The sequence below is a fragment of a genome, unplaced genomic scaffold, assembly GCF_019419815.1.
Source record: "Pyrus x bretschneideri cultivar Hongxiangsu unplaced genomic scaffold, Pyrus_bretschneideri_v1 Contig38, whole genome shotgun sequence".
In the NCBI taxonomy this organism is placed as follows: domain Eukaryota; kingdom Viridiplantae; phylum Streptophyta; class Magnoliopsida; order Rosales; family Rosaceae; genus Pyrus; species Pyrus x bretschneideri.
The window spans coordinates 455,056-524,299 of NW_025999701.1; the positions used below are offsets into that span (position 1 = coordinate 455,056).

General features: G+C 36.8%; 10 protein-coding genes across 17 annotated transcripts in view; 3 read left to right on the forward strand and 7 right to left on the reverse strand.

Moving 5' to 3' along the window:
• Positions 1-3,013: 3,013 nt before the first annotated feature.
• On the reverse strand, positions 3,014-4,019 carry LOC103941544 (dynein light chain LC6, flagellar outer arm-like). Its single transcript, XM_009351753.3, has 2 exons — positions 3,771-4,019; positions 3,014-3,393 (listed from the first exon to the last, which is right to left on the reverse strand). Exons 1-2 carry the CDS (start codon positions 3,906-3,908, stop codon positions 3,196-3,198), a joined length of 336 nt encoding a protein of 111 aa, XP_009350028.1. The 5' UTR covers positions 3,909-4,019; the 3' UTR covers positions 3,014-3,195.
• Positions 4,020-7,235: 3,216 nt separating this feature from the next.
• LOC103941543 lies at positions 7,236-9,461 on the forward strand. Its single transcript, XM_048564209.1, has 2 exons — positions 7,236-7,726; positions 8,891-9,461. The coding sequence occupies exons 1-2, from the start codon at positions 7,265-7,267 to the stop codon at positions 9,245-9,247; spliced, it is 819 nt and encodes a 272-aa protein (XP_048420166.1). The 5' UTR covers positions 7,236-7,264; the 3' UTR covers positions 9,248-9,461.
• Positions 9,462-9,680: 219 nt separating this feature from the next.
• On the reverse strand, positions 9,681-11,906 carry LOC103941542 (vesicle-associated protein 4-1-like). Its single transcript, XM_009351750.3, has 7 exons — positions 11,538-11,906; positions 11,298-11,368; positions 10,985-11,066; positions 10,719-10,837; positions 10,346-10,423; positions 10,135-10,257; positions 9,681-10,033 (listed from the first exon to the last, which is right to left on the reverse strand). The coding sequence occupies exons 1-7, from the start codon at positions 11,779-11,781 to the stop codon at positions 9,974-9,976; spliced, it is 777 nt and encodes a 258-aa protein (XP_009350025.2). The 5' UTR covers positions 11,782-11,906; the 3' UTR covers positions 9,681-9,973.
• Positions 11,907-24,434: 12,528 nt separating this feature from the next.
• On the reverse strand, positions 24,435-25,644 carry LOC125468393. Its single transcript, XM_048564061.1, has one exon. It carries the CDS (start codon positions 25,453-25,455, stop codon positions 24,586-24,588), a length of 870 nt encoding a protein of 289 aa, XP_048420018.1. The 5' UTR covers positions 25,456-25,644; the 3' UTR covers positions 24,435-24,585.
• A 1,432-nt stretch (positions 25,645-27,076) lies between these two features.
• On the reverse strand, positions 27,077-27,513 carry LOC103941539. Its single transcript, XM_009351745.3, has one exon. The coding sequence runs from the start codon at positions 27,433-27,435 to the stop codon at positions 27,169-27,171; it is 267 nt and encodes an 88-aa protein (XP_009350020.2). The 5' UTR covers positions 27,436-27,513; the 3' UTR covers positions 27,077-27,168.
• A 1,073-nt stretch (positions 27,514-28,586) lies between these two features.
• On the reverse strand, positions 28,587-29,117 carry LOC125468455. The gene has a single exon (XM_048564230.1). It carries the CDS (start codon positions 28,947-28,949, stop codon positions 28,683-28,685), a length of 267 nt encoding a protein of 88 aa, XP_048420187.1. The 5' UTR covers positions 28,950-29,117; the 3' UTR covers positions 28,587-28,682.
• A 2,175-nt stretch (positions 29,118-31,292) lies between these two features.
• Positions 31,293-36,462, reverse strand: LOC103941540 (diacylglycerol kinase 1). Of its 3 annotated transcripts, none has more exons than XM_048564066.1 (14): positions 36,125-36,462; positions 35,851-35,929; positions 35,516-35,723; positions 35,288-35,410; positions 35,053-35,181; positions 34,839-34,924; positions 34,557-34,680; positions 34,380-34,428; positions 33,751-33,833; positions 33,403-33,470; positions 32,778-32,852; positions 32,352-32,367; positions 32,105-32,221; positions 31,293-31,961 (listed from the first exon to the last, which is right to left on the reverse strand). In XM_048564066.1, the coding sequence occupies exons 2-14, from the start codon at positions 35,925-35,927 to the stop codon at positions 31,638-31,640; spliced, it is 1,479 nt and encodes a 492-aa protein (XP_048420023.1). In that variant the 5' UTR covers positions 35,928-35,929; positions 36,125-36,462; the 3' UTR covers positions 31,293-31,637. The 3 variants fall into 3 exon arrangements, with proteins under 3 accessions (XP_048420023.1, XP_009350021.2, XP_048420024.1); XM_009351746.3 differs by having other exon boundaries at positions 32,352-32,439; positions 36,125-36,457; XM_048564067.1 differs by lacking the exon at positions 36,125-36,462 and having other exon boundaries at positions 32,352-32,439; positions 35,560-35,723; positions 35,851-36,081.
• A 3,487-nt stretch (positions 36,463-39,949) lies between these two features.
• Positions 39,950-44,416, forward strand: LOC103941541 (uncharacterized aarF domain-containing protein kinase 2). Its single transcript, XM_009351749.3, has 5 exons — positions 39,950-40,339; positions 40,887-42,225; positions 42,710-42,979; positions 43,641-43,796; positions 44,053-44,416. The coding sequence occupies exons 1-5, from the start codon at positions 40,332-40,334 to the stop codon at positions 44,170-44,172; spliced, it is 1,893 nt and encodes a 630-aa protein (XP_009350024.2). The 5' UTR covers positions 39,950-40,331; the 3' UTR covers positions 44,173-44,416.
• A 1,064-nt stretch (positions 44,417-45,480) lies between these two features.
• LOC103941538 (ubiquitin carboxyl-terminal hydrolase 14) lies at positions 45,481-53,179 on the reverse strand. Its single transcript, XM_009351744.3, has 20 exons — positions 52,966-53,179; positions 52,174-52,345; positions 51,709-51,821; positions 51,283-51,619; positions 50,947-51,041; positions 49,852-49,985; positions 49,714-49,770; positions 49,536-49,613; positions 49,304-49,358; positions 49,174-49,215; positions 48,745-48,825; positions 48,278-48,476; positions 48,134-48,191; positions 47,923-48,045; positions 47,393-47,481; positions 47,218-47,307; positions 46,604-46,768; positions 46,351-46,466; positions 46,101-46,233; positions 45,481-45,955 (listed from the first exon to the last, which is right to left on the reverse strand). Exons 1-20 carry the CDS (start codon positions 53,071-53,073, stop codon positions 45,777-45,779), a joined length of 2,424 nt encoding a protein of 807 aa, XP_009350019.2. The 5' UTR covers positions 53,074-53,179; the 3' UTR covers positions 45,481-45,776.
• An 11,711-nt stretch (positions 53,180-64,890) lies between these two features.
• The window catches only part of LOC103965927 (universal stress protein PHOS32-like), a 4,455-nt gene continuing 101 nt past the window's right edge, over positions 64,891-69,244 (forward strand). Inside the window, exons 1-3 of one of the 6 annotated variants that reach the window (XR_007250816.1) lie at positions 64,892-65,794; positions 68,851-68,918; positions 69,017-69,244. The exon at positions 69,017-69,244 is cut by the window's right edge and continues 101 nt beyond it. Coding sequence is in view for 5 of the 6 variants with exons in the window: in XM_048564168.1 (XP_048420125.1) it covers positions 64,999-65,794; positions 69,017-69,033 (813 nt within the window). In the remaining variant the exon portion in view is untranslated. Of the gene's footprint in view, positions 65,795-68,850; positions 68,919-69,016 lie in introns of all 6 variants that reach the window. The other 5 variants (XM_048564171.1, XM_048564172.1, XM_048564170.1 and 2 more) reach the window with 5 other exon arrangements.

Sequence of the window (69,244 nt, forward strand, 5' to 3'; positions counted from 1 at the left end):
ATCAGTTGGAAGCATATTTACAGGGAGGCTAATTTCGTGGCGGACCCATTAGCTCATGTGGGCCTCACTATTGCCAACCTACATTTTTGGGATTTTTGTCTTCCAACTTCGGCTATGGAGGTTTTTAATTTTGATTGTATGGGAAACGGTTGTATTAGAGGTTTTAAGCTTTAATAAATTTCTTCTTCATCAAAAAAAAAAAAAAAAAAAAAAAAAACTATTTTGGCTCGGAATTCATTATTTTTAAAGCCATTCCTTCTTCCTTGATGCCCGAAAATAGGTGCATTCTCTTCCTATTATCTCATGTTCTTCCATGCATTTATTTATACATCCTTATGTGATGAATTGTGTTTATAAAATTGAAAGGATGAGGTAAAATTAAAATTTTGGGATCAGGTGTTAGAAATTGTTGGAAACAATAAGAGCTTGGAAACATAAGTTGTTAAGGTTATCACTTTAATTTATTAATGATGATGTATATGTCTTCTTAAAATTTCTTCCTTTGCTAAAGGGTTGCCTAGAAGGTTTTTGCATCACATTCTTTTTACCATTCTTTTAGCCATGTCTCAAGTACTTTGGTGGACAAATTGTCCATGTTTGGATGATGTGGAGAAATAGTGGAGACTACCCATGTGAGTTGTTGAGCCTATGCTTTTCTTGAGAGGGTTTATTTGTTTCTACACTTAAAACACTTTTCAATTTCTTTCTTTAATTTTATGATCTCTTTGACATTAGTTTGTATTGGGTACTAAAGAACTTTAATATATGTTGGGCATTTTTGCCAATGGGTTAGACAGAACTATAAAAATGATGTTAGGCTATGCATGTTTTCCACTACTACAAAGCCTATTTCCTACCCTTTTGTGTGCTCCATTAACCCCATTGAGGCCAAACACTTAGCCTTTTCTTTCATCATCCACATAAAATTCTTATCCATTCTACCATATATTAGCCATACCATATAGCTTGAGAGATACCAAGGTGATACCAAAAGAAATCAAGGTTGAGTTCTACATCAAGGTAGTGGCGTGTACCAAGGTACCATGTGTCTTATTATTATTATTATTTCTTGTAATTATTTCAAGAATAAAAATAAATAAAAAAAGAATCAAGAAAAAGAAAAAAAAAAGAGAAATTGTACCATTCATATAACATGAGTCTTGGACACCACAAATCGTACATCAAGTTTCAAAGGGGTGCCAACCTACGTACATACAAAGAAGTCTTGGTGTTTCTCAAGTTCTTGTTTTTCCTTATCTTTCTTAGCCCAAATACCTAGCCTTACGTTACAACCGTTTCAAAGACCTAACGGATTTATGGGGAAGTCTAGCTTATTTGGTGAAGGTTGATACCTATGTTCTTAGTATTCGATTCCTTTCATGAAATCAATTTTCAGAAATTGCTGTTTTTCAATGTTGATCATATGTAAGTATATATTGATTCCTTTTGCATAAAATCACCACATATGCTTTTTAAGAGTGAAAGCTTAGGTTATGTGAGAAAATTGAGTGATATCTAGTGAGGCTTAGAGTCAAGGCGAATTTGTACACACGCCAAGTGTGGATGTTTTGAAGCCTAAGTGCTTGGGATGTTGGCTACATACTTTCCATCGTGATGCATTGACTTATAAGGGCATAACTTTAGTTTTGGAAGTGTGATTGGCATGCGTTGGTTTTCATTAATTGGTGGAAGTGATAATTGTAACACCTTTGCTTTTTAGTAAAGCGTTTGTGGGTAGCGTAGCTGGTAAACCCTCAGGAGACATGACTCCTCCAACTAGGGACACTTGGGGGTTTAAAGGCTTGTTGCACATGCTCAATGCAATCGTTTCGCCGGCGAAAGTGGGCTTAGTTAGGTTTTTGTTTTAGTTAATTTTATTTGTTTTCATTTTATGTTTTGCTCGAGGACTAGCAAAAGATAGGTTTAGGTATTTGTTAGGTTGATTTTATATGCAAGTTTCATACCTCTTACACTTATAATTTAGTCATTATTTTATATTAAATTGGTGAGTTTAATGTGTCTTGTGTTAGTTTTTGTAGAAAAGATGATTTGTGAATAAAGCAGGGAATTGGAAGCTTAAATTAGAGAAACACAAAGAATTACCAAGTGGGATGTGAACTAATGGGCTGGAGCAAAGAATGCAATAGTACATCATATAAAAAATTGGATCATTAAAGGAAACCCAATATAATTAGGCGGTGCAAAGCATGCGGCGATGTTTTTTCCCAAAAGGAGTTGGGTTTTTGAGATTCCAAAAGGCACATATAAAGGAAAAGAACCCAGCGCCGCAAGCAATTTGGAGAGGATCATAAACATATAATTCTCGTTTTTTTATATTAATCTCAGTTATTTTCCATGTTGAGTAATGGTATTGTGCTTTGTCATTATCAAATAACTGGCCATTATTTGTGTGAAGAACTAAATTATGACTGGCAGGTTGGGTTTAGTAGATTGCTTCTAATAACAATTACTATGAATTACATAATTGAGTAGACATACTGGTTATGATTTGAGTAGTATTGTGTAATTATCCATTTAGCGTAAAGGGTTTCAATTATCTATATATGTAGCTAGATATAGCATGGGTAGATAGTTAGAAACACGGTTAGTATATTCTGATATGAAATATTGACGAATCAAGGGATAATTGTTAGCAACATGGGAATAATTTGATGTTAATATGAATAACCGGATTAGATGGGATTGAGAACGAGGAACCTAATGTCCTAGTGCTTCCATATATTAATCTTTTGTAATTCATTCACTTTTACTTCATGTTCGATCAATTGTTATTTTTACTTTCTTTTCGTTTCTTTGCATATTTGAATTTATCAACGTAATCCTTCTTTTATTTAAGTTTAGTTTGAAGTCAATTTTAATAGTAAATTTAGGTTAATTTGATGCTTTTTTGAATGACACTCTACTCATCACTATATTACTTGAACAATATCGTACACTTGCAATTATCAACAACACTTACTAGCAACCAAGATGCCTACAGGGGAAGAGAGGAGGACCATTAAACACACATAAAAGTCATTTTTTAAACATGATGAAAATATATATAAACTGCTAGCTGAATGGGTGAATCTTAAATTCAAACCTCAGAATTTCTCCTTCAGTCTTAATACCTAGCCTACACTACTACAAAGACAGGGTAGACAAAAAGCACAAAGTGATGAAGAAATAAGAACTTCATGCTTGTACTGGCTCCAAGGCCGCTGCACACGGCTGCTTTGCCTCAGCTTCTGGACCTGCAGCTCCCCTGAACAGCAAAACTGCAAGGGTGCCCATGCAAAAATAGATGAAACAACCTTGGCAATGTGTAACAAAGGAACCAAAATCTGTTCCTACAATGCACTGCCATCCAGGTCCATATGTCCTGTCAAACTCCTGCAGAAACAAAAAATTTATAAATTTAATAAAATTGTCAATAATTCGTATAGATTGTTATAATTGTTGATAATTAAGCAAGCTAGCACTCGTCAAATAAATTTGAAGTGAAAACAAATGTAATATGAGCACCTAATAAGTGGCCTTTTGGTAATCATTTCGTTTTTTGTTTTCACTTTTGATAATCATGTAATATGAGCACCAAATCCCTTCTTTTGAAAACTGAAAGCTCATTTTCTAAGTTTTCAAATAATGGCTTGATATTGTTTTCAGTTTTCAATTTTTTTGAAAAATAAAAACTAAAACCTAAAATCCAAAATCTAAAAAATGAAATAAACATTGTTATCAAGCGGTCCTAACTCCTCCTAAGTGAGTACCATTTTAATGAAGCGGCCTATCTCAGTGGCTTCAGTGATATCAAAGGAATCAAGGGCTTTGGAAGCTAAGTCAAGTGCCTTCTGCTGCATGGTTTGAAGCATGTCAGTCTCAACGATGACTGCTTTGCCCTCCAGCATGGTTATTAACAAAATGGAGAAGAAATTTACAAGAAAAAACTTTGTTGGAAAAGAGTAGTGAAGCAAATTTGATCATTTTTGGATTTAGTTGTGGATATATAAGGTGGTGGTGGTGCAGCTTATATCGAGCTCGGAACCAAGGGATATATAGTTGGTGCTACTCACTCAGCCACGTGTATGTGGATATTCTTTCTTTGTGGCCACCATCATTTGCTGTGCAATGTGCCAAATTAGTAACCGCCACTCGTCTTTTGAATCCGATGAGTCAATATTAAGTCGAGGGAAAAGTCTTGAGTGTAATCGGATAATATTTTTCTCTTTTTATCTCTTGCCACATGATCTGATCACATGGCAGCATCTCTCACGAAGTGTAGGTGGTAGGAAAAATTGCAATCAGTTTCCGGTTCCAATCAGTTTTGGGAGAGGTAGCTTGTCCTCTATGGCTTGATCATTGGGTTTCTGCCATGTGTCCATCTACTATATATGATTGCATGGTTATGTTTTGTCTAGTTACGGCCATGGTTTGGAACGATGTGAAATGCATGAGGGGACAGTATTCAAGCATTCGAGAGATTTGAAGAAGCTGGGAAAATCAAGTGGTTGCAGATGGATGGTGCATTGCCAAGTGCAGGCTAATTAATTTCCAAACTATATTTTTCTTGTCAGTACACAAAAAGATGAGAAAGTTCAAAATCCAACTGTTTTTGTAAGCTTTTCGTTTTTCATACTCTTATAAGTCATATCACACGATGAACCCAGAATCTTGAAGAATAATCTCGTGCACTTATCCCTTGTCACCAATCATCAGTTTTACAGATTTCCAAAATTCATGGAGAGATTATTTGCGTTTGAGACGGAATAAATAGAAGCAATGACAGCAGAACTTGGACCTAAATTATTGAACGTCCGTCCCACTCATTTGATTCTCTCCTTTTGGCTGGGGAAAACCCACTTGTCTAAACCAATTGGTAGAGCATGAACGTGGCAGGTCAAAGAGTTTTAGAAGTGATACCACATAATATAAGGTCATACCAAACTTCATTTATTTTTAAACGTTGAATTCTTGTTTTCTTTAACCGTAAATAAATTTGAGTTTTCTATATATGTTAATGTTAAGCTAACAATGGCAGAAAATGAAGACTAGCTAGGCCTTTCATCTTCAAAAGAGGCCCTGCTTTAAGTCTTGAACCATTTTGAATCACAGAAGTTTTTGGATTAGGCCTTTGCTCAATTTTATTTGGTCCACCTATCCATTCCGTAGTCCGAATTATCATAAGAGTTGAAATATTATGTATTTCTTAAGGTCTAATCCCGTCGAAGTTTGCTTTAATTTCAGAAATTTTAATGTAACAAATAATGAATCAGAATTCCATTGAAATTTGGGATGTAGCTCAGATCGTAGAGCACTTGCTTTGCATACCCCTGCATCTCCATCTTATACTTCCAATTATTTCTCTTAATTTTTTTAACTGCGTGTCCAACTCGGGCGTCCTCAAGCTTATAAAGACTAATTATTTGAGCCATTTTATGAACTACTTTTAGCAAAAATAAGAGTTAATAAATACTAAATAAATTGATAACTGCAACTAATACTGAAATTTAGTAGTATTAAATTACAACATTCATACCCCTCACGGTTTTTTGGAATATTCAAAAACTTTCAACACATTGATTATTTTATATCACACGCATTTCCGATGCTAGAAATAAGAGAAGAGATTTTCTCCGGATCTCTTTCATCAAATTCATCAAATTCAGTGATTTGATCTTTGAAATTTAATCTAATGGCTAAAAATAAAGATTTTCTTTAAAAATTATAATAATTTTAACCGTTGAATTAAATTTTAAAAATTCAAATCACTAGGTTTAATAAACTTAGTAGAAATCTGAAGAGAATCTTTTATGTGGAAATGAGCATATTTATATTATTGATTTGATATGAAAGTTTTGGAGGCTATCGCCTGGAGGGTGACTTTTTGAGTTTTGCCATTGACAATTAACATGCAGTTGTCAAATGTCAATTTCAATTTTCAAACAATCGCGACGTAACGTGAGGGAGATAAAAAATTTAAATTATATTTTGTGAAGTATATAATGTGATATAAAGAAGGGTTTAATGATCAATCATCACATCATATTATCTACATAATATAATTTAAAATTTTAATCTCTTAGCAATTTTTCAGCTGTAAATTCAAATTTCTATCAATCCAAAACTTTTAGCTTCCTTAAGGCTAGAATTCTAGAACAAAAAGCCACACATTTTTCCAGAATGCCATCGTCTACAAAGACATAGAGAGACAAAGTCAGACATCTCTTTTTACTCTTCCAAAGTCTATTGATTTTTCTCATCAATTAGTAAGTTCTTGACCATTTTATGCTTATCCTTGATCGAGTTTATTTGTATGTTGTTTGAATTATGAGAATTCATACTTTGAAATTTCAATTAGGTATTTCTTCCTTTTAGGTGTAAGTTGTTATGAACAAAATTAAAGATACATGTTTTATTTCTACTGCAAGTTGCAACTTTGAATATTTTTTTTTTTGTTAAATCTAATTAAAACTTGATTTATGCAAAGTTATAAATTTATTACTTTCAATTACTACTTTTAAATTTACTATTATATAATTTTACGTAGACAACTAAAAAGTGCATTGATTTCGCCGCTGAAAACTCTGGACTCCGCCGCGGAAAACATAACAACAATATCACATCCATTTTCACACAGTGCGGGTCAGCCAGAAGCTTCGGTGATGCTTTTGGTCTGCCGTCCAATCCTGTGTCCATAAAAAATCGGTTGTTTTTTCAACTGCTTTGGTCACCCACCATTATTTTTCTTTTCATTTTGTTGTAATAAACTTTAGAAAACACCAGCTGTCCTAGATCACGTCTTCTGTAAAAACCAATTAAAAAGGTGACAAAAAACGTAGCCAGAAGGTTGTCTGCGACTTCCATCAAACCCTCACGCTAAAACGACAGCTTTTCCACCGCATATGTGGCTGGTGGAATTGCTCTTTTTATTATTTGTTTCACAAACGACATGCAACCCAACCCTGACAACCTACGTGTCAACCACATACTCTTGCCTAAAACGGCACCGTTGCATTCAACACCGCCCCTAATTAACCAGCAACAAATTTATAGAATATTCTTGGCCACCTTTCCCTCCCGACCATCCACCGACTCTCCTCCCTTCCAATCTCTCTTTATATTCCCACATCAAAAACCTACATTTACTATTTTTTTTGTCTTCTCTCTCTTTTTGAGCTGATTTATTGATCTGCGTTGTCGCTGCCGCACCGCCGCCGCCACCACCAACACCAGTTAGGCGACGAGACACGACGTAAATAATATTATGGCGCGTGGTCTCCTCGCTTGCTTTGGATCAAAAGGAGGATCCCGCACGTCCCATGAAAAGCATGCTGCGGGGGCAACAGCGCATGTCTCCGCTGAGGAGCAGCAGCGGAGCGGGCCGGTGCTGGTGGAGCTGTTCTCGTCGCAGGGCTGCAGCACCTCGCCGGTGGCAGAGCTGCTGGTGTCGAGGCTTGGGAGAGGGGATTTTGATGGGACGGATCTGCCTCCTGTGGTGGTGCTGGCGTTCCACGTGGACTACTGGGACTACATGGGCTGGAAGGACCCATATGGGTCAAGCCAGTGGACTGTACGGCAGAAGGCCTATGTCGAGGCCTTGGGTCTGGACACCATGTTCACCCCCCAGATTGTCCTTCAAGGTAGGGCCCAATGTGTTGGCAATGATGAGAGTGCCTTGCTAACGTCGATCAAGGATGCACCTAGATATCCTGCACCCGCATTCCAGGTTCGCATTTCTCATCTGCTCTCGTTATTGTTTTTTAAAATTCTTATTTGCATTTTAAAATTTTTATTTTGCAGCGTAAAGAGGTATAATGAAATTTTTGAAACGCTAATAAATATATTTTTGTATATTTAAAAATAAGCTGTATTTTATACTAATTTAGACGATTAGAAGAGAGAGGATTTGAATTTGAGATGCAGAGTTTGAAGAAGAAAGGAAAAATTAAACTCTTAACGTGGGATGCAATGATAAATGTTGTCAAGTCAACGCGTAACACGCTTTTTATTACAATTATATTTGCAAGTGCTTACATTCATTCTATGATTGTCACCCTAATTACTTAATCTAGATTCGTTGTATTAGTCTTAATTAAAACTTGATACAATCAAAGGCCTATCAATACCTTTATCTTTATTTAATCATATTTTAACCTTCAAGCATGACTGCTATGCTTATCTCGTACCAAAGTGGAAATAATTTGGAGGAATTATTACCTGACATGTACACCCCCATCAACTTTCTGGTACACCTAAAATGCAATGTCAATTTTGTCACTTCTCAAATGGTGGATGATAACTTTCGAAGTGTCTTAACTTTTGTAGAAAGCTAAAGACTAAGGTAGATTAAGTAACTATGTCTTTTAAAAGCCTATATTGATATAAGATGTTATGTTGTTAAACTTTGAATCTGAATTATTTTATGATACATATTATATCATGTCTGAAACATTACGTTATTAGATTTGAATCTAATCTATGTATTTAAACAAGAGGTCACGTAATTATTCGTAAGTCTAAACTAAGATTTGGACATTAAAATGTTGCCATCACAAGGGTTTTGGTTATTAGATTAAATTCATCGCTTGTGACTAGTCACACTTGGCTAATACCGTTCACAAAATCAAGGCTATGTTCGATCATCATTTCATTTTTTTTTTTTTTCACTTTTCAGAAACTTGAACTTTGTTTGTAGTTTCTAATTTAAAAAAAAAAAAAAAATATATATATATATATATATATATATATATATATATGAAAACTACTGAAAATTGAAATCTACTTCCTCGAGTTCACTTTTTGGTGTTCAATTGCATATATGAAAATTAAGAATAGTTACCAAATAGTGAAGGATAATTACTAGCAAATTGGTTTTGTTATGGATGAACAGGCAACATTCCAAAGGCCATCGCCGGACTCCCTGCAAGTATCCCTAACAGGGTCATTGAGGTCAAAGGTGGACAACTACGGTGTCAATGTGATGGTGGCGCTGTACGAGAACGGGCTGATCACCGACTGCCCCAAGGGAGAGAACCAAGGACGTGTCCTGTCCAACGACTTTGTCGTCCGACGACTTGAAAAGCTCTGCACTGTCAAAGACATTGCTGCAAAGAAGACCATTTCTGGAACCATCAACTTCTCCTTGTGGGAAGGTTTCAATCCAGCCAAATGTGGCATGGCCCTCTTCGTTCAGAACCCTTCCCATCAAATTTTTGGTTTGCAGAACTTTCAGCTGCCGGACAATTGATACGGTTACATGTGTTTCTGCCGGCTGGATGGCCGGCAGGGCGGGATTGGAGGACAATTATGTACAGGATGTGTTCAGAGTAGGGTTACTGATTTCTTTTTTCTTCTTTCAGTTTGTGTTTTTCCTTTCTTGTTTCTGCGATTTGATATTTAGAAGATGGGAGAGAAATCTGCATTCACGATTATAAACATTCTTTTCGGATTTTCGAATTTAATTCTTTGTGTCACAACTTACCAGTTTGAAAGATGATGATGGACAATTTACATGCTGTACATTCAAACCCATAAAATTTCTTACTGTACATATGAGAAGTGGGTCAATAGGTCCGTTGGCCATGGCATTATACCCACCTTCTAGCACCGAAGTTTGAATCCTCGTCCACGTAGATTATGATAGTTTAAAATATCACCTTGTCAAAGAACGAGAATTCAAATTTCCAAGAACACTAGAGTACCTCAACTCAACATTGAAAATACACAAGTACAAGCACACTGATTGCTATAGAGTTGTTCACTTATTTTCATCCTAAAACAAAACCCAGTATCTACAAAAGGGCAGCTCAACCCGGAGCCAACTACTTTCCATAGTAGTTCTCAATACCTACTTCCTCACACTATGATAACCTCCATTTATCCGAAAACCGATGAGCAAAAAGAATACAACATTACAATATGAGAACCTCCCTTCCAATCCAAAAGCACTTACAGAAAAAGGTAATCACAGTTTTTACACCGAATCCACTGCTTCAACCTGTTGCCGGGCCAAGTATTTCTCCCTTCGCTCCTTCTGAAAAGCCAAAAAAACAAAAAAAAAGTTATGCATAAGCACATAAGACTAACGTTTAGCCCATTGTACTACGGATCAGATGTTATTGGTAAAATTCATACCCATTCATCTATGACAAGGCCTTCCCCAACATCCCGAGGAGGGTCTGAGTCCGCAGGAGGCTTCTTACGCACTTCAAGTGCAGCCTCAGCTTCAGCCAACTGTCTGTTCACTTTTTCCAGAGCCTATAATCCACAATGTCAAATGCTGGAGAGAAGGTATTCTCTAAGAGATGGAAACACAAATCCCATTAAATGAGTCACAGTAACTTACAGGACTAGGGTGCTCTGCATTCAAAAATACAACCCGCAAAATTCGCTCAACAGTCACTTGATCCTTTTGTTCATCAAACTGGATGAAAAGAACAGGTCAGTTAAACAAAAACTAAGGTCATCAATTGTATGATCCAATTCTATTAGATGACCCCGACAGACATCATCAACTGTATGATCTTAAAAGCAACAAAACACTAAAACTGACGATAATAATTTCCAACCAAAAAACACAAATGTAAGCAAGCTGCAAAATCAAATTCCACAAAAGCTGAATAAAGGTAGCAAAGCATAATATGAACAACTGGAAACTAGCATAATACAAAACGTGCTATGACGATGAGCAGTAAGTCGGCGAAAGAGAACTATATTACCAGCTCAGGCGCATATTCGATTCCTGCGTTCACCTTGAGGCTCATAATCTTGAACTTAACCTTGGTCTTCCGATCCAATTGTTTCTCATTTTTCTCGGGTCGCTCCACAAACCTAAACACTATCCATCACCAAATCCATAGTCAATAAAAAAAATAAAAACAATGATTAAATGTAAAGTTAAAAATAAGTAAATTATCCACCAGTGGAGCATCCAAAACATAAACATTTGTTATTTGTAGCAACAGAGCAAGTGCAAGGCCATTACCGGTCGCAATTAGGCTTTCTCCCGGAGCAAGTATACCTCCGGGAGGACACATATAACAGCTTTTCGGGGCAGTAGTTTGAAACTAAAGGAGCCAAAGCAAAACAATTCAACGGGTCAATGAAGCTACATACAAAAATTGATAAAAATCACATGGAAAAATGAACAACAAAATAAATTCAAGTAACGCATGTAAATAAATGCATCATAACCCACATAAGAAATAAATAAATGCATTCTAAATTCTTGCTTAAAATACAAGTAATTATAACAACATAACTTTTCAGGTTGATGTCACAGAGGAATAAGAAAACACCTTAAAAGCTACATGTGACCTGCTATTGTTCTTCAATCGGATCGCACTTTTCACCTGCTTCCCAGGTTCATCTACAAAATTAAACCCACAAGTACATAATTCGTCAGCTACAGTAATAAGTGCTTTTCCTAAAAGCACTTTATAACTAATGCAGGTAGAGTAAGCGAAAAGTCAAAACTTCATCCCCAATTGACCAGGCAAAAGTCAGCGAGGGCGTTCAAATGAGAAACGACGACATACAAGGGAAGTAGAGTTTGTTGGCGGGGTCAAGCCGGAGTCGACGGCGAGGAGGAAGAAGCGATCTCGCGACGGAGGACACCGTTTTGGGGTTGGATTTGAATCCGTAGCCGTGGAGTTTCTGCGTGGAAGAGGAAGAAGAGGACGATGTTTGGCCTCCCGACTGCCAGAACGGGCAGAGGGTGAAGAGCTTCGCGTCCGAGGCCGACTTGTGCCGGTGGTGTTGGAAGCTGTCGACGATGGCCATGCTTTCTTCACCGGAATCCGATACGTGGCATCCAATTAGACAGCCGGTGACTGAAGTCGATTGCTTTCGTCTGTCGGTTAGAAATCTCTCTCTGTAGAATCGCCGGGAGCTCCTCTCTTTCTCTCTGACAGTCTCAGTGCACCTGCGATTTTAGAGTGGAAGTCTGCCAGGGTGTGACATAAATCGGATGGGAGGAAATGATATGCTGCCACGCATTCCAGTTAATTCGCCTGAATCCGCCACGTGTAGTTGTTTTATTAGCGATTCCAGGGGTCAATAATTAAGCTACGTGTCGTATTGGCCTCTGAACCCACCACGTGTCTATTTATCTGACCGCGATGATATTTTGGGGGCCTTGCAACTGCCGTGCTTAAAACGATAAATCGTTCCGTTGTGACGACGACAGAGAGAGAGAGGGAGTTGGTGCGTGGGGTTTGGGTAAATGATGTCGTTTCTGTCGCTGAATGGGACGCATCCGTTAATTGGCGTTTAGGTTATTTCTTGGGCATCAATTTCTCAGGTGTGGTAAATATTCCTCTCCCTTATACATTGGATTTAAGTTATTTTAAGGTTAAACTAGGATCTAAGAAATTTGCATGTTTTGTACCGTTGATGCCTACCTAAGCAACATATTAAAATAATAAGTTATAGGAAATATAATTAGGTGTGAGATTTATTAGAGTCATATTAAGTACTTCTTAAATTCTCATATTAGTACGACTAATTACGTTCTATAGGTGGGTAACGAATCACCTCAAAGCTCCAAGCAATAAGAAATTTTTATTTCATTTGATTTTAAAGAGTGATATTAAGCAACTTTGTAGTCTGGTCTAGTGATACTCTTCTCTAGTCTTCATCAGTAAATAAGAGGTATTTGATTCGATTTCGTCTTTCTCGCCAAGGATAAATTCGAATCAAATTATCTTGATTATGTTTAGCCTACTCCCCTACGTCATATTGAATGTATTAGAAAAAGGCAGAGATATCTAACTTTTTGGGAATTTTATTTATTAGTACTAGCAAGCAAAGTGAATTAATAATTGTTGCAATTCACAAAACATTTGTAGAGATTTCTTAGAAGAAACCTTGTAAAGAAAACAAACGCTAAGTACTCACAAAAGAAAACAAACGTTAATAAAAATAAATAAATAGTAAAATTTTGTGATTAACAAAAGAAGCTGCTCAAACCACAAGGAGTAATTCATAAAACAAGAGTCATTTTTCAAAATTTCATGTTTATGATTGGAATAATTGATTTTATAAATCTTCGTAAAAAATTAATGAAATATGAGATTGCTTGGTGTATAAAAACATACAAATGAAGTCGGTAAAAGTATTAGGAATCATCTATCTATTTGCTATATTTAATGATAGTTTTACATAGATAATCTTTACATAATAATTTAAAATACTAATAGTTTTGACTGTAAACATAAAATTCTGTAAATCGATCCTAAATTGATTTAAAATTTGATCTCTCTTCAAGTAGCCAAACATGAAACTTTGTTCGAATCTAAATGCTAATACAAGTTCCCACGGTTACGGGCAAACCTGTTGCGTCTTATCAACGTGAAGGAATTAATTAACGTAAGCGAAAAGGCGATGGGAATTATTAATTAATTGGGTTGAGGTGGGTATGGTTACTTAATGATGGTATGAAAATGGGGGAAATTAGGTGTGGATTTGTTAATTGCATTTACAATATTAGTTGGCTAAGGTTGTCGAGTGTATTTTTACTCACCACCATTTATTTGATGTATACTCATCATTCTATTTATCATCATTAGATGAGTTTGAATTTTAAGATTTGTGTCTATCCACTACACGGATCTCAAATTTCAAACTCATCTAACTGTGATAAATAAAGTGGTGAGTATACACTATACTAAATGGTGGTGAGCAAAAATATTCCCAAGATTGTTGATGTGCAGGGTATTTAGCGTGGTGGTTAGGAATTGATTAGGTGAATAATGACGCTTCATTTCTAGAGCCTCATGACCCAAATCCAACAATCTTCAGGCCTTGGATCTTAAGCAAACTGGATGAGCCCAAAAGCATAAACTCCGACCTTAAACTCGTACCAAACTTTAACGTCAATACTAAGATTTAATGGTATTCTTTTTTACGTTTACTCTTATAAATAGCAAGGGCCTTCTATAGTTTTAGGATGGGTCCATAGAAAAATAAATTTATAAAAAGTAAAAGAAGGGTGTTTTTAGAACTTTATTAAATTATTCCGGGTGTCCAGGAACTTGGATGTACATAGAACCATTCAATACCTACTAGCATATGCCCCACATTTGTGTGTGAAAATAATTTTTATTTTTATTTTAAAATGGGAAGGAGAAAGGGAGAAAAAAGGAATGTGAATTAGAGAGAGGAGTTTTTTTTTTTTATACTGTATTTTTAAAAATTAGAGGATGTTAGGATCACCCTTAGGTAAGATTTTGGAAAACAATTGTAAACTTTAGTTTGAGTGCTGCCCATGATTTTGTTTTGTGGTAGAAGATACAATTGTCCTTTTACCCTCGTTTGGTTAACAAATAGAGTTTTGTTAATGTAGCTTAGATTAATAAACCCAAACCTAAACTTCAAGTTCTAAACCACGGATCTCGAAAATGGTGGGTTGCCTTTGGGCCTTCCTCTTTAGTCCTTTGCAAACTTGCAATTTGAGTTCAAACACCTTCTCTTTTTGTAAATTAGTGCTAAATATTGTTTGTAAGAAAATAATTTAATAAATAAATCATAGATCTAAAATCCCAAATCATGGGCTCAATCTCCATGGTACCACAACAAGAAAAAGGAAGCACCCTTTCCATGACGAGAAGATAAATATTATGTGATTACAACAAAGAAAAATTATGCACGTAATTTAATCTTATTAGGGTATAAGATCTTCTAGTTAGAACTGAAGAAGGGACACATAATTTAATCTTATAAGGATATAAGATCTCCTAGTTAGAACTGAAGAAGGGACACTAATTGTGCAAGGGGATTCTTCTCTTCAATAGTTCAATGAGCAAATTGAATAAGGTTAAAATACATACAAGTCTTACTACTAGAAGTTCATGAAAAGGAGATATTTTTGTGTTTATGTATCAAGAATACTTATTACGTATATCATTTTATGTGTATAATTTAAGTAAAGAAAAATACATAGTGTTATATTGTAGGTGAATAATATCACCCATTGGCCATTTAGTACTACGGTCTAGTGATATTCCTTTTCATTGGTAAGTAAGAGATATTATATTCAATGCTCACCCAAAATGAATTTGAACCACATTATTACTAACTCATTATGAGGTTTAACCCACTCCTCTACCTCCTTAATGGAAATAATATCGTGTGCTAAAATAATAATAATAATAACACCAAGTGAGAGTCCTTCATAAACGGGAGGCCTCGTGACTTATATACATCAAGTAAAAAATAAACCAGAAATTGTATAATAGTTCTTGTTTACATTTATACATATCATCTCTTCCACAAACTGTTTGCAAGTTATAGGCCTAGCCACCATTTCTATCACAACAAAAATTTTAAAGGAATTTGCTGCAAATATCTGACCCCTCATCATCTTAAAAGAAAATGATACAAGGATAATCTAATTTTTAATTGGGTCCCCAGCAGACTAAGTGAATAAGATTTTCAACTTTCTCTCTTCTTCTCTTATCCTCAAGGGACATCGTATTTGGCGGACTCGCAGACCTAGCAGCAATAATATTGCGCCAACCGGTTTTGGCCTCATTGGGGGCAGCTGATGAGTGATCTGCCGCAGCCGAAACATCCATCTTGCGCTGCATGGACTTCAACGCCATCTCAAACTTGCACGCCCGCCTTTCACCTCCCATCTTTCTCTCTCTGTCTGTCTCTCCCTCTTCTTCTTCTTTTCCTAATTTTATCGAAATCGCAGAGCAAAAAGAAAGGAAGATATAAAGATATGATTGTTTTTGTAAGGTGGGAAGATTGATCACTCAACAAATAAAGGGAGTAGGATTTTTTTTCTTTTTTGTTGCTGAGAAAAGCATGTCAACGTGTATGTATATATATATAGGGAAAAGGGGAAGAACTCTGAGTGGGATTGTTGAAAACTGTGACTGAATTGGAAATCCATGTTTATGTAGCTTCCAGATTTGTGGTGCTGGTTTTCTAAATCAGCTGCTATTTTCTGGTTTTTATAATGTTTTAACACGTGGTTTAGAAAACAACCCTATCATTAAGTATCTCTAGTTTAATTAGGCGACAGATTCGATGAAAGCTTTTTGAAGTTTAAGAAATACTCCAAAAAAAAGCCGTCCTCTATTTTTGTAAATAAACTGGGAGTAAGTGTAAGATGCATGACGTTGTGGTTCGGTTTAATTTCGAAACATTTTGGTTCGATTTGGATTTAAGCCGGTTTGGATAGATTTAAATTGAAACCACACACGTCAATCATTAAAGATAAAGGCTCAGCTCAAGCTGGTTTCATTTATGCATCAAACCAATGCGTTTGTTGCGCCGGACTATCTCGGAATAGACTAGCTTCAGGACTAAGTTGGATTGATTTAGAATAGACTAAGTTGGACTGATTTAGTGAAGCGTTTGGTATCATGTTGGACTAAAAAACAAAACTCATATATTATATTATTGAATTTATATTTACAATATTTTATCATTAATTTAATCTATATATACTAATATTTTATTATTAAATTATCATTTTCCTTTCTAGAATCATTTTCTTCTCTCATTTTTTTTTTGTCTGCCCACTGCATCCCTCTCCTCTCCTCTTTCTTTGCCATTTCATCTTCCTTTCTAGAATCATCTTCCTCTTTCATTTTTTTGTCCGCCGATCGCGTCCCTCCCCTCTCCTCTTTCTCTACCATTTCATCTTCCTCTCTAATATTTTTGTCCGCCCACTGCATCTCTCCCCTCATTTCATCTTCCTCTCTCATATTTTTGTCAGCCCATTGCATCCCTCCCCTCTCCTCTTTCTCTGCCATTTTATTTGCACCATCGTCTCTTTCCTCCTTTCTCTTTTCTAGGTTTTCTGGGTTCAATTTTTATGGGTTTTCTGGTTGTGGGAAGCAAGGAAGAAGGAGATGTGAGGGGCAAGGCGAAGCAGAGGAAGCAGTGGAGGAGGTTAAGGTGGACGGAGCCCGAAGTCCTTGCTGTCGAAAATTGAGGTCTAGGAGGAAGAAGCCTAATCGGATGGCACGATCGATCTAAGCGATGGTGAATCAAACGATGGAGCTTGTGAGTTCTCCGATTGAAGTTCGAATCGAGGTCTTTGTTCATGATTCAAGGTTGGGATGAAGAGAGAGGGAGAGAACGCGAGCAGATAGAAGAGTCGAGAAGAGAGCGATCGAAGGGATTAGCTAGTCCCATGGTTCACGACGTCTCTCACTAAGACCGTTTAGCACGGTCCTTAGTCGAGGTGAGTTCGGCTTACTCCCATTAAAGCTAGTCCCGTGAAGTAACAAACATGGGACTTGACTGACTATTAGTCTAGTCCAATCCAGTGAGGGTTAGTGAAGGGAAACAAACACACCCTAACTGATCAAATTGGAGTGATTGGTTTCCTTACATAAGGAATTCCTTAATATATATTAAAGAAAACTTCTTACATATATGTTTCTTCTATAAAATATTTGTTAGGAATTAATACTTTCTTATATAAAGTATTCATACTTGAAAGTATATATCTACGCTAAGACAAAATAAGATAGATTACTTACCATGAAGGAGCTCATTCTCAACAAAGCATTACCAAAGGTTTTTTTTTTTTTTTTTTTTGGCCTTTTTGAATCTAAGTACCAAATCGTAACTGAGTCACAATTACTCTTTGGCAACAAATTTTGTTAAACGTGGGACGCATGCTTAATACTAACTCTTGGATTGAATAAATCGAAGAAGAATTAAAAGACATAAAAAAAATAGCATGTAGAAAACATTACCCTTCAATGAAATTTGTAACGATTTAAAGTTCATAATTCTTGCTTTACAAGGATTTTACCCAAAGATCCTAAGGAATACATGCTAAAACCTCTAAAGTTCTCAAATGATCGATATTAATTTTTTTTTCAAGGTATATCGATATCAAAATATTAAACCAAAAGTGTGACTGACATGTAATTACAATTACATTTGTCACTAAAACAATGACCGATCACTCGATAGGCTAGTTGATTGACATGTCACGAAAACAAATTTTGCCTCCACCATGATTTGTCTTATGTAACCCTCAACTATGACATATATTTACTTTGTAATTAACAATAAGGTCAAAAATGTTTTCATTTGGCACCTAAAAAAGTAGGGGTAATATGTGACATTCACTTTTTTCCCACTAGGTAGATGTTATTTTATAAATGTAGTACTTACAAACAATTACTTAAAAAAGAAAAAGAAACATTAAATAGGGATACTTATAATTATTTAACAAAATTTAATGATTATGATTCTTTCTAAAATTTTCAAGGAAACTCGATCATAAAAAGACATTAACCTAAATTCGTTCAATCTTTTATGAAGAGTAATATTGCGCGTACTAACTATTTTCCCATGCAGTTACACTAACTCTTTTACAGAAAATAAATCTTACATGGGTCCTACATGATAACATAATCTCATGAATCCCACATCATAGAAAAAATTGACATATCTTTTATTCTTGGAATAAAATGTAAGCAATAGAAGGGGGCATTTCCTTAATATTCAAATGTCTACTTAGATTTTGTTTGCAGTGGACAATAAATTCAAGAGAAATGTGAATTAAGTGGCATTAGATTTTCACAGTTTACACTTATCATTGGTTCTTTAAACCAATACAAATGAACCCAGAAAGGAAAATATATATGTAAGTAGTACGTACATGTGTCAATGGGACTCCAACAACTTAAATACATAACTTTTTTCAATGAGTCATCCGGCTCATTTTTACTTCTCATCATCTTATTGGACATTGCAGAGATGCTTGAACAGGAAGTAGTCTTTTAGATTGAACATAGGATCTGGTATTTCTTCTATTTTTTGTTCTTTCAGTTGAAAGGTTAGCTTAAGTTCTGGTAATAAGTAGGTCTAGCTGGGAGATAAAGTAGGTTTGTTTGGTGTAAAGAGAAGTGTGTGTACGTACACGGATTTATATAAGGTGTGAGGCAACCTGGATTTGGGATATTGAAATACAAGCCGCGGTTCCACCGGAGAAACAGCCCCCAGGTTGGGACGGGTTTGCGTAGTGACCAGCCCAACTAAGCATATGATAGCGACATCACTCCTTTCTTACGACTAGCACCCTTGTTTTCCTTTTCGTTTTTGTGAATAAGAAATCCAAACGCCATTGTTTTCTGAGCTGTGGTCTCAACAGTTTGTTTTCCGCTTGTGCGCGCGAAACAATCAGCCGTTAGTGGGTTGTGAGACATACTTCCGTCAACGGTTTATACTCACACACGTAATGTGATAATATTTCTTGTGCGTTTTGTTTATCACATGGACAATCAATCAACTGCTAACACTCGCACATGCACATTTTTCATATTTTCTTGTTACCTCTCGAGGAATAAAAAATTTGTATGGGACTTTCCTTGTCACTGGACTTTGCTGAGTAACATTACAATCTAATCAAAACTTGCCACATGACAAGTCTTAAAATTTAATCTTTTATGATTTTTATATTTTAAACTCTCATAATTACTTTTCCTACTAATTAATATACAACATGAGATTAATCTAATAGTTTCTTTTTTCCCTCTCTCTCTTCTTCCCAAATGTTCTCCATCATCTTCTTCCCCACTCAGCATCTTTCCTTTCTTCATAAGAATATGAAGAAGAAACAATTAAGCCTTCGTCTCCAACTATCATGAAATGAAAAAAGAAAAATCCAACACATATTTCATTTTTAGCCTTTTGTTCATTTTTTCAATTATGAGCAACATTTCATTGCCCAAGATGTCGCATATATTCTCAAATAATAAACATATATAACTTTGCTGATATATTTTATATATATCCTTTGATGAGAGTGCAGCATTGAAAAGTAAGAAGATCGAATGCCGAACGGCACCTTTAAACTTTCATGTTAGTTTAAAATGGGAATTTTTTATTTAAATTAGAGAAATTGGGGTTTTTATTTTAGAGGTGAAAATCCCTTGGATATAAATTTTAATGGAGGTTTCGTGCACATAAGAAAAGTCAAGCAGATAGAGAAAAATCAAACTAACAACGCCTGCAAAATCACAGAGTGGGGACAAAGATGGTAGATAAAATTTGGGGAAATTTTTTTTATTGTCTTAATTTGTTTTTCCATATTCTTATGAAGAAAAAGGAAAGATACAGTGTGTAGAAGAAGACGGTAGAAAAAAATCTCCAACTTGGCAAGTGGTGAGTTTTGATTGAATTAATTATTACAGTTTTAAATATAAAATTTATACAAGATTATATTTAAAACTTACCAAGTGGTGAGTTTTGATTGAATTATAGTGCCACTTAACAAAGTTTAAAGACAAGCAAAGCTTCACGTAAGTTTTTATCCCTTTTATAGAATTCTAAACCTTGACTTATAAATTAATCATAATCTCCAACTCAAACATCGAATCCAAGAGTAGCGGAATTTTCCTTGTAAAATCTGGAAAACATAAAGCATGCATGTTAACATCAGAAAGTGACCCAAAAATAAACAATATTCACCGCAATAAGTTAAACTTTAATTTATTTTTTTTGTCCAAAAATTGAACCTTTAATAATAATTAAAATAAAATAAAAGTTGGGTTAGCAATAATTTTGGAGGACACTTTTAGGTCTATTGTTTATTGAATAATGTTTGACTACTTAAAGACGAGTATGAATTTTTATTCAAAATTTCTCAAAATTGTTCGTTGTCAATTTATAGAACTTTGTGTTTATAATCAGAGCCGTACATATTATAAATCAGCCTATAAAAATCGCCTCTGCAAAAAATCAATTAAAACTAAAGTCGTTTAGTCATCAAACTATTTAAAAACAAATGAACGGTATTGGTAAAAGTATTACGAACCGTTTATGTATTCTCTACAATAGATTGACTAAGCGACCTTAGTTTCAATTTAATTTTTACAGAGATGATTTTTACAGTGTGATTCATAGTATGAACGGTTATATTCATAAGCATAGAACTCTGTGATTAAAATACTAAAAATTTTGAGCATGAGTTCCTACTTATCTTTGAGTAGCCAAATATTGTTCTTGTTTATTATATCAAGGCTTGAAACTTTGAAATATAGTAGTATTGTGCACCTTTACCTACTGAGAAAATTGTAGCAATGGTCATTTAACTTTAACTCAATTGGAGTAATAGTCTCTTAACTAAAAATCCATGACCATTGGTCCCTTAATTCCTTAGAACGTGCAAGTATGGTCATTTTCTTCAATTGCATCATAACTTTTGTCAAAATAAATCACATGCCACACATATGAGGTTGAATTGAGGGCCAAATATGTAAAACCAAATGAGAAAATTGTAGCAATGGTCCATCAAATTTAGCCCAACTAAAAACATGGTCCCTCAACTTTAACCCAAATTGAGCAATGGTCCCTCAACTTTAATCCAATTGTAGTAATGGTTCTTCTAACATAATTCATTTTGATGGAATTCTGACGAGTTAACGAAAATGACCATAGTTGCACATTTTGATGAGTTAAGGAACCAATAGTAATGAATTTTTAGTTGAAGGACCATTACTCCAATTGAGTTAAAGTTAAGAGATTATTGCTATAATTTTCTTTTACCTACTCCTAACATTTTGGATGGCAAGACTCATTGAGTACTTGGCATAATGGTAGGCCTCCTTTGGTATCAAATATTAAATTTCATTTATACCCTCTCAAAATATAGGAGGATTAATTAAATAAGGGAGAAGTTTCTTTCATGCCGTCTCAAAATGAAAAGTTCCACCTACCTCTAATATACTTTGAATTCAATGGGTAATCCATTCTAATTCAATTCTAAAAACAAACAAGAAATAATACTTTAATCTGAATCTCAATATATCTGTTTTTGGTTACTAAAGTCTCACAAGACGTATGAATCTTATGAACCGACTTATCAAAACAAACAAAAAATATATGGGTTGTTGTATGCCCATGGAGTCATGGTTATGGACCATTTCATACACGTCTAGCTTTTAGGCTATCTCCAACTGAAGGCTGGCTAGAGGGCTAAAACCCTTCTGGCCCTCCAAGAAATTAATATTTTAATAAACAGTACATGGTCATATTTGCCTCGGTCTCCAACCGAGGGTCAAAGGGCCATAGGGCTCGTTTTAGCCCTGTCATAAAAAAACAGTCTCCAACAGAGGGTCAAAGGGCAATAGGGCCAAACATAATTTTTTTATTTAAAAACTACAACTTAAATTCAAATCCAACGACTAAATGACGTCAGCTAGCCGTTGGATTTGAATTTTTCTTTTGCTATAAATAGGGTGGATATTGGGATATAATCCACAACTTTGCATTCAATCTATTTCAATTCAAGTTTGCAATGAATTCCAACTTTGGATCCTCTTCGAATTCCAATGGGGGGTCCTTATCCAATTCCAAATTGGAAGCAAAATGGGCGTAAATGAAAAAGAGAAGATGAGGAGTCTGATGAATAAGTTCAAGTAAGGCGCAACAAACAAAACAGAGCAGCAGTCATGGCTGCGGCCATGGTGTGTCAGCCAACTGAGGAACAACCTCAATGGGGTGGCTCTATTGCTGGTCGCTCTTACAAACCATGAAATAGAGCGATGTCACATGCTAATCTGATGAATAACTACTTCAACCCCAACTCGGTGTACATAGAAGAGGATTTTAGACGTCGCTTTTGGATGAGGCGTCATGACTTCGAGCGTTTCCTTCGTGATGTCCAGCAGGTCAATCCATACTTTTGACAGAAGCGGGACAGAGCAGGCTGCTCTGGTTTCTCACCTCATCAGAAGGTTACTATTGCACTCCGAATGATGACATATGGCTCCCCTGCTGATTCAATAGATGAAACCCATGGTATATCTAAGTCTACATACCTTGATACTCTTGAACAATTATGTGGCATAATTGTTCAGGTTTACAAAAATGAGTACCTCTGTGAGCCAAATCAAGAAGATTTAAATCGGCTCCTTCGCAAAGCCGAAAACTATGGATTTCTGAGCATGATAGGGTCATTAGACTATATGCATTGGGATTGGAAGAACTATCCTATCGGATGGTAATGAGGCTTCAACAAAAGGTCAAGAAAGCCAAATGCTGTGTTAGAGGCGATTACTTCGTATGACACATGGATCTGGCATGCTTTCTTTGGAGTCCTTAGATCCCAAAATGACATTACAGTTCTTGGGCGTTCACCCCTCTTCAATAACTTAACGGAAGATCAAGCACCTTAACTTGACTACTACATCAACAACTGTCAATACAATATGGGGTATTACTTGGCAGATGGCATCTACCCAAAGTGGGCGACACTTGTCCAAGCAATTCCAAACCCTAGGAATGACGCAGAAAAGTTGTTTACCTTACACCAAGAGGCATACTAGAAAGATATTGAGAGAGCTTTCGGTATTCTCCAAGCACGGTGGAAGATCATTAGCGAACCGGCAATATGGTGGAGTCGAGAAAATTTGGACTCCATCATGATGTCTTGCATTATATTACACAATATGATAGTGGAGGATGAGCGAGATGGATATATTGATGGAGAGTCCGATGACGACCAAGAAGATCCAAATAGGTTAAGAAGGGCTCATGCAAAAATATATAATGGGCCTAATTTGCCTTTCAATCCAAGAACTAGCAATATCTTTATAAAAGAGTACATAAGGCGCTATTGAATGATACGTTCTTGTGCCACAAACAAGTACCTACAACAGGATCTTGTTGCACATCTTTGGGCCAAAAGAAGCATGGAGTAGGCGTTTAAGTTTTACGTTGTTAAATATTTTTAAAAATATTGTTTAAGTTTCATGTTGTTAAATGTTTTTTTATGTTGTATAATTTGTATGTTGGTTACTGTTATTTAATGTTGTTTCATATTGTTTAATGTTGTTTCATGTTACCTAATTTAATTTAATGTTGTATAATGACTTAGGAAGGTATAGGGAAAATATATGAAACAAATTTTGTGAAATAGAAGTTATAGGAAAAAATGGAATTTTAAAAAAAAAATATGAAACAAATTTTGTAAAATAAAAGTTATAGGAAAAAAATAAAAAAAATATGAAAAATAGAAGTTATAGGAAAAATTTTGCAAATAAAAAATAATAATAAAACTGTAAATATATATATATGTAAATATATATGTGTGTGTGTGTGTGTGTATCAAATGCAACGGCTAGCTGATTTTAGCTTAAGGATTCCTGTCGGTTTCTGGCCAGCCCCAACCAGCCTTCCAGCCTTTCAGATTCCGTGGGGCCTTCTCAGATTCCACGAGCCCTCTGGCCTAGCCCTCGGTTGAAGACGATTTTCGGGCTATTTTTGACCTTCTGGACCCTTCGGTTGGAGATGGGCGTACGTGATGTTTTGTCCCAAAATTTATTGTTCATTTATTTTACAATCTTTTTTTTTCTTTCTAAAAACTGGTTAATTCATTACTTGGGCAAATAAGCCAGTCAATACAAGGAGAGTCTACAACGAGGCGAGCCAACAACAAAGTAAAGGAAAACTATGGACAGCAGAGAGAGTTACAAGGAAGACACCCTAGTCAGGCTATCGCGTTGCCCCCTTCACAGCTCCTATTACATTAAGGAGGGCAGGGCAACCCTTCATTTTGAAGCACAAAAACCAGTGAAGATGGGGTCTGTTGACCCAAGAAATATCTCACATCTCCGTATATTGTTGCGACGCCAACGAGTCTGTCGTCATGTTGGCTGAGCTTGGGATCCAAGACCAACGACAGTCCTGGAAAGACTCCCCTAACCTTTTGGCTTTCGCAAGGGAAGGGAAGGCCTCCCATCCACCCATCTCGAGAGACTCCGAAAGAGAGCAAACAGAATCAAAGGAATCTGACTCCACAAGTACCTTTTGAAGCCCCAGAGCTAATCCAAACTCACAACCTTTTAGGATAGCCATCATTTCCGCTGCACCCACACTCGGAGCCCTGATAGCATGCCTGGTTGCCGCAACAAAAAACCCATCGGCATCCTGAAGAACAACTCCCACAAAACCCGAGCACGCCGGCGCAGACCAGCTGGCATCAATGTTAATTTTTGTGAACATCGTGGGAGGAGTAAACCACATGGGCTCACGAATAGCCACCGTACCTTGATCTGAGGGATTCGGGTTCCTTCTCACAACTTCGAAAAAAGCTCTGGCCGAATTGGAGATAGCACATAAAACTTGTGTGGGATTGATTTGACAGTTATTGTACAAAAAATTGCATCTCGCTTCCCAAATGTGCCAACATGAAAAGGCAACATACGAAAGGAGGGCCATTTTGTCATAATTAGGACTGCCATGCTCCATTGAAAAAGAGAGAACCCACTCCACCCAACTCGAAACCGTATCTCTGTCAATTTTAAGGTTAAGAATTCCCCCAAACCAGACAGGTTCCACCCTTTGGCATAATAACAGTAAGTGTTCGATCGATTCATCCTGATTGTGACAAATTGGGCAAGTCGAATTGGGAGCAGAACACCTTTTGAACAATTCATCCATCGTCGGAAAAGCCCGGTGTAAGCTTTTCCACATAAAAGTTCGGATCTTTGCTGGCGTTTTAAGCTTCTAGATGACCTTCCAAACTCGACTCGAGATACACCAGGGGCTGATACGGGCTTGCTCCTTGTGGTATCCGGTCTTCATTGAGTACTGCCCATTTTTTGTCTCTGGCCAGATCAACCTGTCGCTACATAAAGGATCTCCAATTAGGGCCGGCCTTAAGAATTTGGGGGCCCTAGGTGAGCCTTCAAAGTGGGGCCCTAAAATTCTCTGATCTCCGGTTCTTTGTATATTGATTTGTATAAAAAGGAATTCGCTAAATACATAAAAAGTTCTATTTTCACATCAAATATTATTAAAAATTAATATATAAAAAAAAAGATAAATATACAAACATTATTTAAACATTACAAGATTCACCTTTTTAGACACAAATGTACTGAATGTTTGCAGTCAAGAGTCTAAAATTGAGACTGAAGAACAATAAAACTTGATAATCAAGAGAGTAAATAACAATAAAACTTGATTGACGAATATAATAAATTCAACGCCAATTGTTTCTCTTGTGTTTTTTTTCTTCTAAAACCAATATCACACTAAGGAATTGAATATTAAAATCCATTGAATAAAAAGTTATTGAAAAGAAAAATATAAATTCAAAGTTTTGATTACCTTAAAGTACAATCTTTAAGACCATATGATAGTTGGTTTAACATTCAATAAAAATTGAAAGAATGAGAAGTTGAAAGAAAAAAGATTGCAAAGAGACTTGAGTTTTATAACTTATATGCATTTGGACAGATGAATTGGGAGTTGAACAGATGGATTGGCAGTAAATTTGAAAAATAAGAAAAATCTAGTGACTGAAAAGCATCTTTGTGTTTCAAACTCAACATCCCAAAGAAAAATGAAGTCAACATTTCCACTGCACTAACAAATGAATTATGATATTTCTTACTATTTTTTTTTGTATTTATATGTTAATTATAAGATATTAAATTTTTTTGAAGCCCTTCCGAAGTAGGAGCCCTAAGCGGGTGCCTATTTGAGCTACCCTCAGGCCGGCCCTGTCTCCAATATGTGTATCAACAATACCATTGAGTTCCTCCATAGATCGGAAGGGTTGAAGATAGTTAAGCTCCCAAGTTCTTTTGAGAAAGGTGATTTAAAGGCGTTTTGGTTATTTATATTTTTTTTATGCCTTCAGTGCCCCCATTTTCTTTTCAGTTTTCCAGTGCCTTCACCAATCCACCTTATTCTTTTTTCCGATTTCAATTCTCTTTTGAATTTCTGGGTTAGTATGTTATTTTAATCTTGTTCTCTTATTTTCCCTTTTTCATCTCAGTATTGCATTTTTCCGTTTTCATCCAATTTTTAATTTTGATTCATCCTTTAAAATTCTGATTAAATTGCTATCATGACGACACATAGTAATTAAAAGAAATGCAAAACAAAACAGAAAAAATCAGACTGGTATATATATTGCAAAATTTCTCTTAAATTGTATATTTAGGGAGGCAGCATTTAATCTTTTGACCAAATCCGCAAGTTAACTTTAGGCCCAAGGATTCTTAATTTGCTCTCACTTTCAAGAAATGTTAATTCCGCAAAAAATTAAAATAAAATAAAAGGAAGTAACAAACGATTCAACGAGTAATCATGAAATTAAGCCGTATAATTCATGTAAAAAAGGGATGACAGATCCATACTCATAAACATAAAATCTTTAAAATACCTAATTAGCACCTAAAATCTAACAGTATTGGGACCCCAACAATTCAACTCCATGAGTTTTTTAACCTTCTCCTCCTGTGATCTCTTCATCGTCATAGAAATTGCAGAAGACGAAGAGTCGGAGAGTTTCTTGGCTTGGGAATAGGATCTCATGTTGTTCTTGGCATGCTGGTGGACTGATCTCAGAACCCCATTCCACCTGCAGACTCCTTGGTCTTTCAGTGCCTCCACTGCTCCTATACTTGCTGCTACCACCCAAGCTCGGCAGGCTGCACTCATTTTTTTTTTTTTTTTTTTTTGGTTGTTGTTGTGAGAGTATGGAAGGAGATTTTTGAATTTTTGTTGTGGGTTAAAGGTTATGTGTACATTTCATTTATATAGGCCAGCTGATACGGTAAAAGAACAGCGAGATTCAAGACAGCGGCGGCAGTTTAGGACAAGTGTTGGACTCTTGACGAGAAAAAGTGGTTTGGGTGGGACTTCAGCCGGTGGTATTGGTAAGACGCGGGTCGCAAAACGGCGTGCTGATGCTTGTTTTTTTTTCATCCGGCCCAAGGGAAAACGCAAAAGTTGTTCTCCTCCATATCCACGTGCATCCCTCTATTGTTTAACCCAAAAAAAAAAAAGTCAAATTTGAATACATTGATATATTTCCTTGGATATTGGAATTGGGCTAAATTAACCATAATTTGATCACAAGGTGTTATATTTGAGTTAAGTTACACAATGAGTAAATCATAATTTAATATCGAATTCGTTATTCATGAGAATTTAAGATCTCTTACTTATAAGTGAATACGAATATCACTAAACCATAATATAAATGATAACAAAATTTTTAATTTAGCTGCACAATAAAGCATCAATTAAATTAATTTCATTTCATTTTTCAATTTGTCATTGTTTTGCTACCTTTCCACATTCACCAATTCAACGGGTTGGGATTTGATACGAATTCGATCCCAAATCAAGGGAATCCATAAATCAAATATGAAATTGAGTTGGTGTGATTCGGTAATAATTTAATTACGAATAGACCTCAAGTGAAACTTGTGTTCAAACATTATGAGAACAAATTGAATATCAACGTTAAAAAAAAAATGTTTTGATAACAATTTTGTTTTTATTTTTACTTTAAAGGTAACTATTATTGGCACATTAAAAGTTTAATTGTATATCCTAAATTGTTGATTATGCTTTGATATATATACACACGAGCCAAAAGGATGACATCCATCTGTATGTTAATTGATTGCTATTGCAGCAAAAGATAATCTTAAAATTCATCAAATCCATGTTAAGACTGCCTTGATGATATGGATCTACCGGAAGAGTTCATGGTTCCTGTTCATGGATTTGTTAAATAAGCGAAGGGTTTAAAACAATCACCAGAACACTGATCAAAATTTTACAACGCCATGTTTGTCCAATGAGCAATGAAATTAAGTCGTTTAATTCTCATGATGAAGGGGATGACATACAATCCAATACTCATAAACCCTAAATCTAAATTACATAATTAAAATCTAAAATCTTATGGTATTAGGACCCCAACAGTTCAATTCCATGACCTTTCTCAACTTGTCTTCCTGTGATCTCTGCATCTTCATAGAAATTGCGGAAGACGAAGAGTCGGAGAGTTTCTTGACTTCGGAATAGGATCTGATGTTGTTCCTGGCATGTTGGTGGACTGATCTCAGAACGCCATTCCACCTGCAGACTCCTTGGTCTTTCAGTGCCTCAACTGCTCCAATACTTGCTGCCACAATCCAAGCTCTACACCCTGCGCTCATTTTTTCTGCTTGTTTGCTGGTTTTGCTGCGATCAAAGATCTTACAGGTGAAAGTTTGAACTTGAAAGGGGGAGTATGAAATGAGAAATCTAAATCTGAGGTTTCTTGAATTTATTGATGCATATATATAGAGGAAGCTAATAGGAAAAGGGGAGTGAAAATCAAGGCACAACCGCCAGTATCATGGCAACAAGTCTGTGGGAACACTAATAGGGTTGCAAAACAATGTGCAAAGCCACGCGCTTTTCTTGTTTTTATTTATTTATTTATTTTATTTTATGTTTATTTTTAATATTTTTTTTTATAACAAACAATATTATTTACTCTAAATGAGTGTGGGAGTGGAAGTGGATTAAGCCTAACAAATGCTTTCAAATTCGCCTTGGCAATAGTCGAACTTAAAACCATCTCTAACTTTTGGCTTAAAACCTAAACTTTTTAGCTCAAAAAATTTAGGTTTTAATCCAAAAATAGATTTTCTGCTCTAATCATTTTGGCCTAAAATTTTAGCCCCAGATTATTAAAGAATGAATTTAGGCAAATTTCTTTCCTTAAAGTAACTTTTTTAAAAGAAAAAATTATGTAGACTATCCTAATTTAATTTTATGAACATTTTAACCTAAAAATATTTAGTTTCTGACAAATACTAAAAAATCACTAACTGACACCATGAAACTCGTTAAACACTATGAAAAAAAAAAATATAACACATAAAAGATTTTTTTTAATTACTTTAGCCGTTTAAATTTGGACCGTTAAATTTCATCAAATTAGATCTTAAACGTTCGATTCAATGAATTTATAAATATAAAACTAAATAAAATATACATAAATAGTGGGCCAACCCACTAATCATGGCTAAATCTAGCTTTGTTTTAGATTTTAGATTTTAGGTTCAATTTTAAGCTTGGGTTGCGTTGGATTTGAGGGGGGAATAGGGGGGGAAAATAGGTTATAGGCCAGGATTGGAGATGGACTTATGAACAGAGATGAATATCACTAGAACGTAGTACTAAATGACTTTTTCTGTTTTTGGTAGAGGGGTTTTTGATTTTAGGTCAATTATACAGCTGCTGGGCTAAAAATGTAAAATGTAGTCTCGTATTTTCAATTATTTTTTTGTAAGTAAATTTTGGTAGGGAAATGCTAGCAACCTCTTTATTTCAATTTTTTTGGCTCTTTTACCCATTTTGTAATGGTGTTTGGAGATCTAAACCATTCATTTTCTAGATCACTTTTTAAAGATCAACTCTACCAAAAAACCAACCAAATTAGAAATCATTTGTTTGGTTAATGTTGTCAAAATTTTGTTGTTTAAATGAGAAACATGGTTCGTCTATTCATTGGATCACAGTTAGATGACCAAATGATTTCAAATTTAGTTCATTTTTTGCATAAATGATCTTTAAACGGTGATTGATAAAGTAAATCGTTCTAATCTTTAAACAACATTGCAAGACAACAAAGAGAACTAAAAAAGTAAAACGAGAATGTCCAAATGAAAAGGTTGCTAGAATTCATATTTTTGTATGATCATACCTTCGTTTTAATAAACATTTTTGACCTAAATTCCTTTTTGAATTAAGCCGTACAAGAAAGAAAGGGCTCAATTAGCAGAATGTGCATAGCTTTCTCAGTTTAATTGGCTAAAATATAGTTCAGGTCTTAATCCATCACATACGTACACATCGAATAAGACTTTACACGTTACACCAAATTTCGATGGAAACTTGAGTAGTCCATATCAGATTATTCGATGCATGATAGCAAGATCGCTGGAAAACAAAATTCACAAAACGATATAATTGAGAATATAAGGCTGATCCAGATGGTAGAAGGGAGGATAACCCATATAATATGATATTTCCGTGGATGAATATCTTTAAGACAGATAGATTTTTCTAAGTACCGAATATTCAAGTGATACTCCACATGACATAATACAAGTTGCGGAAATGACATTTTTTCATGTCCGCTTGAATACTACGCATTTGCAAAAAATTCTCCTCAATACTCATTCTTGACACATTATTCTAGGCTAAAGAAAGTAACCATTCTTCTAGATTAAGAAAGTAAAATCCGAAAGTTCCTCCAACAAATAATGCTGAGATAAAAAAGTAGAACCAACTTGGTCATTCTACGAGCCACGGCATTTGCAAGAACATATCCTCGCCATTTGCAAAGTTACAACACATGGGTACAATGGGGGTTTCAGTTTCCTAGTTTTACTTTTGTATAACAGAAAAGGACATTAAAGTTGCATGGCTCAAGCCCTCAAACCCCTTATAATTTTACCTGAGATGCAATTTTTGCAAGAGCATTCCGTAACTAAGAAGCTTGTAAATACATACAGGCAGTAGAGCTCTCTTCTTATATAGCCTTAAATACCAGAGTTTTGCTGCACAAGCTAAGGATTGATAACTACGGTTACAGAATCGAGTATATATGCCCTATACAATCAAGCGATTTTCAGGAAAAGAAGTGCATTTCGAATCTGAATCCGAATTCACCAGATGTTACTAGAATTATGTATGCACACAATCCGCAAAATAGCATGTCTCGACTACACTGTCAGGACGGTGAGATTTCAAATTGAGGCCCCGATAGACTCTGTTGGACAAAACCTATCTCCAGTTTCGCGAACCTGCAATGCAGGTTGACCTTGTGAGCAATTAAGGGCTTAACTAAGTCAAGCTATGTCAGGCCCGTCAGGAAATTTAAACGTCTCAGATGCACCAAACTTCCTCCTCTCTTCCATTTCTTCTGCATCTGCATATTCTTCGTCAATACTATCATCGTCCTCATCGTGGGAGCCCACTGGTGACAGGGGTTCATGTATGCTTTGGGAACGATTTAGTGGTGTGGCAAGCATGCTGACTTGGCCAAAGTGAGAAATTTCTACAACCACTGTGTCATCATCAGCTGGAAGAGGCTGTTTCCATGGCTCCCCATCAATTCTCATGAATGTATGGTCAGCTGCACCCTTGCAAAACTCGAAACGTACTCTGTTTGCCTACAACCAAAGGACGAGAGAGTGACAAGAAACAGAAATAAAGATGAATTCTTCAAACGATGATCCTTCAAACTAGTTTGATTTGTGTTTATCTAAAGATGACTGCAGCATTGAATGATCAGCGGAGGATATACTTATCGTACTTGTGCAATACGAGTCCCGTGTCCCTTAGAAGTAAGTAACACAAGACCATGCCAGGCATCTCTAAAACCAACAATTTCAATGAGGCCATCATCCACATATGGAGGAGTTAAATCCCGCTGTTAAGCACACATCATGTGAAAAAAAATCATTAAAAAGTGTTGGCAAGAAAAATTGCTACACTTTTCAATTGGAATTTTGGAGAGAACCAATATGTCTGAACAGATAAGGGGAGCAAACGGAACTCACATATTGCATTTTCTTCCTATTTGGTTTCCCCCATGGATCAAGACCACCAGAAAAACTGGGTAAGTTGAGGCAAACAATAGACCTGATGCTATACATCAAAGATAAATGATGGAAATTTAAAGATTATGGAAAGGCTAATAATGTTAATCCGAAAAATAGGAAAAGATGGACGTGGAGACGATGTAAGTTTGTCCCATAAGTTGATTCAGTTAATTAATGTTCAACAAATTATCATACATGTCATTCTAATCAACAATCTGCCTGGGACTCATTGTACCATTTCGTTTAAATGAAGCATGCAAAATGTAACGCTACACAACGTAATCTGAAAAACAAAGGGTCAAAACAACCTTTGGGATAAGTCGCTTTAGAGATTAAGAGAGGCATAACAGTTAACGAAAATTTAAAACAGATCTTTTGTATTACCTGCGAGGTATGAGGACATCCTCCCAATGACCTTGTCTTTTCATGATCCTAAGCTTTATCTGCTGTGCTACGTTCCTGTGTTGAGATTATGGCATTGTCACTAACATGGACAGCCAAACAGAAGGCTAACTTGAAGAATGGTTGATAACCATAGGTCTCAGAATGTTTAAATGAATTCACCAATCCTGATTTCGGATCATTGCAAAAATAAAGAGAACAAGAAGAGTCACTTATTGGTTTCTTTTTTCGTCTTTTTTACCGCAAATTGGGCTATAACTCACTAGTCTTCACTTGAAACTATGCAAATCATATATCTGTCACGAGCCAGTTCTTTCAATAACTAAAACTTAGACTGGGCATGGTGGGTGAGGTTCAATGGAAAGGCGACGATTGGTTTAAGTCGAGTGGGGAGTGCAAATACTGAATGGTGAGTCCAAAAGTGGTGATGTCAAGTAGAGGTCAATAAATTTGAATTTTTTTATTATGAAATTTCTGCCCATTTTTTTACAAGAAATTGTACTACTGTTATGAAATATAAAAAGAAAAACCAGAAGATGTATCATGTACAACTGAGAACAATAAAAGTAAAATTCCAAATGTTACATACAGTTGCTAGAAGACTAACCGTGAAGCTGGATGCGAAAGAGAAGCACAAAACCAACCTTGTGTACATCCAAGCTTCAAGTAAGTACCCTGAACAAATTACAAAATCAAAGAATTATGAAAAGTAGAAAATTTATTTATGACTTATCGGGACAAGTTAGACCCATGCAGTAACAGATGGAAACACCTAGACACCAAAACAACTTCTTAACGCTTAAAATCCAGAACAAATGAAAACCCTGATTAGGTAACCATCATATTAGATGGATGAAGACTTCATTCATTAAAATTAGTGATAAATAAATAGACATTATTTTACGCTAATCTACTTTGGATCATGATGTTAAAGATTCAGAAAATAATTTAGTACTTGATTAACTAACTGGTTTCTAAACTTTTCAGCATGCAACTTCCTCTGTGCGTGAAAATCATATGATATTTGAGCATCCATTCCTGTATAGAACAAAATATATTTGTCAGAAAACCCAGAAACTGCACTCCGTATGAGTTCTTGTCACTACTTATGAACCAAACCAATATCTACTTCGAAACTTTAGGAAGGGCAACACAGTGTAAATATAAGATCAGATTTTTCATTCTTTCTTTTTTAACTTTAACTTGTAGCATCAACAATACAACAGGGGGCATAACTTAATTACCCTGCACATCGACAGCTATATCTTCAAAAAAACAATTCCTTTATGAATAACTACCCAATTACCACCATTCCTCTCCATAGCATGTCATATAAGCCTTATATCTCAATCTATGGCAGACTATGCAAGACGTCATTTATCTGATCGTATGTTATTATGAAATTATGCCCGCACGTGACATAGAGATGCTTGAAATGAGCATGATATTATGCTTACTTTATTTCATTTCTCCTTAACCCTTGGAGGTTATGTTATTGAACTTAAAAATAATATTAAATGTTATCCTCGGATCCCTTCCTCACAACACACAAGCAGAATTCGAAAGACATTCTTGCATTCCTACCCATGCTAAAATAGTTCCAAAAGCCGCCGCGAAAAGTCTGGTAACCCTCCTGAGAACAGCCAACAATTTTGGCAGTAAGTTTACCTAATCGTGTTACAAATGAAGCTAACAAGAAAATGATATGAATTGAGTTATCAATTTTCCGATTGGCACTTGACCAGGAAACGGAAATCATACCATATTGAGTGTATCATTTTGGGAGACCTGATGAAATGCATGTAAAGAATGGGGTAGTTCAAGAGGTGCAATAGGGTCACAAGAATCATCCGCTGGAGACTTCATTCTCATTATTATGTGCCAGCTGATATACCAAAGACAAACGTAAAACAAATAGACTATGTCTCAACTATTCACTGAAGAGTATTGATTCACTGAGCAGTAATGTAGGCTGTACGGACCTGTTAATGTGTATATTTTAAAAAGCTGACTAATTCTAAATTCAAAGTCAATATATTTCACCTGTCAATTTGCATTTCCCTTGCAATCTTCACTTGATTCAAGAAATACTGCACAGATTGACGGTCTGTGCCGGGATTTTTCTTCCCCTGTGAATTAAAAATTTGATGAGCTTACAAAGCTACGGCTGAGTTGAGTTAATGCACATCCAGAAGAAGCCAAACAATTACCATAAATAATAGACTGAAACACACAAGGGTGGCAAACAGAGTATTACCCAACCAAATGCGAAGTGGAGGTTGTTTCCAGTTCCTAATGGTACTGGGGCAATCGGAGGTGGGTTAGGTAGTTTAAGATCAGAAACTACACTGAGGAGCCAGCCTGCCGTACCATCTCCACCTGCAACCTATCAATTCAAGTGTCTATCAATTCAGAAACAATACAGAATGAAATCATGGCCATTTAGAACAACACAGGTATCAAAATTTGAATAACATAAAAGCTCAACTCACGATTATTCTTAACCTCTTCTCGATTTCAGCAGCCAAAACATCTCCACCGCTCTTGAGAGTTTCTAAAGTTACATAAAGCTTGTGTAGCACCTTATCAGGAGCCTTTTCTCCCAAGTCAATAACCTGAAAAATGAGTCAAGCCAATCATCCCATTACTTCAAACTCAAAAAAACATGTAAATCCACGAAGCAAAATTAGAAGTAGCTGCGGTGCAGCCTATAAGTAAACCTGGTTTTCATTGAGAAGGGAACGATACGTAAGAAGAAGTTCACCTCCAAGCTGGCCACCACTTTTGGCATTAACAAACACAATGACCGGACACGAAGGCACAATTCGAACTTTTGGCATATCGGCTCCACTCACAAGTATGTAATTCGGAATGTAAAAGTCCCTCAACTTATCCTCAGTTTTCGTATCACCCATCATCATATCCCAACTGGCAGTGTTTTTCAATCATCAAATCCCAATTTCAAATCAATGACAATGATCAAACACAAAAAAGTAATAACAACAAAAATACTATAATTCGATCAATTAAAGTTCCAAACTTTCAAAAATCCAACCTCTTAGCAAGAAAACTATGAATGTGGGATGCCAAGCGATTCCTAGAACTGCCAGAAACCCGGTTCAGAAACTCCATTTCTGTGTCAAAAAAAAGAAGGGGTTTTAAAGCTTTGACTCAGAAAAAGCAAAATGGTGGTCAGAATTTTCCTCCAGTTTTTTTCTCAGCAACCAAACAGGGGTTGTGGGGATTGCGGAGGTCAAAACAATCCGCCAATCCGAGGAGTTAAAAAGGCGGCAGAGGATATAAAGATAAAGGGTCATCGATTGCTTTACCTGAAGAAGTTTCAGAAAATTTTCCAAGCAATAAAAAATTGAAAAGACAAAAGCCACTGTTTGGATGACAAGCAATGCTCTGATATTCCGAATCTCTGATTGGAACAAGGAATCAATCAGATCATCATCAGAGCATTGCCTGCATCGGGAGAGGGAAAGGAATTAGAATCTTCGCATGATTTTCTCCTCCGTGTTATCAAATTAATTTGAGAAATTTGCGGAATTGGATGGAATTTTGGTGTTTTTCAATTTTTTATTTAAGGTGAGAAATGACCGGGTTCGTCGAAAATTGGGGTTATTTTCGCCCATCGGATTTCAAATTCGGAATATAATGGAGTAAGTAGAAGGGTGGTCATCGTGTGAGGTAGGGTATATTGTCTTGTAGTGGGTGCTGAGCTTGAACATGCCACGTGATGGCGGGAAACTGCGTCGGACTGGAGGTGGACTCAAAGGCTGGCTGCTAGGATGGGCCGAAACCTTCAAAACCCCTTGTAATAGTCTACAGGGTTATCCACTTCTTTCGGGTCGGAAGAGATTATCAGGAATTTCATCTTGCCTGTGATCACAGTTAAGCAGACTCACCCACTCGAAGCATCGGACTCAGGACCTCCAACATTTTCTTTGTCTTTTTGGAGAGCTGCAGTCCACGCCTTTACTATTGGGCCACTTGCCGATTAGCCATTTTGTTTCAGTCTTCAATTTTTTGAAATTTATTGAAATTGTGTTCGATAACATTTTCAAATTTCATAAAACTGAAAACCAAAAAGTGAAAACTCAATGCCAAATTTTGAAAAAAGAAAATAGTTTTCAATTTTAATTTTTTCTTAAAACTAAAAACTAAAAATAGTTACCAAACAGATTTCAATTTTCAAATCTTAATATTTTGAATTTTCTCAAAATTGGACCTGTAATGGATCCAGACCTCAATTTAGACGCTCCTTTGTTATCATGGCAACGCAAACTGCTATCGTCGTATCCTAAATTTCCTTCAAACGATGATATTCAACAAATCAATGATCAAAACCAATTTCAACCAGACCAGCTCCAATATATTGCCCCATTTTTAAACCAAACCCTAATCACTACTTTTGGCCACCCTCATTCCACAATTGGAGCCGATCAGAGTAGTTTTGTTCATATAACATTCCGGGACAAGATCACCAGCTGGCATGCATTTCCGATAACGTCAATAATCAAAGCTCTCACAATACGTGTAGTTTTGGTTTCTATCAAACCCTTCCTCAAGTCCGGCCACCACTACTTATGTCTATAGTTGCACAGAAGATGAGAGGGATAGGATGGTTAATCTTTGACTTGACTTCATCAAAACTTCTCTGTGATACATTATCTTATTTTAGGCTAGTTACAATTTAGGTGTTTTTTTTTTTTTAATTGCGTCACAAAATTACAATTTTTTTCACTTTGCATCATGAGGTTTTAGTATCATAACAATTATCTTAATTATTATTTTAAATACAAGTTAGTACTTTAGTTTACATTGAGTCAATTTTTTATTTAAGGTGAGAAATGACCGAGTTCGTAAAAAATTGGGGTTGTTTTCGCCCACCGGATTTCAACTTCGGAATATAATGGAGTAAGTAGAAGGGAGGTCATCGTGTGAGGTAGGGTATATTGTCTTGTAGTGGGTGCTGAGCTTCAACATGCCACGTGATGGCGGGAAACTGCGTCGGACCGGAGGTGGACTCAAAGGCTGGCTGCTAGGATGGACCGAAACCTTACAAAACCCTTTGTAATAGTCTATTGCACAGAAACCCTAGTAGCCCACATAATTTAATGGGGTAGTTTTGTTTTTTGAAAAAGATGGACAACTGGTGGTAAACCACAGTTATTCTTCTTTTTCGGGTCTAGAGAGGTTATCAGGAATTTCACCCACAGTTAAGCAGATTCACCCACTCGAAGCATCGGACCTAGGACCTGCCACATTTTCTTTGTCTTTTTGGAGAGCTGCAGTCTGCGCCTTTAGCCACTTTGTTTCAATCTTCACTTTTTGAAATTTATTGAAATTGTGTTCGATAACGTTTTCAAATTTCATAAAACAGAAAACCAAAAAGTGAAAACTCAATGCCAAATTTTGAAAAAAGAAAATAGTTTTCAATTTTAATTTTTTCTTAAAACTAAAAACTAAAAATAGTTACCAAACAGATTTCAATTTTCAAATCTTAATATTTTAAATTTTCTCGGAATTGGACCTGTAATGGATCTAGACCTCAATTTAAACGCTCATTTGTTATCATACCAACGCAGACTGCTATCATCGTATCCTAAATTTCCTTCAAACGATGATGTTCAACAAATCAATGATCAAAACCAATTTCAACCAGACCAGCTCCAATATATTGCCCCATTTTTAAACCAAACCCTAAACTTTTGGCCACCCTCATTCTACAATTGGAGCCGATCAGAGTAGTTTTGTTCCTATAACATTCCGGGACAAGATTACTAGCCGGCGTGCATTTCCGATAACGTTAATAATCAAAGCTCTCACAATACGTGTAGTTTTGGTTTCTATCAAACCCTTCCTCAAGTCCGGCCACCACTACTTATGTCTATAGTTGCACAGAAGATGAGAGGGATAAGATGGTTAATCTTTGACTTGACTTCATCAAAACTTCTCTATGATACATTATCTTATTTTAGGCTAGTTACATTTTAGGTGTTTTTTTAATTGCGTCACAAAATTACAATTTTTTTCACTTTGCATCATGAGGTTTTAGTATCATATCAATTATCTTAATTATTATTTTAAATACAAGCGGTATTACTACTTTAGTTTACATTGAGGGAGAGTGAAATGTTTGAACCCAAAAAATGCACTTGGTTGAAAGAGAATGTCCTAATCACCATGGTAATTCATGATTTGGGCCTTTTGTCGATTTTAATATGGTCGATATTTTGCAAAATTGATTATGTGGCAAAGGTTGGTTGTTGTTTTGGAATACGAGGTGTTGATTGAGGAGAAGACAAGGCTCGATGAGATTTTGATTTATATGGTGCCAATGTAACTTCCACGTAAACTCAAAAATAAGCGACACGCTTCGTAACACAAAGACTAGATATAAGACATAAATTGATAATTAAGAAGAAACTAATGAGGTATGTACATTTAAAAAGCCTAAAGTGGATTGGAAGGGAAGCCTACAGTGGATTGGAAGTGAAGCAAAAGGGACAAATAGTTCCCCTATTCGAACCTACATGTAATATATACACATATCTCATTGGTTGGTTTTACGTAAAGGCTTTAAGCCTTTACAATTTCAAATTTTACAACAACACTCTATCAACGTTTTAAAATGATTGTAACAAAAAAAAATTGTTGCAAATTTGCTAAATATGATACCAATATGTATATGAAATTTCACGTAACAGAACATAGAAATTAAAAGAGTAAGCTACACAGATTAAGATCCTTAAGTTTAAGATAATTTCATGTGTGACCGTCTAGCACAAAATCATGATTGGTAATGTGTGAAGACGTTCAAGACCTTAAAAGGACCACTTATTGTCTGACGAGGATAGAAAGTTGTAAACATATATACATACGTACATATATAGGAAATTGTTATTAGCACTTCAAAAATCTCATTCTACACTCTAAACTTTCCATATTAGGAAAGAAAAATATACTTGTGAGAAGTGTAGAATGAATTTTTTGAGTACCAATAACACTTCCATATATATATATATATATATATATATATATAGTTTTGCTGAGGATAAAATGGTAAGTTGAGTAAATGGATGAATGGATTGAACAGTTTGGGTCGTTTGTGATAAAGTTGTGATAAGTAAGCCCATAAAAAGCCATAAAAAAGTACCCGACCAAGAAAGAAGACGGCGTTCGTTCCAAGCTGAGACACTCCGTACAAAAGGCTCAGCGCTTTCTTTCTTCTGCGACACCAGAACCAGATCGACCTTCCAAGTTCCAACCATCCCGGTCCACGTAACCAAAATAGAATAAACAAACAAAAACCACAAACTTCTCAGCCGCCGGAACCCCGACACGTGTAACAACCACCATCACCACCACCATGCGTCCCCCAATCATCACCGTCCGCGGCGGCAGATGGCCGGGGCACGCCGGACGCCGATGATTGTTTATAAGCCGTCGTTTTAATAGAAATGCCGGCGACCGAACAACTGCGCCACCTGCGTTTCCTGGAGTGCAACCGTCACGAGCTCGATCACCATGTCCAGGTCGGTTTCCTTGTCAAAGTTTCGATCTTTCGTCTGTTTGAATGTTCTCCTTTAATTCTTGCGTTTTGTTTGGTAGCTGAGAAAACCGAGGGAAAAAGAACAAATGGAAATCAATAGTCTTTTTCGTTTTCAGAAGCAATCCCAAACGAGCTCAACTGTGTTTATTTTATTTGTTCATATATTCGAATTGGTTGAACATATGCTTCTGTTGTGGCTGAGTTAATAATTCTTTTGCAGAATAATAAATACACACACACACACACACACACATACATAATTGATATGTATATAATTGATTCCCAATAAGCATGGATCAGAGGGCTATTCAAAATCTTTGGTTTCAGAGAAGTGATGGGGGCATTGGGTTCTCAAAATTTTTGTGCTTTGTCATTGTTATATCGAGTCGAAATTCTAAAATAACCGACAAAACTCTGCATAATTTTCATGCTGGAGTAGCATCTTTGTCTTGTTTTCATTTTCTGTTGTATTTTCGGTTTTATAGCTTAAGTGGACTGGTTATATATGAAAGAGATTTTATGATATGCAGATTTTTGGCCTATGGAAATGTGAGGAGGGGTGTAAGATCCTTTCTTCAAGATCAGCGAACTGGATACGTAGAAGTTGCAAGTAACAAAGTGTATCGCTCAGTTGAAGCCCCTTACACCCTATGCAGATTGTTTCCGAGGTATATGCATTGTTTAAGAGGGCAGTCTCCGTTTATGTTACATAAAGCAAGAGATAAGTTGTTAAGGAGCAGTGGTTCTAGGAACTTATATACCCTATCGTCAAGAACCAGAGTTTCTCACCATGCTCAATTTGCTTGGAAAAGGTTTTCTCAGTTATGTTCCTTTAGGGGCCCAACTTTACGGCCAATTGGTCAAATTGCACGTGCGGTGAGCTTGTCTTTGACACGCTCAAATTTAGTAGCTCCTGGTGTTATTGCCTTTGTAATTGGAGAGTTTGCTCGGACACAGAGAACATGTGCAGAAGCAGAAGGCCTCCCAACAAAAGACACTCTTTATCTTCATGCCCAAGATGGACATATTTATTTAACCGCACTTGTGTTTGCGCTTGTGGAGTGTTTTATCTTGTTTATTAGAGCAGTTTATCTAGCAATTTTGTTCTCACCCTGTATAGCTATGGCACCCTTTGCAAAGTCCCTTGGCCGTCGGTATAGGAAAATATGGCTTCGTGTTCTCCATCTTACACTGGAAAAGGCTGGCCCGGCATTCATAAAATGGGGTCAATGGGCTGCTGCAAGACCAGATCTCTTCCCAAGAGATTTGTGCAGTGAACTTTCAGAACTTCACACTCATGCTCCAGCACATAGTTTTTACTTCACCCAAAAAAGTATTGAGAAGGCGTTTGGTCGAAGGCTGCCTGAAATTTTTGAAAAATTTGAGGAGGAACCTGTGGCATCAGGAAGTGTTGCTCAAGTCCATCAAGCTGTACTCAAATACAGATACCCGGGTCAGCAGATCAAGCCCAGGGTTGTCGCTGTCAAGGTTAGACATCCCGGTGTTGGTGAGGCAATTAGGAGGGACTTCGTGATTATTCATTGTGTAGCCAAAATTTCAAGGTTAATCCCTTATTTGAAGTCGTTGAGATTGGATGAAAGCATTCAGCAATTTGCCGTTTACATGATGTCACAAGTTGATCTGTCAAGGGAAGCTGCACATTTGAGTCGTTTTATCTATAATTTCCGAAGATGGAAGGATGTCTCATTTCCGAGGCCTCTATATCCCCTGGTGCACCCATCCGTTTTAGTGGAAACTTATGAACAGGGCCAAAGTGTTATGCACTATGTTGATGAGCTGGAAGGAAATGAACCAATAAAAAATGCCCTTGCTCACATCGGGTCCCATGCTCTGTTGAAGATGCTTCTGGTAAAATTTACTATGTTCTGCTCGTTATTTTTTTCCTTTTTCTTTCAATCCTTTTAACTTATTTAGTTTATGTAAATCCATCATCTTGGTTTACAGGTTTCTTTATGTTCTACCCTTAACCAGTCTCGAAAATGTAACTGACCAATAACAATATCTGCACCAACCGGCAATGATAGGGCATGAACTAATTGAATGTTTGTTAAGGCATACCATTAAGAACATATACCATAGGCTAGTGGAAATTTATGTTTGTTTTCACTACATTGCATGTATCAATCTATTTGCAGTACGTATGCCTTTTTAAGAGCCGGCCCGGTAAATAAATTTCTATTTAAAGTGAAAAAGTGAGGCTTGTAGTACCTAGTAATCAACATAATTCTTGTAGAACAGTTAGAGGTGATTTGTTGATGGTAGCAGCTAGTAGCTTGAATTTGAAAGTTCTCATCCTTTAAGTAAACGCTAAGATGTGTACTTTTTCTTCCAGGTTGATAATTTTATCCATGCTGACATGCATCCTGGGAATATTCTTGTCAGAGTATCCCGTTGCAAGTTACCAAGTAAACAACTATTTAGAATGAGGCCTCATGTTGTTTTCCTTGATGTGGGCATGACTGCCGAACTTTCTAAGAGAGATCAACTGAATTTAGTCGAATTCTTCAAGGCTGTAGCCCTTAAAGATGGTCGAACTGTTGCAGAGCGCACTCTGAGATTATCTGGACAGCAAGACTGCCCAAATCCCAAGGCTTTCATTGAGGTAATGCATTGCTTCCAAGCTTTTTTGGTAGAAAAGAACTTGTTAGTTTTTGCAATTCAAAACAATTTTACACTTGTCACTTTTGTCTCTTAGCTAAAAAACTTCACACCAAATCGAAAGATATATTTTTAATTCAAAGTTCTTCGTAACTTTTGATCCTTGTTTATCCAAAATGTTTATTTAAAAGTTTCTGGAAAAATGATAAGAACACAACAGTCCGTTCTTATTCTTAAGGGGTAGGAGATACTACTTGGCTTAAAGGCCGTTGGCCATATTTTAACACTTACAAGCTACCTTATCTTCGTAATTTGCATGAATATGAATGACTGGTTCAACATAATTCAAAAGTTATTCTTGTTGGACAAGGTATTTTCTCTGTTCAGGCATGCTGCAACTGGCCATAATTTACCGATGATAATATATAGTAAATGACTATTATGTGTTGTAAACTGTTACCTTTATGTTTGTTAAGGTGTCATCCAAGTTTCGAATTAGACTCTGAGGCCTTAACCAAAACTGTGCCCATGAGTCGTGTGTAAAAAGATGCAAACGTAAACATGGGTATTTGAGTTCTGCATATATTCCTTTATTTAAATGTTTGTATAGAGGTTCGGATAGATCATAGTCACTTTTTAACTTGATGTGTGCATTTCTCTAACAGGAAGTAGAAAAATCTTTTAAAATCTGGTACTCCCCAGAAGGAGACATCATCCATGCTGCCGACTGCATGCATCAATTGCTTGAGCAAGTTCAGCGGCATAAAGTTCGAATTGATGGCAATGTTTGCACAGTGATGGTGACCACTTTGGTTCTCGAGGTAACGCGCTTCTTCCTTTAACATCTGCATGAAAGTCACACACCCTCACATACTAAGATCTAAAATCGAATAACAGTACTCGATATAACTTAGAGGATGAGGCAGTTAGTGAAAATATATGGAGTTGGAGAAAGCAGAGACATGTCTGACCATTTATTGCCTTTCATGTTTAGGCCATTCTATGTCATCGGTGTTATATGAATGCCAACTAGTTAAAATGTACATTTTCATTCAAACTCTCTTGTTTTCCGTCTAGGGGTGGCAGCGGAAGCTTGATCCCGAATACGATGTGATGCAAACTTTACAAGCATTGCTCTTTAAGGCTGACTGGGCAGAGTCCCTCACTTACACCCTTGAAGGACTCATGGCCCCGTAAAAGGTTCCATTTTTCCTTTTCTTTTATTCTCGTTACTAAACCCGTAAAATTTAAAAAAAAAAAAAAAAAAAAAAAAAAGACTATATTTCCTTTTAGAAAATTTTGACAGAGAGAGAGAGAGCAGGATTCATGCAATATTATAGTGGAGAGGAATAATGGGTTTTGTACAACTTTCCTACATTCCTTATGTTGTATGACCTTGTCATTGTTTTATTACATTTTTAGTTTATTTTTACACTTTTCATCTTTGTGGTTCCACTCAATTTGCATTTTGGTCCCTGTTTTCGGTATGAACTAACATATATAGTCTCCTGATAATTCAATTTTCATCAGTTTAAGTAGCGGATAAACCAGATATGAATAAAAGAACGTCGAATACGATTACAAAATGCAATCCAGAAATACTATTCATGTTTTATATTACAAAACCAGCACTCCAAAGGAGGAATTCGCGAAAAAAAGAAAAAAAATCCTTTAGGGAAGGTGCCACGCCATCCATCTGATGGTGTCGACCAAGTCACAATCATCTGACCTCGTTCTCGCAGTATTTGCCTTGTACGGTAGGCTGGAAAACGTGAATGTGATACCAGTCGGAGACTTTGATGAAAAGTTGTATATGGGTCTCGTATCAAAAGATTACAAGGAACAAGAATATATAGATGAACAAAAGTGGGAGAGAACCCTCTCCGTACATTAAGCCATACCTATCGACATTGTTTAGGTACGGTGTCAGCTACAGCCCACAACCATACACAATCGTCCAATACTCCCCCTCTCAAGCTGGATTGAGAAGATTGATTGATCCAAGCTTTGGAAAGTAGACGCGGCCGCTGTTAGGTTGGTCCATTCAAAAGACCTCCATCCAGGTTGCAAGTTCGACTTGGGCACTAAGCAGACCAGGATGCTCAACCGATTCCTCACCCAGATCAACCTCGTTCAAAACATTGATTTTGGACATCCAAGTCAAGGGAACAAGAAACCAAAAGCTCTAAACAACTTGAGCTAGGCATCGGTCTCCACATTTTAAAGCTCACTCCGTCGCTCGGGCTCGGCTCATATAACAAGCACGCCAAGTCAACCTCGAGCTCAAAATACAAACAAGGAGAAACTGCAATGCTTATGCTATGAAGTTCAACTTTGAAAATATCACCGCTTTTTTTAGTATTATTAATAAAATTTCATTAGATCCTTTTGGTTTTAAAAAGTTTTTTACGCTATTTTCATTAGTTTTTTTTAAAATATATATAAAAAATAATTGTGTACCAAATAAAATAAAAAACAAAAAACTACTTAATGACACAATAAAAATCAAAATGCCCCTTCAAGACGGTCCTTTTAAATGTTATTATCGTTCATAAAAAATATCTTCAGAAAGTACAAGGAGAACTTCAGTATGTTTAAAAGAAGAAACGAGTAAGGTCAGCTAAATCTGAATGCGGAAACTCAGAAAGCCAATGGCATCAATCTTGTAAGCAAATTCAAACACCATCCCCCAGCATACTGGCAGATCACGGAGTTTCCACAAATATCTGCACCACCTCTTTTCCAACTTTGAACATCTCCGATCTTGTCCTCCAACGTCGACAAGTGTGGCGTCTCTCGACTCAACTATTAAGCCTCTCAAAGAAGTAAAGGTATCCCATGTCCTTGGGAGGATTAACGGAAGCTCCAACTTTGCTGTCATTGAAAATAACCCATCTGCCATCTTTTAAGATGTGCGCAACATAATGACCACATTGAGTAGATGTTCCGATGTGGCTTACAATTCCCATGAGTCTATATCCTGCATAGACCCAAGTGACAACAGTTACAAAAACCTAAAATCGAACACATCGGATATATTCATGTAAGTACTGTTCAACACACGCGTATCACATATGCATCATGCATATACATCTATAATATAAGAAATGGTATAAGATACTTACTTCCTGCTCCATCAGGCAGTCCAGCATCAATCGCAGTAGGTGCACCATCAGATGTTGTCGCATCCATGTCCGATGAAACAGAAGCATCAGGATTATTGAATATCCAATCTGTGGCTTTCTCGATGTCACCACCCTGTCAAATATACATAATTTAAAGATAAGCAAAGGTTGCCAAAATCTTCAGTAGTTAAACAAATACACAAGCAGCTGCCAATACTAAAAAGAAAAAGGAGCTCCTAAAAAGTTTTACCGATGCTTTCAGTGCCTTCCGAGCAATGTCTTCTTGAAAACCAAATGAAATCAACATATCCACTTTTGATTGGTCAACCACACACTGTCCTCCTTGAGAAATAGGAGTATCTATATCTGGAAAAGGAAGCAGGTGTCAGTATCATTTAGTTCCCTAAACATAACTCGGTGTCACAACAAAAGCTAACTCTTGCTAAAAAGATGCTACTTTCTGATATGAAAGAACTACCCTGGCAAGAACCTAGTTGCATTACCTGCATCATCCATGTGAGAAAGTAGCCAATTCATTGCCTCTTCCACTCCGGCATTCGACGTATTAATGGCAGCTTTCTGACAGTGTAAATGGTTGAAACCCATTGAAACAAGCTGGGAAACAATACTCTCGTCGGCGACAGGTTTATTCGGTTCCTCCTCTTCTCCTGAAACGGAAAAGTGTAGTCAACACATAATTCAGAAGCACATAACATTATTTTGTATTACACAAGCACATGTACGCATATACCATACAGGACCAAAAATGCAAAAGGAACTCTCTCCTGATGCTGGCACATTTTCCAAACTCAATTAGCAAAGGACATGTCAAAGGAACATAATGCAATTAAATGCTAAAAACGTCATTTTAACAATTTTGTTTGCCTGCTACTTTACAGACTTCAAAATATGAGACGACTTGGGTTTAATTTGGATGATAACACAAGGAAGGTGCCACTAAAATGCATTACAAATTGGGTGAAAATTTCCACAATAAATATTCTTAAGGAAATGTCTAAGAACGAACATGTGAACAGGCACCATTGAAAAGTTTTTACAATTTCTCCAAAAAAAGAATTATACAAGACATTGGGAAAAGAAAATTTGCAACACATACCACCCTCCGGCATCAACTCTTCACCAGGTTGGAGTCCCTTGCTCCGCATGTGACTGATATCAATGATATCAGGAACATCTATATATACATCTGCATAGACAGATACCATAAACAATGAGAAGACTATAAAAACCCAACGGTATTAATGCATATTCAGGAACCCAGCAAAACATACCAAGCTTTTTTGGCACCCAGCCCACTTCCATTACAAACTTTCGCATGTGCAACACCAGATAATCAGGGAATGAAGTTAGACCTGTACTCCTGCAGTGCATTGAACTAGATTTAAGGGAGGAAATAATTTTTAACCAATAGACATCAGGATTATATAAGACATGCAGATTACCAGTTCAGAAATATATGATAAAAGAACATCTTAACTCTGTAGTGGAACATTAACCAATTTTCCTTCCTAAACAAATGGTCTACTGTTGAAAACACCCAAGACAAATGTCCAAGGTAAAAACACCCTGACCCGCATATGGCAAATTTGTGAATAACATGCCTGCCATTTTATTTGTTAGTTACTCGGTCCATATTTATATTTAAAAGGTTTTTTCATAATAAATTAGTGGACAGCTCCATCATTTTCTTTCTCCAAATTACTTCAAGTCCTCCACATGTGTTCTTGTCCATCAATCGGCCTTCAGCAGACAAAATAATACCATCTAATAATAGTTTGATACCAGCAATCAGAAAGCTTACTTCACAGCTGTTGTCTTGGCCTTCAAGGCAGTGCTGTAAAAATCCTGTATCTCTTCTGGAGATGAAAAGCTTGCAAGGCATGCTTCTAGAGGAACCCTTGGACGTACAATCTCATCACTGGATCTGGAAGAACTCACCACTCTTAGTTCAAAGTGTGCAAGGAGATTAAAAGTGAAAACATGATAGTGAATTTGAAACCATATGAACTTACACTTCCTTGCCTTCTGCAATCTTTTCAGCTTTCAATTTCTGAAATGCTTCAAGTTCTTCTGAATTTTCAAAGAAAGAAGAAAACAAGATTATCAGCTTTTGGAAACATATTTCAGCATCAATAGTGGCCCAAGAAGAAACTCACCTTTATTAGTGGCTGCATGAAGTGGAATGTTTAATGAGAGAATGTAGTCGAGCCTTCTATGGTAAGCAACCTTCCCAGATGAACACATAATACGATCTTCAATGCCAAACTTAAAACTCCTAGCAGGATCCACTTCAGGTCTTCCAGAATGAACTCGTTCAACTTGGTCAAGAAAATGAAGGAAGAACTCCAAGGCATCCTAAACAAAATTTGGTTTTCAATAATTTAAATTAAAGAGCAAACAATGATAGCAGTAAAAATCATATGTGAGATGATCAAAGAAGGTTCTCCTAGTGGCTTATGATAAGAGAGACACAGAGAGAGCTTTTCAAATTCAAATTTCTATATTAAATAAGACAATACACATAAAAAACACCACACATCTTTTAAGGATTTAAAAAAAAAAAAAGACTTCTGTAAAAAATTGCAAATCTTTTGAGATAGATCATAAAAGATGGTGAATGTACCTGTTGTCTCATGGAGGAAAATTCCGGATGGCTGGCAGCTATAACAGCTTTAAACATACGAGGGGGTATGCCTTCCTGTTTCTAATATTTATTACAAGGTGCACAGAAACACGAGATACAGAACAAGTCAAAAGGAAATCACTGAATGAACCTCGCATATTCTACTAAATGGGGGAAGGATGTCCTTTTCACTAATTTTTGAAAGTATAGAAAATTGAGGGACTATTGGGAAATTGTGTCTTGATAGAAGTATTGGGAAATATGGATACAATAGTCTCATCAAGATTCAGTATAAGGGTGAACACGAAACAAATCACTTGCATATTAAGTTCAAATTTACACTGGAAGACCAAAACATTAACAATGCATAAGCATAGATAAGTAAGGCAGGCCACTTAGAGTGCGGGTGCTTATCCAGAGAGAGCTTACTGATTTTGTTGTAGGGGCAGCAGCATTTGTATGATCTTTTTCCTGGACAACATATAAGAAATCTCAGCCACCATCAAGCAGGATCAGAAACCATCAAATTAAATAACCCATTTTACTAAAACAAACATACCTCAGTTACAGGAACAGAGTATTTACCAGACAGCAAACCATGTGCCAGCTTTGTTCTGCCATACAAGACACAAGTCTTTAGTACATACGACTTATGCAGAAAATTAACACAAGACTCACATTAACAAGTAACACAACTTAGCTTTCTTATCGTGAATAGGAACATATAGTTAACCACAAAAGATGAAAGGAATGCATATAGAATCAACACTAAGAATCCACTAACTACTTACAACTGCATGTTTAGGTCTACAGTGGGGTCAGCTGGTGCTTTCTCAAAAGCCATTTTCAAACTTTGATTCTTGAAGTATCTGATCAAATGTAATAACAAAATATTAACCAGTACGAAACATTTATCTTCTAGATTGATTTCTTTTCATTGAAACTAAATAATATAAAGTGTAAACTTACCCGGAATAGAAAGAGTGTGTTGAAAACACGACTTGCATAGTCGCTGCCATATAGCAGCTGCAATAAAACAAAATGAGAAATCAAGACAGTTCTAATAGATACAATGTCTTGAGAACACTCCAAAGGTACCAAATATACCTGTTTCCAAGATTCACAAGTCCAGTGTAACCAGGTCCAAATATCGGTTCGACTTCCTGTCCACTTTCTTGAATCCGGTTCCAGTCAAAATTGGTATTCTGGTCAAGCTCTCTTTCGGCAGTTGTCATTTCTGTCTGAAAACAAGGTGGTATCAGTTATTCTATCAAATTTTACACTGGCAGAATAATATTAATAAAATTACAGCAATTCAAATGCATAATTTCCAAGCAAACATTTGGAATGTTAAGAAATTTCAGGGAAACAAAATACTGAACTTCCAAAAAAAATCAGAAGTCAAGAGACATCTGGTTTTCATTGAAAATATTCATGATTGACCATACTCTTTAACCAAGCAGTCCACCAAGGGAGTGCTTTAACCAAAGGTAAGAGGAATAGGTGATCAATCCCCAGCTCGGAGAGTGCTGACTATGTTGTGCAAAACAGAAATGCAACCAAAGGAGAAAACTTCAAGACCTGTTCAACGAGCTAGAGTCCAGAAATTTTCTGTATTTGTTACAGAACGTATGATATCATTACTGTATTCTAAATAATTAGATTACTCATATGCAACAGATTCCTTTAGAACGTACGATATCATTACTGAATTCTAAATAATTAGATTACTCACATGCAACAGATTTCTTCACCTTCAAAGATGATCTTTAGCTCTTTCATACCTCAATGTATTATCAAACATAATTTTTTTCCCAATCAAACATTTCACAAGTTTTGTTATCACGCTAGAACATTATTATTGTCTTCAATCATATCTAAAACATATCCCTAACACACAACAAACTGAAATTTTATTCATAAAGAGATACAACTTTATTCAAATATGTGTGTAAAAATACAGTACCACATGTTTTATTTCAATCTTTGCAAAGAAAATCAACTTGTACATAATTTGACAATTATTACATGATTCCAAAATTGATGTATAAGAATGCGACATAACGATTTAATTCAACTAATAGAAAAATAACAGTTAAACTCTGTTAAGAACATATTTTAGCATATGTTAAGAATAGAGGAGCCGTGCTTGAAACCAAAATTAGTAGGTCATGAGCACATTTCAAAAAAGATGAAACTAACCTTCTGTAACGATGAGAAATCAATGCCAAAAAATGCCAGATGTTGCGCTAAAAGTGGGTCTAATACACTATCATCCTCTGGGTATGAAAAAACATCTGAGCTGCCACAATATGTTAGTTATCATTAGCAATCAATACATGTAAGACAAACTCATTCATTCGAAAGAATCAACTATTAGTTCATGTTTGCCGGGATTTGTCTGCTAAACATCATGTTATTCATTCATGAACATGCACCACATAAAATGCATAACTTAAATGTACTCATAAACACAAGCACATAACTACAAATAGAATAAGTAATTGCAGAGATTTTAACAACACAAGGCAGCATTACCTGCTCCTTCCAGATCAGCTGTAATTGTCCCCAGTTTTACAGCAAGAGGATAGCCCGTCTCCTTATAGTGTTCAATGGCATGGTTGTTGCCACCAGTTCCATCCCAATTTTTTCTCCCACAAAGGATCATTCCATCAGTTAGATTCAACCAAAGATTTTCCCTTTTATCACACTTGCAACATTTCCAGCCAGATGAAGGAATAATAATACCATTGCCAATCTGTTGCAAATTCGTTGCATAAGCACTAACTTGCTTCTTCTCAGCAGTCCATGCTGCAAGTTGTTCTTTCCTCTCAGCACCCTCCGCCAATAAAATAGCATCAACTGCCAATCTTACCTGTAGAAAAAATCGTAAGCTTCCCTATTTGCTCTCTTTTTTAATTTCACTTCAATAATAATCTAAAACAAATAGAAAAGAATGAGCACCTTCTCTGGTAATTCGACAGATGGGAATGGAAGAGTTACATAATCAGGCAATAGGACTATACTGTGCGTTTCTTCATATTCAGGTTCATTGTTATCAAATCCCCCATCGACACCTACAAATCATACGATTCATACCACAGATTAAAATTTGTTTCATCAAAGTAGAAAATGCACTACTAGTACACAGCACTCTAACCACGGAGTATTGTAGAGCTATACGTAGAACATCTGAGGCTTAAGCAATATGACCGCATTCATTTCGTTTCAGTGAGAAGTGTAAGAAACTCCTACTGTCTGATGACTACACATATGCTGATTGCATTGTAGTCTAGATACTATCAAATCAGGAGAATCCATCCAACATGCACAATGGTGCCTCCAAATAGCACAGATTGCATAAATACATCATCCAAACTCAGTAATTTCCAATACCACACAGTTATAGATCATTTTGATTAAAATTACCTATAGCCATGAGTGTCGGTTTCTTCAAAGGCCTATCTTCAGGAACCAACACTTTTGTTTGCTTTATATGCAAATAAACTGGATTTCCAGTTTTTTCGTAGTTCCAGCCCACACAATCCTTCCCAAAAGCAAGAAATGTGTTCATATCCACAAACAAACCACCTTCTGATCTCTGAAAATCATCATGGGATCGCCATTAGAGAAAACAAACCCACAAATAAACAAAAAATGGAAAAAAAATATTTAATTGAATTCCTGATACAACAAAGATCTTTTCAAAAATTAAAGGACAAAAATTCAAGCACGACACACTAACACCTAACACTATTCATTACACAAGAAGCCAGGTAAATGAACCCTAAGAATTAGTTTCGTGCTATGTTTTCGGTATTTGCTTTTACAAACATACAGAAATCTTCACCAACCATGCTTTCCTTGGGTTCAGTTTATCGGCATCCACACTATGAAAAAAGGAATAAAAAGTGGAAATTGCACAAAAACATCTTGAAACAAACAAAATTGATAAGCCATAAAAATCATCTAAGTGCAGCAAAATTAAAGCAGCACTTGGAAGAAATAGTCGAATTCGAAAAATTAAAGCAGTCGTATTAGAAACTGAGCTATAGCATCTTCCCGTTGTTTCCTATACCTTCTCAGCAGCCAAACAGAAGACAAGCAAACATAGCTATCCTCTGTTTGGGGGGCGAGAAAGCTCGAGAAAATTGAACAGAAAAACGAAAGCAAATTCAAAAGCTTGAAGTAGATAAAGTGAGTGGGAGGGAAATTGGTTACCGGAGTGTCGAAAGAGATGCAGCATTCTTGCTTGTAGATGCGGTTGGTGGGTTCCGGGATCCGAACCCGGGAGAGATTGGATCGGAGCAGTTCCATGGGGTCGAGCATCGCTCTCTGTGCAGAAAGAAAGGGTTTTGAAATTGGACAGGCAAGACGAGAGAGAAAGAGGGAGAGAGAGAATATGATTCCTTGCCCTAAACCAGTGCAAAGTTTTCTGTATGCTTTGCTTTTTGAATACAAAAGCAACAGGGAATACGTTTTGAAATTTCTCTGGTCTTCCTCGTCTCGTCTCGACTCTCGAGAAGGACAATGGTTGGAGGACTGGGCTTTTTGGGAGGTTTAAACAATTTGGTAGTCCAGGATTGAGAATGAATAAATAAATAAATAAATTGTATTTGTGTCAATCCGTGTAAAGTTAAGGTTATCTTCAACCGAAAAAAGATTAATAAACTCTCTTTTAACTCTAAATGAAGAGTATCAGGCCATCTTTTATACCATTTTCAACCGAAGGGATTAAAGAACTATAGGTCAAACATAACCTTTGATAAAAAACCATCTCCAACCGAAGATGCCAAATGGTCATAGGCCAAACATAATTTATTATTTTAATTGAATTAATATGATTACTTAAATTAAACTATCATATTTAAATAAGGTTTTCGGACAAATTTTGAGTGTTACTTATTGCCAAATGAATAAGTTTCAGAATTTCTTATCTTTATATAATCTCAATAATTTTTTAGGATTTCAAGTAACACGTGTTGTTAACATGAGTAATTCTCCAAATTTCTTATCTTTATGTAATCTCAATAATTTTTCGGATAGGATCTCGCGTGCTACGTGTCGAGATATAATTGGTTGTGCAAATTTTAGATAAGTTCTTATCTACGTGGCATTTCTTATCTTCAGTTTCCAATGTTATTAAATTGACTGGATATTGGGATAGAATTCACACATTTTCATCCTTGCCCTCTCCAATATCTCTTTCAATTCAAGTTTGCAATGAATTCCAACTTTGAATCCTTTTCGCATTCCAACTGGGGAGTCCTCATCCAATTCCAAATTGAAAGATAAATGGCTTAGGTATTTATAGGGAAAAAAATTAGAGTTTTTTCATTTAAAAAAAAATTCGTCCAGAAAAAAAATTCAAATGCAACGGCAACCTAGCGTCAGCACGTTGTTACCATTGCATTTGAATTGATAGGCTGGGAAAGGGCTGGCTGGATAAGGCCAACCCAGTGGCCTGATTTCAGCTTTTTGGCCCAGTAGGGCCCATAAGTCATTTGGCCTAACCCTCGATTGGAGACCGTTTTCGTGTCATTTCGAGTTATTTTTAGTTTATAACCCTTTGGCCGGGTTAGTTGGAGAGAAAGACAAACCCACCTACCAATTTTAAGTGGCAAGATCAATCAAACAAAATAGGCTCAAGAGAAGAGCCGGTTAATGGCCTAAGAGGCCTACTCGAGCCCAACCTTATGAAATTAATTCGGTTTCTACTTGATGGAATTGGATCCCATTTGGATTCAAATTGTGGAGATCATATGGATCCTTACATCTTAGCCATTCATCGCGGATCGTGTGGTCGAAATCATTTGACTTTTTTATTTAAAACTAAACACAAATAATACCTGAGGAAAACTGATCGCACGATATACGATAAACGACTAAGATGTGAGGATCCTCGGATCCTCACAAAGTAGATCCAGAGAAGATCCTTTTCTCTACTTGATTTTACTAAGTTCATAAGATTGAAAGTCCGTTTGGTATTTTTTTTGTTTTTTTTCACTACTTGCGATAATATGAATGATATTATTGACCCGAACTTCTTAGAGCACCTCCAGTCCAACTGATGCTCCAATTTCATCATTAATATTTGATACCATGAATTGTATTAATGCAGGGTCTTTTTTTTTTCTTTCTATTACGTCGATATTTTTACACTAAGGGGAAGGGGAGTTCGGCTAAGCCACATAATGGGCAACCTAATTTGGTATTGAATTCGTCATCTACGAGATTCAAACCTAGGACCTCTCATTTCCATGTGGAGAAAAAAACCACCAGACCGTAGTATTAAGTGACCACTAAAATAATATATAGTTATTGTTGGGCTTAATGAGATAGGTCTAAACAGAGCCCACTAAAGGATAAGAAAATCAAGACATTGGGCCTAAAAGTCATCCCAAATGACTCAATAGACAGAGCATTACCGTAACACCGAAAAGACTGTCAATACACTACCTATGTGAGCCTTGGACTTTCTATCTAAAAGAAGGAATCGATGCATGACTTAAAGTACTTTATAGGCACTCAAGACAGTTGGCAAGCCTCATAACTTTATGGCACAAACTTCCAAGAGCATGTCCACACAGACATCAACTTTGGGGCCACACGTTAACCATCAACGAGAACAGAAGTCTATGAAGGGACGTAATATTGTCAAGCTTAATGCTCAGCTAAAGTGGTTTTCAACCACTCTTGGACAAGCGTTACAGTCAGTATGTGTAGACCTAAGAAACTAAGCAAATAGCCATGTATGTCACTTCTTCTCCACGTGTCGAATGAGCAGTGGAGAAGTAGCTTATGGGTCGTGATTACATGTTTGGCCTATTTAATAAGGGGGTGGTGGTAGATTTAAGAACCCAAGACTTTTAGGGCTCACTCAGGGCCTATATGAAAAGGTCGAGTACCACTACAATGGGCCTAACCCATTTCTTAGGGTGAATCTCTTAAATTTGATTGTCAATCATCTAGCTTCATAATCCCGAACTCATCAAGAGTTAACCTTATTGATTTTTGTTGACCTCCCAATTTGAGTGTTGCCAAATTGCTCCAACCAAAACATCATAATCTAACGTGGAGTGGCAGCATGTGACTTTGGCGTCAAAGTTGCCGTAAACAAAATGTGGCGTCAATTCATATATTTGGTTTGGTCATAAAAAAATTTTAACGATTCAATAATTTATTTTTATACTTTGAACCATTGACATACTTTCGTAGCAACGAAGATCTCATACTTGAGTTCTTGAAGAAACTCAAGTCCACTACACTTAAATCAAAATATTGCATTATGTGTTTCTTGCAGGAACCTTTCTTTTATGAGCTAATCGTTCATAAAAACTAAATTGAACCTATAGTTTCATATTTAGTGTCTTCGAAACCCGAAGTTTTCATTCAAAACTTACCGTATAAAACTTGTAGTTTTCATGCATAAATTAAACCAATACATGTCTATAGAACTTGAAGATTCTACGATATATGTCTATGGATCACCATATGACTCATCACGTTTTTTGTAGCCTCTGTTTTAAGGACATGTCGAACTTGAACAAACTCGATTTCATCGCTCTATAAGTCCTTAGAAGAAACTAACTAAAGTGGGTTTAAGACTTGAAGCTCCATCTTACTGCAAAGGGTATTAGAGCCACCATCGAGGCATTTATCGATGACAACCCTACCGACGAAGCTCAGAAAGCTATTACAATGATCTTCATTCGAAGACACATCTATGATGCTTTGCAGACCGAGTACCTCATTGAGGAGAACCCACACACCATCTGGCTTGCTATGGCAGACCATTTCAATACTAGAAAGACATCTACTTGCCTGAAGCAATACACAACTGGCAGCATCTTTGCTTCCAAGACTTTAAGTTCGTGAATGAATACAACTCTAAATTTTGTAGAATCTAATCACTGCTGAAGTTCTGTAAAGTGGAATTAACTAAATCAGATCTCTTAGAGAAGACCTATTCGACCTTGCATGCCACCAATATTGTCCTGCAACAACAATATAAGGCACAGACATTCACCAAAATTTTCGGATTTGATCTCTGTTTTACTTATCGCTGAAAAACAGAACTAGCTCTTGATGAAGAATCATCAATCTCGACTGACTAGATCAAATGCTACATCTGAAGCGCATATAACCAATTCTAGCAGCCACAAACGATGAAAAAGTCGTCGTGGCCGTGGTAATGGGCGGCAAGCCCAACCACGGGCCTAAGGTCAATAGAGTGCCGGCCCCAAGGAAGGAAATGTGACCTAGTAACATCCATCTCTTGCCCTTAAGGCCCTGAACTTCAAGAACAATGGCAAAGCTCCTGTTCAATTGACTTCCACGGAAATGGATATGTGTTATCGCTATGAATCAAATGATCATTGGTCACATGTATGCTAAGTTAACCCTGAGATGGAGGCGTCAGCTCTTATGGATGAATAAATTAGACATGTTTTTAGGTTGTTTACCCCTAGTGGCCGAATCCACTAGGGGTGGCTGGCCCCTTTCCCCTATTTTTCTAGGTTTATGGTTTAATTTGAACAATTTTTTCTAAGTCTTTGGAATAATTTGTTTGGTTTTGGTTTGTTTTGAATTATGGATTGTTATTTGATGGATATTATTTCTCGAATTGCTCAATTGAATAAATGGAATTATATTTATGCATGTGATCAATTCAATCAATTGATTTCTAGGTATGCCTAGTGGAGAAGTTAGTTGTTTGGATGATATTGCTACCACACACACCATCTTGCGTGAGCAACAATATTTTACTAACTTAATACCCAAGAAATCACTTTTGACAACTCTCTCAGGTCCATCCAACCTGATTGAAGGACACGAAAAGACATGTATCATGTTGTCTAATGGTACAATCTTAACCATTAAAGATGCACTATATTTTACACGTTTCGGAAAAATATTGCTGAGTTTTAGAGATATTCAAGATAATCAATATCATATTGAAACCACTGAAGATAATGGTTCTGAATTTCTTTGTATCACTTTGTATGAATATGGCCAAAAATGTATTCACGAGAAGTTGGAACGTCTCCCGAGTGGGTTGTACATCACAACCATTCGCGACATAGAAGCCCACCATGTGGCCGGCCTTATGCCTGAATTCCAGAACACTTTGTTGATTTGGCATGACCGTTTGGGGCATCCTAGATGTGACATAATGTGTCGTATTCTCAAATCATCACATGGGCATCGGTTACCTCCTTATGTTGGATTCTCGCCATATAAAATGTGTTCTTTAAGAAAGTTAAATACTCAACCCTTGATTACAAAGATTATTCATGACCCCCCTAAGTTTCTTCTGATGATTCAATGGGATATTTATAGACCTATCCAACCAATCTACAGACCATTTAGATAATTTATGGTGTTGGTTGATACATCGACACGATGGTCACACATTTGCCTATTGTCTAGAGGCAACATTGCATTTGCTAAACTCATAGCACAAATCATTAAGCTAAGGGCGCACCGCCCTGATTATCCAATTAAGTCGATTCGACTGGATAAGACTAGAGAGTTTACGCAACAGACTTTTGACGATTATTGCACGTCAGTAGGGATTGATGTGGAACATCTTGTACCCCATGTTCACACCCAAAACGGCCTGGCAAAAACTTTCATAAAGCATCTTCAATTGATAGCTCAGACTTTGGTTATAAGAACCAAACTGCAGGTATCTGCCTACTACTATGCAATATTTCACGCAACTATGTTAGTTCGCCTAAGGCCCACGGCTACCTAACCATATTCACCATTATAGATGGTTACTGGATACGAGCCTAATGTCTCACATTTACGAGTATTTGGGTGCGCTATTTATATGCCAATGACGCCGCCCTACGTACCAAAATGGGTCCTCAGAGAAAAATGGGAATCTATGTCGGTTATGATTCACCATCAATTGTTTGCAATTTAGAAACCTTGACAGGAGATCTCTTTACCACACGTTTTGCATATTGTCACTTTGATGAGACAGTCTTCCTGTTGTTAGGGGGAGATAAGTATGCTAACGTTCCTGGAGAACGTCACGAATTGTCCTGGTATGCTCCCACTATGTCGCAATGAATTATAGATCTTCAGAGCATGCCATATGTTTTTAATGATCTAGCTAAGGTGACAAGATCACATATACCCGCTGCAAATGCACTTACAAGGATAGATGTACCACGTGTATGTCAACAACTCATCTGGGAAGGCCGGACCATCCCTAAAGGTAAGGAAGCCGCACCTTCCATACGACATGGTACATTAGCGGCTAGCCAATCATTTGCTCTAACCCTGAAATGTGGCAGACCCCTTAGTTCAAAGAATTCACAACCCCGGAAGAAGAAAACGACACCAACTAGTGACCTTTGCTTGAATCCGACCATCGTTCACTCATCCGTTCCAACGCATGAAGTTTTTCTATATTACGATGATGTCTTAGACAAGATAACCCAGCCTCCCTAGAATCGTGAGATTTCAATCCATTATGCAGTATTGGATGAGGTTTGGAATCAGAATAAGATGATCGTCAACGATCATTTGCGTACACAATATATGATATCCCGTCCTGAAACTTAATATTTTTTTTTGACCTATTACGGAGATTTAATTGAAGTTAGTTCGTTAATTCTCCAATTTTGAGAAAAGCGAAGTGAGGGGTACTTTAGTCATTTACAAATTTCTTGACCTTTTCGGTCATCTCTTGAGTTGTTCAGGTAAAGCTTAATTTCATGAGCATGTATACGTAAACATATCTTAATTCTGAGTTAGAACAGAGAAGTTATAAGCCTCGGAAGTAGTAAGACCTTTGAGACATGTGGACTTACTATTAGTAGTAAGTTTCCAATGCCTAATATGCCAAAATTAGCGGGTTCCCATTTCAGGAAACCTGATCCCTAACCCAAAAAACCCACCCAAATTGATTTCCGCAACCATAAACTTCTGACGATGATTCCAGCCAACTCAGATGGATATTTTCAACGCCACCATGACCAAATTAAAGCTCTCACTTCCCTCTACAAAACACACCCAGAACTACCTTGATTAACCACTGTATGTGGCGGTGCAAGGCCATAAAAATCGACGAAAACTAACAGTGCTCCGGCCACTCTTTTCGTTTTTCCGGCAAATCGGCAAAGCAATGGTTGATGCCACCACTTAGAACTTGTAGCCCATCATCCTAAGAGTAAATCCAGACCAGATTTGACCCCATTGGACCATTGTAGGCAGCGAATCGATGTTGAGAAGCTTTAGGCACCCGCCAGCTTTAACATTAAAATTGACCTTCTTCCATCCATTTTTGGACTTCATGGTAGGTATAAAACTTGTTCCTCTTGTTAAGCTCTATCTTATTGTAAATTTTGGTAGAATTTGAAGTTAGCCAAAAAAATGGGTTTCCAATCACTGGAAACCACCATGTGCGGCGGCGCATAAGGAAGAATATGTTTATGGATTTTGGACAGCGAGACATTCTCAATGTCCTGAGCCCATATCCAAAGTATGTTCGCTGAAATTCGATATGATGGTTCAATTATTCAATTTTTTGGATAATTGTACCACCGTACGATTTTTGTAATTGACAATAATCCGACCGTTGGATCGTCGTGCAATTTTGTGAGCACCCTAGTTATTAGTTGTTGGACGTTTGAGAACTTATGGATCAGAAATTCGATGAGTGGATCTTCCGAATTGAATAACCTAGGCTTGTTGACCTTAGATGACCTTTGATCGACGTTTGGCTTTTTAGTCAATGAACCCTATTCTAGCGTGTCATTACTTTTAGAATGTTATTGAAGCTTGATGGAGCTTATTTGGCTCATCACAAAGACGTGTCGTTCTCGGTTAACGTGTGTCTTGATTTACGTAAAAGTCTTGGCCTCATTTTACGTGTCAGTCTTATTAAGTTTCCTAAGTAGGGTTCTGTGTGTTGTATTAGGTTCTTGGAGGCAGAGTTGGTGAATCTAGAAGTGCAAATAACCCAGGTGAGTGACATTAATATTATGTGATATGGTTATTACCCATAAAATTCCTTATTATATACTATGTGGATATGACATGGATTTCCAAATGATTATATGGAAATGTGTGCTACTATGCTATGTTTACTTGATGGCGCTATCGAAAATAAATAAATAAATAAATATATATATATATATATATATGCACTTGAAATGATTGTGATTTGTGAGGGCTAGTAAGGGACCGCTTACCCAGTTCATGGGGTAATGTGGGATATAATCAAAATCTGCACCATATAGCAGTGGTCCATGGATGGTCCTGCTTGGTTAATCCGCTACGTGGGACCATACTTTGGGATCGTGCTTGGTTAATCTGTGATGGGCGTTCCTTATTACTTGGGTATCACCATACATACATATTTAGGGGTGATCATGCTTGGTAATCTGCGATGGGTGATCACTGCTTATTTAGTATTCGTGAGAGTGACTTTGCTTGGTTAATCTGTTATTGGGAGGTCACTACCTTTGTGGTATTCTCAAGAGTGGTTCTGCTTGGTTAATTCGCAATAGGGGACCACATCCTAATCGGTTGCCTAATGTAGGCTTCGGTTAAACTGTGTGTCTTTATGGCCCTAGATTATTGTTATTACATATATGAAAGATGAGATTGAAGGCCTGTGTGGCTCAATCTAGAAAGTGACAATTAAATGAAATAGTTTACATGATGGTGTTACCTAAATGATAAAGGATTCAGATGTGACTCATTCCTACTCATAATGAAGAGATGCAATTATGAAAAAGATACTAACCTCATTCCTATACGTGATTGTATTATTGATGTAGTGTCATTCCTACATAACTTCGGGTTGTGTGATGACTAAGAATGTTATCGAAAGATGTGAGATTCAAAATTGATTAACCATTCCTATATATATAATGAGGCATATGGTAGTTAAATTATAATATGAAAATTGGACCATTGTGATTACTCGAAAATGATGAAAAGTGAGTGGTGAGTCACAATATGAAGAGAATGACAGAATAATATTGACAGTTGATATGGTATACAGAAGAAATGTCATATGTGGACGTAGCACTACTTTGACATCATCTAATGTTATTTATTTTCACATATTATTGTCACTCACATGAGCTTCGTAGCTTATCTGGGTTTTGCTTTGTTTGGTGTGTCATTCCCATGGCGTAGGGTTATTTTGCAGAGTAACACGTAGCGGTTAAATGAGAAGATTGCAGGTAGTGTAGCTGCAATGCACTCGATAGTAAGATTACCACCCTTTGTTGTTTCCACTGAAGCTCTGATGTATATTATATGTACAAGTCTCATTAACTCTATGTATTTTATATTGTACCACTATTGTCCTTCCATCACGTGTCGATTCTAGACATATATCGGGATGGGGGCGTGACATAGTAGCTACTGACATCATGCTTAGCGATGACATTTAACCTCGTTTCGTTGATGAATGTTGACATAAAACAGATTGGTCAAACTAGAAACAAGCAATCCAGGTTAAACTCGATTCGCTCGCAAAACGTAAAGTGTTTGGACTTATTGTTCCTACACCACCACGTTTGAAGCCTATTACCTACAAGTGGGTTTTCGTGAGGAAACGTAATGAGAAGAATGAAATAGTGAGGTACAAAGCACGCCTCGTAGCGTAAGGCTTCTTTCAGCACCTTGGGATTGATTACTAGGAGACGTGTTCCCCCGTAATGGACGTCATAACGTTCCATTACCTTATTAATTTGGTAGTTTTCGAAAAACTGAATATGCAACTTATGGACGTGGTAACGCGTATCTTTATAGGGATCTAGATACGAAAATCTACATGAAAGTTCCAGAAGGACTTCCATTGACTGATTTAAATAGTTCTATACCATAGAACACTCTCTCAATTAAGTTGAGAAGGTCACTCTATGGAATAAAACAATCCGGGCGGATGTGGTATAACCGTCTGAGTGAATATTGGACAAGTCGTGGTTATGTGAACAACGAATTATGCCCATGCGTGTTCATAAAGAAGTCACATTCCGGATTTGCAATCGTTGCAATTTATGACGACGACATGAACCTCATTAGAACTCCTGCAGAGCTTGAGGAAATTGCTACACACTTGAAATCGAAATTTGAGATAAAAGATCTTAGGAAAAGTCTATACTGCCTCGGCCTAGAGATCGAGCATTGTTCGGATGAAATCCTAGTACAACAATCGAACTACACCCAAAAGGTGTTGCGACATTTTAATGAGGATAAAGCAAAGCCTGCGAGTACACCTATGGTCGTTCAGACTCTAGATACTAAACGAGATCCCTTCCATCGAAATGAAGACGAGGAAGAGATTTTGGAACCCAAAGTTCCATACCTAAGTGCAATTGAGGCTTTATTGTACTTGGCTCAATACACTAGACCCGACATCTCCTTTGTTGTTAATCTTTTGGCTAGATACAGCAATGTGCCCACACGCAAACACTTGAATGGTGTTAAAGACATTTTCTACTACCTCAGGGTACAACAAATTTGGGCTTGTTCTATACCCACGAATCTTCAAGTGTTGTCGCCTTCTATGATTCTCGAATTGATTCTCGTCTTGTTGGTTACGCAAATGTTGGATATCTGTCTGACCCACATAGGGCACGTTCTCAAACGGGCTATGTCTTTACCATTGCAGACATCACTATATCTTGAAGGTCTACCAAGCAAACGTTAGTTGCGACTTCTTCGAATTGTGCTGAGATTCTCGTCTTGCATGAAGCATCGCATAAGTGCTTTTGGCTGAGAGCAGTTATGGAACATATTAGAAACACTAGTGGTCTTACTTATGTCGTTGACCTTCCTACAACGATCTTTGAAGACAATGTGACATGTATCGAGCAGTTAAAAAAGGGATAAATCAAAGGAGACAACACCAAGCACATAACGCTGAAGTTCTTTTACTCACACCAACAACAACAACATCAAAATATTGAAGTCAAGCAAATCCGTTTCCAGGATAACCTGGCCGATCTCTTTACCAAGTCATTGCCCAAGTCTACTTTTTAGAAGCTCATCTAAGGAATCGGTATGCGTAAATTATTTGAGTTGAATTGCTTGTAGTTCTCTTATTTCAAAGTTATGTCTAACTCATGGGGAGTATCTTGAAGCATACTCACTTGATCTCAATGTACTTTTTTTTTCCTACGATTAGGAGCATTTTTCCAACTGGGTTTTTGCTACCTAATGTGGTTTTGACAAGACACCCATCCTGAGATGATCATACTCAGTTGAGTTCACTACTTTCGTCCTATTTGACATTTGTTTTAGACATTATGCATACTTTTCGCTTTTCTCCTTAGTCTATAGGTTTTCCCCATGCGTTGGGTTTTACCATAGCGAGGTTTTGTGAGTTTTATTATCAATGCATACTTTCTTTATATTTGAGATTCGCATTCACCCTGTGCCGATGACTTCATCAACTATTTTACCTTATCTGCTGAAGATCTTATGTGATGCTTTGTTGAGTATTTACACACTCAAGGGGGAGCAGTCATATTTAGAATAGAAATATGATTGTGTAAATCCTATAAAATATAGGAATATCTCTTATATTCATATTAGGAGTTGATTACCTATTAAAAGTAGTAATCCTAATAGGTAAGATTTTTACCTATCGTACTACTATAAATAAAGACACAATAAGAGTAATACAACAAACATCTCACAATTAAATCTCTCTCTTCCCTCTTGCTACCGTTGGCCCCCCTTCTCTCTAATCCTTTATATATATAACTTTTAAGAGAAGAGATCCCCATATTTTTTTTTTTTTATAAAAATAGTAATTAGTTGTGGAGTCAACACCACATTAAATTTTAATGATTCGAATTGTCTATTTTTCAAGTTGCACCTCATAGATCATCTTTGTAAAGTATTAGCCAAATCGGAAATGTTTAAGACATCTAATTGAGTTCAAAGAAATTAACGAATATTTTGTTATATAAGAAATAATGAAATTTTATCTTGATAATTAAATAAGCAAATAATTTCAGATTGAATTGAAATTTTGTAAGAATAATCTATGAAACGAGATTTAAAATATAAACAATTTGTATTGTTAAAGTTCAATATGTAGTCCTTCCCACACCTAATCCCAATTTTTTGATAAAAATGGGGATCCGTGGCAAATTAGGCTTTTAGCCCACCTTCTACAGTCTCTTCATCGCTCCCTCTCACTTTCCCCTCAAATTGGCTACTATCCAAACAGAAAACAACACAAACCGAAACCTCTGCAAAACCCAAATGAATCACACGCAGCAGCCTTCCCAGCCCCAAGATCTGTCAGATCCCCAACTCCCCCATATCAGAGTCCACCACCCCAATTCTCCCCGACACCACCCCAACTCCCCTCGTCACCACTCCTCCTCCGCCGCCACTCCCACCCCCACCGCCGGCGCCCGCCGCAAGCTCGGCGTCGCCGTTGACCTCTCTGACGAGAGCGCCCACGCCGTCCGCTGGGCTGTCGACCACTACATCCGCCCCGGCGACGCCGTCATCCTCCTCCACGTCAGCCCCACCTCCGTCCTCTTCGGCGCCGACTGGGGCTCCGTTGACCTCTCCATCAACACCAACGACGACATTGATTTCGTCGACAACCACGCCCTGCACGACTCCGTCAAGCAGAAGAAGCTTGAGAACGACTTCGATGCCTTCACCGCCTCCAAGGCCGCCGATCTCGCCAAGCCCTTGAGGGAGGCGCAGATTCCGTACAAGATCCACATCGTCAAGGACCATGATATGAAGGAGCGGCTCTGCTTGGAGGTCGAGAGGCTAGGGCTCAGTGCCGTGATCATGGGGAGCCGAGGGGTCGGCGCTGCCAAGCGTGGGAACGACGGCAGGCTGGGAAGCGTCAGCGATTATTGTGTACACCACTGTGTTTGTCCCGTTGTTGTTGTTCGGTTTCCGGAGGATGACAATTGCGGCGTTGCTGATGGTGGTTCTGGTGCTCCTCCTGTTGCTGCGGCGGTTGTTTCTGTTAAAGAGAATGAGGAGGAAGAGGCCGTGATCAAGCCGGTGCTAAAGGAGGAGCATAAGTCAGGTTAGGGCTCTCTGATTTAATTTTAGTAACTTCAAGTTTCGATTTTTAATGGTTTTCAGAATCTAGTTTGTTTAGTTGGTGATTGTGTCATATTTGGGTATGATTGTTGCACATTACACATATCTGAAATGAGAGCTACAAATGGGAACTTTGTTAATTGTAGCAGTTACTGATGCATCCGTCTAACTTCTCGCAAAACAAAATTTGAATTTGCTTCCGATGTATTTGCGAACTGCAAGTGTTTTTGTATTATTGTATGTTATGGACTTACATATCCAAGGTTGATTAATTAAAGTTTGATCTTTTCCCAATGTCCGCAACTTATGCTTGTTTTGTGAAAGCATCATGAGGTTCTTTGAATGTGAACATGTTGTTGAACGAGAACGAGATGCGTTTTATCGCTAGATTAACATGGAGCCTTCCAATTTAAGTTTGCTTACTTTTAGAGTTGCTTGGTCTTTCCAATCTCTCTTAACGATCATCAATCCTTTGTAGAATTTTGTTTGTGTATAGAGGTTCTACGCAGCATTTACCATCACCATGCACTTGTGGCACTGGTTTGACCATTTTGGATTTTTCAATTAAATATCCTAACTATGAGAATATCCTTTTCTTTCTTCTGGAAAGATAAAAATTGCTTGGAATTAGCTTTCCCTTTACTAGTATGTGGTTATGCTGCCAGATGCTTCATATAAACAAAAGCAAGTCTACCTCTTCTCTCGTTTAATGTTGGAATAAGTTCTCCATGCCAAAAGCCGTATAATTTTGGCAACCTTTTCATATATATGACATGTTTGCGAAATTCATTGGTGATACTTCTAGTTGATTGTTTCCTAGTGTGCACTTCGTATAGGACTGTAGGAAAGAAAATTGTTTGAAAACTTAATGAGGAGCAAGGTTGCTCATATCACTGGAAAGTTTAGCTATAAATTCAGTAGGCTAATCTGCTCCGCATGGTTTGGGTAGCTCCCTGGTATTCTCAATCTGCTGGATAGTCCCTTCTTGTTAGTTGCGATTTTGAGATGAAACAGCTTTGTTCAGGGACCTAATCAGGATTCTTGTATAATTTTTAAAAACAAATCACTAACCTAGTTTGTAAATTTGCTGTTGTCTACACGTCTAGTTGTCAGGGCCCATCCACATCTTTTTGCATCTACCAGTGCTGTACAAATTTTTAGTAGAACAAAAGAGTTTGTTTCATCAGTGACTTTAACTGATATGACTGTATGACTCATATCTTCTTTCACCCCCTGCATGCCTCGAATCAAGTCATCGGGTAATATAACATTTCAGAAGGAATCCTTGAATTAAAATTTTGTCAAAATGCTTATTCGTACTGGTTTTAAATGTCCTCTTGTTTATCATTTTGGCTTTTCCCTGAAGAATATTTTGTGCCTTTTTAATCTCTCACGTGTGAATAGGTGAACGAATATAGAGTTGGGATATGTTTTTCACCCTTGGCCATGATAGAACCAAGAACTATTTTCTAATGTGTTTATTCTGAACTAGTTGATTAAGCGATGCTTTACGACATTGACATGTGAGGTACATTAAATAATATTCTTATTATTTTGTTTCGCACATATTGGACTTTGAATAATATACATTATTTTGGGATAATCTTGGCCACTAAGGCCATCTCCAACCGAGGGTTGGCCAGAGGGCTCGTTTTAGCCCTCTGGCCTCCAAGAAATTAATATTTTAATGAACAATACAGGGCCATATTTGCCTCCGTCTTCAACCAAGGGCTAAAGGGCCATAGGGCTCGTTTTAGCCCTATCACAAAAAACTGTCTCCAACCGAGGGCCATAGGGCTAAACATAATTTATTATTTAAAAATTACAACTTAAATTCAACCCACCTAATTGGCCTTTCAATTCAAGAACTGGTAGTATCTCTATAAATGAGTACATGAGGGGCTATAGAATGATACGTACTTGGTCTACAAACAAGTACCTACAACAGGATCTTGTTGCACATCTTTGGGCCAAAAGAAGCATGGAGTAGGCGTTTAAGTTTTATGTTGTTAAATGTTTTTTTTTATGTTGTATAATTTGTATGTTGGTTAATGTTATTTAATGTTGTTTCATATTGTTTGATGTTGTTTCATGTTACTTAATTTAATTTAATGTTGTATAATGGCTTAGGAAGTTATAGGAAAAAAATATGAAACAAATTTTGTGAAATAGAAGTTGTAGGAAAAATTTTGTAAATAAAAAACAATAATAAAACTGTAAAAAAAAAAAAAAAAAAAAAGAAGTTCAAATGCAACTGCTAGTTGATGTCAGCTAGCCGTTGCATTTGAATTTTAGCTTAAAGATTCCTGGCAGTTATAACCGATAGGAATAATGATTTTTCTGGCCAGCCATGCAACCAGCCCTCCATCCCTTTTAGATTCCATGGGGCCCTGTCAGATTCCACGAGCCCTTTGACCCAGCCTTTGGTTGGAGATGGTTTTCGTGCTATTATCGGTCCTCTGGCTCTCTGGATCCTTCGGTTGGAGATGACCTAAGTAGTAGTTGTCTTCTTGTGATTTTCAGTTGTTACTCAATTTGGTTTATTAGCTCTGGGATAGTGTTTCCTCTGTACAAGTTGGTGCATTGGTAACACTGTAGCGATTTTGCATGATAAAAATTTGGGCTGCGTGAAATAATGGGCATGATAATAATTACAACATATACATATGGGTGGTGCTATCCACACACCCATTTTTACCTTATGCACACCCCTCTCAATTTCCGGACGTCGGATTGAATGAAACGCTACCCTATGCACATATATGTATTTACTATTGTAGCCTCAAGGTTGATTGATAATAAAGGCATAACGTAAGGTTGTGTGAAAGAAAAGACCTTGCAACTAGTTCTGGAAGGGCTGAATTGCCGTTGCAGCTTTTAAGATTTTTTTTGTTTGTTTTGTGTGCGTATGCAAGTGAGTTTGTATCGTTCAAAAAGAGTGGAGGGTGAGCAAATATTGTGTCGGCTTGAAATCTTTTCTGTATTTTCATATTAATGACACTATTATTTGTTTTTTTTTTTTTTTTTTTCTTGTGGCAGAAGCTTAGCAGGTATTCCGATCTCCGTAGTTGAATCCTCTCAAGTACAGGTCGCATTTAATGCCAAATGTCACTATTCTTGCTTGTAACTTGTTATTGTAAAGTTTTTGAGTCGTTTATGGTGAATGAGTATAGGTGACCAATTCAACTCATTTTATATGGTGCAGTTTGTGTAGATGTTTGAGTCGACTTGGTGTGGTGTCAAGATACGTTGAGTCCAGACTGCTTGCTCTCCTCACCAACAGCTCTTTCTCATGTATAAACTTTGGGATGATTGGAGATGGTATTTGTACGGTGAATGAGGTTTAGGGTTTCTATGGCGCTTTTCCTACTTTGTTCGACCGCTTTGTGACTCACCTACTCCTTTTAGTTTTGAGGGATGTGCTTGTTGTTGC

Bases quoted from the DNA above. Each gene is read 5' to 3' on its own strand.
- LOC103941544 (XM_009351753.3), bottom strand. From the start codon at position 3,908: ATGCTGGAGGGCAAAGCAGTCATCGTTGAGACTGACATGCTTCAAACC. The intron at 3,394-3,770 runs GTACTCACTTAG...TTGTTTCTGCAG, and splicing joins TAGGCCGCTTCATTAAAATG to GAGTTTGACAGGACATATGG.
- LOC103941543 (XM_048564209.1), top strand. From the start codon at position 7,265: ATGGCGCGTGGTCTCCTCGCTTGCTTTGGATCAAAAGGAGGATCCCGC. The intron at 7,727-8,890 runs GTTCGCATTTCT...ATGGATGAACAG, and splicing joins ATCCTGCACCCGCATTCCAG to GCAACATTCCAAAGGCCATC.
- LOC103941542 (XM_009351750.3), bottom strand. From the start codon at position 11,781: ATGGCCATCGTCGACAGCTTCCAACACCACCGGCACAAGTCGGCCTCG. The intron at 10,838-10,984 runs GTAATGGCCTTG...GGTGATGGATAG, and splicing joins AGAAAGCCTAATTGCGACCG to TGTTTAGGTTTGTGGAGCGA. The intron at 10,034-10,134 runs GTATGAATTTTA...TTGGCTTTTCAG, and splicing joins GCCTTGTCATAGATGAATGG to AAGGAGCGAAGGGAGAAATA.
- LOC125468393 (XM_048564061.1), bottom strand. From the start codon at position 25,455: ATGTGGAAAAGCTTACACCGGGCTTTTCCGACGATGGATGAATTGTTC.
- LOC103941539 (XM_009351745.3), bottom strand. From the start codon at position 27,435: ATGAGTGCAGCCTGCCGAGCTTGGGTGGTAGCAGCAAGTATAGGAGCA.
- LOC125468455 (XM_048564230.1), bottom strand. From the start codon at position 28,949: ATGAGCGCAGGGTGTAGAGCTTGGATTGTGGCAGCAAGTATTGGAGCA.
- LOC103941540 (XM_009351746.3), bottom strand. From the start codon at position 35,927: ATGGAGTTTCTGAACCGGGTTTCTGGCAGTTCTAGGAATCGCTTGGCA. The intron at 35,182-35,287 runs GTGAGTTGAGCT...TTGAATTGATAG, and splicing joins AGAAGAGGTTAAGAATAATC to GTTGCAGGTGGAGATGGTAC. The intron at 32,853-33,402 runs GTTAGTCTTCTA...ATCTCAACACAG, and splicing joins CTTTCGCATCCAGCTTCACG to GAACGTAGCACAGCAGATAA.
- LOC103941541 (XM_009351749.3), top strand. The intron at 42,226-42,709 runs GTAAAATTTACT...TTTTTCTTCCAG, and splicing joins CTCTGTTGAAGATGCTTCTG to GTTGATAATTTTATCCATGC. The intron at 42,980-43,640 runs GTAATGCATTGC...TTTCTCTAACAG, and splicing joins ATCCCAAGGCTTTCATTGAG to GAAGTAGAAAAATCTTTTAA.
- LOC103941538 (XM_009351744.3), bottom strand. From the start codon at position 53,073: ATGCTCGACCCCATGGAACTGCTCCGATCCAATCTCTCCCGGGTTCGG. The intron at 51,042-51,282 runs GTAATGCTGCCT...GTGGCAGCTCAG, and splicing joins AGCTGATCTGGAAGGAGCAG to ATGTTTTTTCATACCCAGAG. The intron at 48,046-48,133 runs GTAAGTTCATAT...GAGTTCTTCCAG, and splicing joins ATTGCAGAAGGCAAGGAAGT to ATCCAGTGATGAGATTGTAC.